The 72,089-nt window shown below is 42.4% G+C and overlaps 1 protein-coding gene across 1 annotated transcript; it reads left to right on the forward strand.

The window, feature by feature from the left end:
- The first annotated feature begins 11,829 nt into the window (after nucleotides 1-11,829).
- LOC126413055 (myrosinase 1-like) lies at nucleotides 11,830-34,742 on the forward strand. Its single transcript, XM_050082953.1, has 11 exons — nucleotides 11,830-12,016; nucleotides 16,756-16,889; nucleotides 20,961-21,095; nucleotides 21,189-21,311; nucleotides 22,292-22,475; nucleotides 24,940-25,034; nucleotides 28,162-28,309; nucleotides 31,320-31,468; nucleotides 33,652-33,786; nucleotides 34,218-34,324; nucleotides 34,616-34,742. Exons 1-11 carry the CDS (start codon nucleotides 11,830-11,832, stop codon nucleotides 34,740-34,742), a joined length of 1,524 nt encoding a protein of 507 aa, XP_049938910.1.
- The last annotated feature ends 37,347 nt before the right edge of the window (nucleotides 34,743-72,089 follow it).

Below are 72,089 nucleotides of genomic sequence, written 5' to 3' on the forward strand. Positions count from 1 at the left end.
CCTCTCAGAGTATGCTGATACAATAACTCCATATTTAGCATTTATATACAACCGCACGCTCACAGAAAGATCCGTACCCAAAGACTGGAAAATTGCTCAACTCGCAGCAATACCCAAAAATGGAAATAGGAGTAATCCGTTGAATTAAAGGCCCATAGCACTAAATTGATTTGCAATAGAGTCTTGGAACATATACTGCATTCGAAAATTACGGAGTACCTCGAAAAGAACTATTTATTGACACCTAGTCAGCACGGACTCAGAAAATATCGTTCTTGCAAAACACAACTAGCTCTTTATACTCATGAAGTAATGAGTGCTATCGACAGGGGATGTCAAATTGATTCCATATTTTTTGATTCCCAAAAGGCTTTCGACACCCTTCCCCACAAGTGTCTTCTAACCAAACTGCGTGCCTATGGACTATGGCCTCATTTGTGCGACTGGATTCGTGATTTCCTGTCAGAAAGGTCACAGTTCGTAGTAATATACGGAAAGTCATCGAGTAAAACAGAAGTAATATCTGGCGTTCCCTAAGGAAGTGTTATAAGCCCTCTGTTGTTCTTGACCTACATTCACGACACAGAAAACAATCTGATTAGCCCCCTTAGATTGTTTGCAGATGATGCTGTCATTGCCGTCTTGTAAAGTCATCAGATGACCAAAACGAACTGCAAAATGATTTAGATAAGATATGTGTATGGTATGAAAAGTGGCATTTGACCCCGAATAAAGAAAAGTGTGAAGTTATTCACATGAGTACTAAAAGAAACCCGCAAAATTTCAATTACGCGATAAGTCACACACATCTTAAGGCTATAAATTCAACTAAATACTTAGGGATTACAATTACAAATATCCTAAATTGGAACGATCACATAGATAATGTTTCGGGTAGAGAAACCCAAAGACTGCGATTCATTGGCAGAATACTCAGAAGATGCCACAGGTCTACTAAAGAGATTGCTTACACCACGCTTGTCCACCCTGTTCTGGAGAACTTCTGTGCAGTGTGGGACTCGCATCAGATGGGACTGATGGATGACATCAAAGAAGGGCAGCTCGTTTTGTATTATCGCGAAGTAGGGAAGATAGTGCCACAGACATGATACGTGAATTGGAGTGGCAATCGTTAAAACAAAGGCATTTTTCGTTGCGACGAGAACATCACATGAAATTTCAATCACCAGTTATCTCTTCCGATTGCGGAAACATTCCGTTGGCACCTATCTAAATAGGGAGAAATTATCATCACGATAAAATAAGGGAAATCAGGGCTCGCACAGAAAAATTTAAGTGCTCGTTTTGCCAGCGCGCTCTTCGAGAGTGGAACTGTAGGGAGACAGCTTGAAGGTGGTTCATTAAACCCTCTGCCAGGAACTTTATTGTGAATAGCAGATTAATCACGTAGATGTAGATGTAAACGTAGAATGTGCACACCAATAGACATGCGGCACACGGCTATTCTTCGGTTTTTGTCCGAGACCCCCAACATAAGTGTCACCATAAAGATTCACCCGCTGCTAATAAAGCTCTTGTACGAGAATGGTGACCTTCGCCTGCACTCATGCAGAGACTTCCGACACTCAGGGGTATGAAAAATGGCACTGGTCCGGTGTCTGCTAAGGGTCATTACAAAATTCGGAAATTTTTTTCTGGTGGTGTGCAAACATACAGTGCACGCACGGAGAATTGCAGAAACGTTGGACATGCCTGGAGCATGGTGCATAAAATCCTACGAAACATCCAGCATTGCTATCCGTACCAAATCACCGATGTTCAGGAGTTGCTTCCTGCTGACTTGCTAGCAAGAGAAACGTTCGCTCCGGAATTTCTTGCTCGCTTGGAGTTGAACAATGAATGGCCGTGGAACACTCTGTGGACAGACAAAGCCCATTTCCATCTCCATGGACATGTCAATGTGCAGAATTGCGGAATATGAATAACGGAAAATACGAACACACATCAACCGGCATCGATTCATTCTGCAAAGCGTACTGTGCTGTGCGAGTTGATCGGATCGTTTATCGTAGTGCCGTATTTTTTCGAGGGGATGAGTCTTGCTTGTTCAAAAGTGGCTCTGAGCACTATGGGACTTAACATCTGAGATCCTCAGTCCCCTAGAAGTAAGAACTACTTAAACCTAACTAACCTAAGGACTTCACACACATCCATGCCCCAGGCAGGATTCGAACCTGCGAGCGTAGTGGTCGCGCGGTTCGAGACTGAAGCGCCTAGAACCGCACGGTTACGCCGGTCGTCCTAGCGCGTCCAGTTACCTGTACCGCCACTAGTAAACGCTTTGAAAGTCTTTTGCACACCAGCGTCATTTCAACCTTTCAACAGTGTGGATGTGTGGGTAGGATTATTTTTATGCTCCTCCGCTCATTGCACGACCATTGTATGCAGAAGCATTTCGGAATTACTAGAATTATCAGCAATCATTTCTCTACAGCCTGGCCTCCAGATCACCTGATCTTAATCCGTGTGACATCTGACTGTGGGGTTATCTGAAAGATGTTGTGTTCAGTGCTCCAATTACGAACGTATACAAACTGAACTCACGCTTTCTGAACGTGACCCCCAAGACATTCTGATCTGTTGTGAAACATGCTGTTTCTCGATTTCAGCTTGTGGCAGAAAACGGTGGACATCATATCGACCAAGTCTTGCGCCAGTCTCACGACAGTTGACAATGGATGTAATTTTGCTTTTTATGCGATTTTTCACCTCCGATGTGGTACGACCTTGTTGTGGTGGGTGGGCTTACCTAATTGATAGTGCTACAACTGTAGACTACCGATCTTCTGCAAACACGCGCATTGAACGGTACGCATGGTGCATAGTGCAGCTCAAACCACAACCCACGTATTGCGATTTTTTTGTTCTCTGACGTTACGCCCGCTTCATATAAATGCTGTTCAATTTTGAAATCATTCTGAGCAATGGTTCTGTTCCCACAGCGTTTTGAATCTTGAACTGTGATTGTGGACACAATGTATATATAGTACATAAAAAGTTAAGGTTGTTAGCAAAAGTCTCCAAAGTTGTTGACCGATTTATTTCAGTTATACTGTAATAAACATTCAGACGTACATAGTATACTTATTATTTTCAACAGCACGTGCTGGTTTTCCGTTAACGTCAACTACAAGAAATAAAATGCTATGCAATGACGTCAAAATATGCGATTTCTTTGCGGCAGTCAGTTTTAACCACGGTAGCAAGGCATTCAAGCCAACAGCTAAATTGTTTCCCCAATGTAAATACTTTCTCCTTGTATATAACTTTAAACGACAACTGAATACGAAACAGTGTGTCTTTTGTTTTGTTCTTCGCGGTCGGTCTTAAAAGAAAACAGGAAAATTGTGTTTGTGGGCTACCGGCTTCTGATTAGAATACCACTGCGGAATCTGAATCACCCGAAACTTTGTAACTGAACCCGATCGCAGATTAAAACTATGCGAAATGCCGTCATTCAAACTACTGTCCTCACTAATCCAATAGCTGGAGAGCTGGAATAGACAGATAGAGAGGGAAGGCCTAGATGGACAGAGAGAGGGGGAGAGGCAAAGACGAGACAGAGGGGCGAGGAGGAGATGGACAGAGAAAAGGGGGAGGAGGAGATAGAGAGGGGAGAAGGAGGTTAGGATGTACACTCCATCCCCATACTTATTTAGCAACTGCGAACCATTGCTGGGTCTTCTAGTTTGGTCTGTTGTCGGTGGTCGGAAAGGTTACATGTTTTTTGGTAGTGTCGGCAGTTGTGTATCATGTTTAAAGATAGAAAGGACAACTTGTGTTAAATTTTGCTATAAGAGGCAACTAAAGTGCAGTAAAGTTTTAGTAATGTTAAATGTTGCTACTTGTGGATATGCTAATAGTAAAAGAAGGATTTACTCGAAACTATCTAATTTTGCTTTCATAGTTTTTTGTCGAGATACATGCAGGAGTAAGCCATCCTACCTGGTAAGGAGCTTAGGTTGATTAACAATACTCGAATGTCTATCAAACGAACGTATGAGAGTTGTATCCTTCAGGGATAGACTACAACCCCCATAGAGTCTTGCAATGCATCTCAGTCTGGTTTCAGCCTTTCCTACGATTATTTTTGGGTAGCTGATCCGCTTTAAATCGCTCCATACGTGTACTGCTAAATATTTAATAGATGTGACTCCAGTGATTGTTCGACGATTCTGTAACTGGACAATAGCTGGTCTTGTCGCCGATTTATGTGCGACACATGCTGTTTGCTTATATTTCATGCTCACAGTTACTTCCTACACATTTTCAATGTTTCAGTAATAGCGAGGCTATAAAAAAGCTCTTTTTAGGCTTCCTACCTCAACGGTAAATACATAACCCTTATAGAATCATTTTGTGGTCCGTCTGCCTCTCTGCCTGGCTGCCTATCTGTCCGATTGTTAGAAGCCCTTTTTCTCGGAACGGGTAGTCGCATCAAGTCGATATTTATGTCACAGATTATGATCTGTGGCCCCTTGACAATTTAATAAACGTTAGCTTCTCAGTCAATGCAGTCAAAAGGTACGGTCATTCGTGCTTTGATACTCGCATACGCACTTATCATATAATTTATTTAGCAATTACAGTTGCGGTAGCGTATAAGTTATTACATTTTATTTGTTTATAACCAGTTTCGATCTACTAAAGATATCATCATCAGGTTAGATCGTAAGCGGTCATCCACAAATAAAAAATGACAACTGATCTGATGACGATCTATGTAGTGGACCGAAACCGGTCATCCAGAAACAAAGATAACAACTAATACGTGACCACGACTGTGTTTGCTAAATAAATTATAAATTTAGATCGCTATTTCCTGGAGCAATGTTCCAAAAAGTGTCACTCATCATAACCTGCAGGGTACTCCGCATTGACCCAGAATCATGGAATTTGTCAAAAATAAAGGTTTCACACTACAATCAAAGGAAAAAATCCAAAATCGTTAATTTGTAATTATATCACAAGAATAAAATTTATCATTTGTTATCAGACAGTGTATCCGTCCGACTGTTAAGACACGTTTTTCTGAGGAACGGATAGACGTGACAAGTTGAAATTCATGTTACATACTAAGCTCTATGGTCTTTGACGGTATAATAAACGTTAGCGTCTAAGTCAATGCAATCAAAAGTTGCGGTCATTTGTGTCAGATATTTTGATACTCGCAAACTCACTCTTTAAAACCTTCAGAATACTTCCCCTTGTTGTAAAATCATGAAACTTGTCAAGAAAAAAGCTTTGCAGTACAAATAAAGGAAAAGAAGAAGAAAATTGTTAATTTATAATTACATCAGTCAGAAAAAAATTTCTTTTGTCATTTGTTGAACGCTTTCAAAGTTGAAATTAAAACATACTCGATTGTGTTGAAATCACTGGGACCGATATCTTGCCAGTGTCATTGTCGATAAGCGGCGAAAATGTCTTGGTCTTTGATTCTTGGAGTGGATGAGCCGTCTATACACATAATTAAGTTTGTACCGAAGCCTCAGTGCATGAGTCTATTCGCACCTCGCCAGTTTTTATTTTAATATCGAAATACACACGCAAATAACTGAATAAGAGTTTGAAGACGGAAACTTCCGTAGGCAGATAAGAAATTTATGACCCGTCAACAACGAAGTAATGCCAGACATAGACCAATCTTTCAGAGTCTCATGGGTCAGTCTCATGTTGAGACTGGTGACTGTTGACAGAAAGCAGAAATACTAAATGCCGCATTTAGAAATGTACTTATGAATAAAGATGCCACACAGTCCAATGTATGAGAGATATACACAAAGAACTCATGGGCCAATAAGGACCGACCGACCGCCGTGTCATCCTCTGCCAACGGCATCATTGGATGCGGCCTGAAGAGGCATGGGGTCAGCACACCGCTCTCCCACCTGTTGTCGCCGTTTTTGACATTGGAGACGCTGCTTCTTACTCAAGTAGCACTTCAGCTGGCATCACGAGGCTGAGTGCACCACGTTCCACTCCACAAAATGAGGAAAAAACACTGTCAACACCGGGTAACGAATTTGGGTCCTTCGCATACAGGCACACACGTTGCTCACTGAGCTATGGAGGCAGACATATTGGTAAAAGAACCGCTCGATACTGAAAAACTATTCAAACTGCTTTAAGCAAGCAAGGCACGGAGTCTTGTCGGAATTCAAATTAGATTTTATTTCAGAATGCTGCGGAATTAGCTTCTTTCCTAGTACATCTTTACTGCGTATCTCATGCGGTGCTAGTAGTCATAGAGTGTACATACGCTTAAGAATGACAGCGAACTGTTAAGGAGGTGTATGTGATCATGCGTGGGCTTCTTGTTGTGATGTTACCATAACAGGACAGCAGCCACTTAAATGCTTGCTCCGGACGCATGATCGCAAAAACCTACGTGTCCAGACCTTTGGTGAAAAACGTGGAGAGAGAGAGACTGCCACGGCTAAACTGAGTGATCGACATAAATATTAAATAAGACTATATCTAATAAAAACTAAACCCGTCCAGTTACTGAGAAACCAGTAAGAAGGTTATCACGAAAAATTTAAGATTGGTGTGTGTGTGTGTGGGGCGGGGGGGGGGGGGGGGGGGGGGTGGTATCAATGTGCCCTCGATCGAAATAGTGGTACTCATTTAATATTAAATTTTTGTGCATACCATAAGCTTCGAAAATTATTATCTCGACAATAACTTAAGCGATTTTCACTAACAAAGGTCTTCAGGTAGCACAATCAGGAGATCAAAATAAATTTTTACAAATATTACCTATTTTAAAATATGGGGTTGGAATGTGCATCCAGTGTCTAAATACATGAATTTTTACCCAAGAAAAAATAAAACAATGACAGTAGTGGCATCATTACTAAGTAAAAATAGACAAGGACATATGATTGTACTTAGTTTGAATTGTTTATATTTATTATCAACAAAACTGTGTAGAGTGAAGTATACCTTGACAAAATTGTTATTCTTGAACAGAACTATTAAAGTTAGAATGATACAAAGAACAGCAATGGAAATCTGAGGAAATTTAATTCAAAGTGATCCATGTGTCGAACGTTAACTTTATAGTTGTCAAGTATGTTACAGAAGTTGGTGGAAGTGTATGCACTTGTCTCAAGTCAAAGTCATGGCTTAAACAGGCAGGATTTTGTTCGCTTTGAGTGGAGTGTTCTGTTTTGAGATCTCGGACAGTGATTACGTACGAGTGGCACTAAGTCACCTTTCGAATGTGCCTAGGGAACCATGACCTCAGCAGTTTGGTCCCTTAGGGATTCTCACCCATTTGAACTTTTGAATAAACGACATTTCGTTAAATCTTGAAAATTCAGTGACTAGCGAACATTATTTTACACCACAAATTCATACATGCAAATAGTTTGAACTTTGTGACTGGATTTTTACAGTAAATGTAGCAATGCACTGGTTGGCCGTTAGACTCTGGCATAACCAACTCTTACAAATCCAACCACACGTTTGAAAACCCTATAAACAGCGATTTTAATCTGAGTTCGATTTGTGATTTGTGCAAGTGCACATGGAGGCTTACGAACTATTAGTTAACAGAATTTTTTGGGGAGGGTTGGGTTAAAAAGTCGAAATCAGGATTTTTAACGAATGACATTTCCGTAGTGCCAGATGTAGAAGCTCTTCCGGGGTAGTTCACAGTGAAGTGACCCCGTCGGCAGTGAAGGTTTATTTACGACTTCGACGATCTACGAGAAACATTTTGGAGTGGTCATCAGCTACTCAGTAACAGGGAGACGTGGCATAGCGCCAGTTGGAGCTGCAGCCGCTATCGCTGCCACACTGTACCTCATCACATCACACCAATATCATTCCAGCGTCACATGATGACCACCTGACAGTAGCAGACCACAGCTGTACCTTACAAATATGGAGGCACATCACACTGCATTGGAGTAGCCTATTACACAAGCAACAGCAGCAGCAGAGTCACAGTCACCACAGTTGAAGTTAGGTGTTGGCAGCAGGCACATTATTTCGTAATTTCAGCTGTCCTGCTTCCCACAGAGATAGAGCAGAAAAGCAAAACATCACCCAATGATTGTGTCAGTCAAGGATACTGTGAATCACCCTGTGAGTTTACAGATGCAAGGAAATGCAAATGAAGGTATTTTTCATAATATTTCAAGTCATTTGAAAACAAAGTTAGCGCGATGTTTGAGAAATTTTTAGATGTTGTGGCAGACAATAAAGAAACATGGATTAAAATATGGAGAAGATATTATTTTGAAAGACAAATTCAATTGGATGTCAAATGGGGGGAGGGGGTATTTATCAGATCTAATGTAATAGAACACCAACCACCATCAAGAGTTGATGCAGTCGGGACTGACTTGAACGGGGAAACAGATTCGAATGGGCAAAAGTTTGACGCTATGGATGTTGAGATGAGGATAACTCTGGCTGATGTAGAGGAAGAGATTGTGGCTAGCAATGATGAGTCCAAATCTGTTGTGATAAGTGAAGTGACAAGTTGAGCTGCAATTTAAGGTAGTCGATTTTTTTAGTGTGAGGTTAATCATGAAGACGCAATGGTCCCTTATCAGATGTTTTTGGTGGTACCGACTAATGTGCAGAATATAGCTGCAGATAATGATGTTTCGTTGCAGGAACTGTAAATGTCACATTAAATATTAATGAAGTAAAATTTGTTACGAATAATAGCGAAGTTAGCCAGAAAAACAGTAGAATAAGTAATTTACAATTACGGAGTGCGTCTGGAAATGCGGGGAGTCCTGTGATGCAGACAACCAGTGGTTACATTTTCACAGGTGTAAGCAAATGTATTACAGTAAACTTACATGTTGAAGCAAGAATTATTTTGCACAAGATATGAATGATGAATCAGGATTTATGTTTATGGAAAGATTGGGTCTTGATCAGATCTGGAAAAATGAAAGTGCAAATAAGTTTTGTTCTGATGTAGTGCCTGGCAAAATTTTTAAAAATAGAGACGGGGGGAACCTAAACAAATTAGATCTCATAATGAAGTTGTGTGGAACCAGTGTTTGGGAGAGAAACATTCACAATTAAGGGGTTTTCACAGGCAGAATCGAGAAAATCTATACATCTAAAATAGTTACGTAAGTCTGAAATCAAGAAAGGTGAGCAGCTAGGACAGAATTTGGAAAACTGAAATTTGTGGCTACTGTAGTGATAATTTTGGTAAGAAATATGACTCAGAGGTGGAATACTTACAGGCAGAAGGTTGATAGAAGGGAAGTTAAGCAAAGGAAAATTTGCAGAGGAGATACTGATGAGTATTGAGGATCAGTTGATAAGGACAGTGGAGTTGAAAATATTGGAGAGATAATATGGATTTGGCATCATTAATACACAATAAATATGTCAGGAACTAAATCCAGATGTTGAACCTGAGAGAATAAGTGTGTGCTATGGTGAAACGAATGGGTGTAGACTAGACGGTGTATGAAAATCACAATAAACGAAATTTCATACACACTAGAATACTTTGAACAACATTAAAACAGTGGGAAAGTAACGAAGCCTGTACACTAACCTCACAAGTGGATAACTGAATTACCGATATGTGCCACAAGCATGGGACAGATCAATCTCTCTGAACACCAGAAGTTAAATCTGGATACAACTGTAGGTACCTGTAAGAACATGAAAGCGCTGAAAAAAAAAGAAAAAGTTACGCCAAGCTACACGAGCATGCAGCGATCTCACCAAAATTATCGTAGTTTGCAGCTAGAGAATGGTTATCGCAAAGTAGCTTCAGCTCAGTACACAACGTCAATAAGACATCTCCGACAAGCACCGAAAAGCAGGAAACACAAGCCGTCTATAAAGTGGAGGAAATAGAAATAAAATGCCCTATCGCCATGCAACTTTGCCATGCGGGTCTGCCATTGGCCAGCTCACTCTACCTCGAAAGTGTCACATACAGACATATCTTCAGTTTACCAGCCAAAGTCGCTTACAATCGCAACCCAAGTACAGAACACATGAAACGTGCACTGATGAGCAAGAACATTATGACCAGCGGCCTACTATCGATATAAACCCTTTAGGCGACAGTAGCATCACCTGTCCAGGAATGACTGCTAGTCAGACAAAAGCACGGTATATGTAGTATCAGCGAGCGTACTGGTCGTTTGTAGAATGGGTAAGGTGTGCGATCTATCTGAGTCTGACCGGGGGCAGACTGTGATGGCCGGGAGGCTCGGCACAAACAATTCGGAAACTTCAGGACTTGTCGGGTGTTCAAGGAGTGCTGTGGTGACTGTCTTCAACACGTGGTGAAATCACGCCCAGACATCGTGGGGTTGGGCGGCCACCCCTCATTATGGATGTCGGATGTCGTATGCTGGGCAGACTGGTAACTAAGGACAGGCGGTTAACAGTGGTGGAATTAACAACAGACTTTAATGCAGAGCAAAGTGCAAGTGTGTCTGAACACACAATGCGCCGAATACTACTAATGATGGTCCTCCGCAGCTGACGACATCGGCAAGTACGACTGAAATAGGCACGTGACCATCGGGACTGGATGTTGGCGCAGCGGCAGAGCGTTGCATGGTCTGATGAATCCCTATTCGTTCTTCATCATACCGATGGGAGGGCGTCGTCTTCCAGGTTAACAGCACCTTACTGCGGGGTGGAGACAAGCTGGGATCATTCACTTGTGCGCTCATGGGTCCAATGGAGTTCGTGCAAGGCACATCCAAATGTTTTTTTCCTGATTAACCCTGGAAAGATACATAAACTCAGAATACACGCACTTATGCATAAGAAATCACTAGACTAGGCACCTTCTCAGTCACTACAATAGACAGCTGTTGCACAGATATAAGCCGCACGGGGTAGCCGCGCGGTCTCAGGGCGCCTTGTCACGGTTCGCGAGGCTCCCTCCATTGGAGGTTCGAGTCCTCCCTCGGGGTTGGATGTATGTGTTGTTCTTAGCGTAAGTTAGTTTAATTAGTGTGTAAGCCTAGGGACCGATGATCTCAGCAGTTTTGTCCCATAGCAACTTACCACAAAAAAATTTCATTTCATTTGATAATCAGTTTTCTTGTCGTTGGGTCACAGAATTTAACAATAATGAACGTATAGAAAGAGCACGTGGCTAATATGTAGAATAAACAAAACGGCAGCTATGTGAAACTGCAAAGCGGAAATACTGTCTGAACTTTCTACCCAGCAGAAAAGAGTGATTTGTGTACACTGTTCTTCACCGTCGTTTGCCGCAGCTGATCTATGCGGATAGAATCAGTCTGAGGTGGGAAATATCCACCCAGGAGATGTTGAGAACGCAGGGAAACTGATGAAGATACTGACAGGGACAGAGTCGCGTAGCATCTGCGGAGGAGCGGCTGAGAGAAAGGAGGAGTGTCTTTCCGACGTCTTTTATCGCTTCGTATGAGTTCAGCCACTGCCTACTCTCTGGGCGATTACCGCGTTTTAGCAAGAGATAAGGAAACGTAAGGCAGGTCCAGTGACTGTGCAAAATACCTCGCGGCAGATAAACCGCCGTTTGAAATAAACACCGGAGGAAATTATACGCTGGGCTAATCGTACACCATAATTCTCGTCGTCGCAACAAAAATAGAGTTTACTTACTTTTGCTTCAAAGTTCGAGCTCATCAAACAGGCATCTCGTGCCACAATGACGGACTACAAACAAGATAATACGAAGGTCACACCCACGCCCATCTAAAAATTTCTCTAAGCCTTTAATCGACAATGTGTGTGCTCCAGCCTCACTGAAAACACATCTTGCGGTTAGATTACGCAGATACGCAGAGTATAAAACCGTACATGCACAGGCAGATTGCAGTGGTGAAGATGAGGTCCTCCGTGTGCTTGCTCTTTCTTTTGGCAGCCGGTGTCCTGGGTCGCCCGGGAAGACCTGGAGCACGAGGACCTCCCAACAAATTCCCCAAGGACTTCATCTTCGCAGCTGCCACCGCGTCCTACCAGGTGGAGGGCGCCTGGAATGAAGGCGGTAAGAACTCTTTGTCTTCGCGCCTGAAACATTCGGTATTACCTACGCTTAAGCACCAGCATGTCCTTGTGTGTTAAAAGACAGAAATGCCATGGAAGACCTTTCTCATGTGGAATTTGTCAAGGTGATAGTTTTTCTCAGTAAGACATTTTAAGTGCATGAATATTGCGAAGTTCATGGAGACATTGATCTGAATCAACACCTGCAGACATTTGGTGGCAATAGTAGCTACTCCAGATATAAAATTTCTTACTAAAAAAAAATAGACAAATCGAAAAGCACGATCGATTTCGCGCACGTACAACGACTGCGGTTATTCATGCGAATTACATGTCATATGAAATGGCTGTTAATGAGGCAGAAACTGGTGTAATTGTTTAATATCTACCGGGGCCAAGTTCTTTGATAGCCGCACGGACTCCCATTGGATGGGACATTGTAAGGTTGCGAACGTAAGTTCTTCAATCGAGAACGCGAACTTATATTCAGAGAGTTGTTTGAGTCTAGTTGGGCCAGTACGTTCATGAGTCATTCGGAATAAGAGTAGTGGAATTACGTGGAGCTCAAATAGATATACGAAACACGAGAATGATGTGGGCGATGAGTAAAACAGAGAAAACCTAATGACTACAAAGACTATTAATTAATATTATTCGTGAAAGGGAAAACTACAGCATACGGAGTGGATGACATTGTCTTATCTTCAATAACTGTGAAGTCTGTTCAACCCGTTATGGTTTTTACTAATATGTGACTTGATGAATGCTTCTACTGTGTCGCAAGTATCTGCATTTGATGTGCTTCAAAAAGTCCACTCAGCTGAGACTGCGCAGTAGTGACTGAAAAACAAATGGATATTTTAATCAAATAAATTATTGTAAGTGTGCAGGAAATTTTATTATCCGTAAATTGCTGACAGTTGTGGATCATATCGTAACTAAAATATCTTGTGATGCTTTTGAATGAGGCGGAACAGGGGAAACGGTATGACAAGTATATAGGACAATGTTTGTTTCGTTGGTCGAGTATAACCTTGGGCGTAAGCTACACGTGGTGCAAAAATAAAACGGATTAACTGCCTTAAATGAAGGAAGCAGGGAAGTCAACGGGCAAATCATTACAAACTACAAGCTGTTTCAAAAGATGCATCTTATTTGACAACACTGCATCTTTCATGTGAATGAAGGCTGAAACTTGGGGTCAATTTTAACTTTCGCATCAAAATGGTTCAAATGGCTCTGAGCACTATGGGACTCAACTGCTGTGGTCATAAGTCCCCTAGAACTTAGAACTACTTAAATCTAACTAACCTAAGGACAGCACACACATCCATGCCCGAGGCAGGATTCGAACCTGCGACCGCAGCGGTCGTGCGATTCCAGACTGTAGCGCCTTTAACCGCTCGGCCACTGCGGCCGGCTAACTTTCGCATCGAAAGTAAAAGTTGACTTTGGCGCCAGCTGTAAGGTGCCAGTTCATGTCGCGTCGTTACCGGCAGGGGTCACTGTGGTGCAGCTATCTAGTTCGCTCGCTCGTTTGTTGCACAATTTGTGTTGAGTCGCGATGCCGATAACACGGCAACAAAAGTAGTTTTGCCTCCTAGGTCGCATGATCTCAAGATTTGCGACTTTTTTGTGGAGAGTAGTGAAAGACGCCGCTTACGTGCCACCCTTTCAGCAGCTTTGGGCGTATTACGACGCCGCACAGCAATAGCAGTGAACGCAGTAACTTCAGACATGGGAATAGTTTGACTATTGCCTTAATTTTTGACGGATTAACCGACAGTGGTAAATAAAACGGTCTAGACGGAACTCCGGTCAGAACTGATGTCGTATGCTGAACGTGAGGTAAAGGGACAAACAGCCCTTTTTCTGTCTTTGGTGTGAAACTTGTCTTGCTCTGGAACAGAAATTGCTATCTAAAGCCAGTGCTGGACATTCTGGACCTGTTGGAGAACGAATAGTCCGGACAGAACAGTTTTTCTTTTCTTTCTTTTGCTTGTGCCTTTTTCCCACAATGACGCAGGGTCAGCAAGGTTAAACGGATTTGGCAAGGTTAATTTAAGGGGTGGCTGGATGCCCTTCCTGCCGCCACACCGTACCCCCTGGGACGGAATTAGTGTACCCCAATTTTCTGTGTCTAGCGTAATCCATGGAATAGTGTGAATGTGTTCAGATGCCTGCAAGCCGTGCAACTGAGGCGGGACGTGGGGACTAGCCCAGTATTCACCTAGCGGGATGTGGAAAACCGCCTAAAAACCACATCCAGGCTGGCCGGCACACCGGCCTCCGTCGTTAAGCCGCTGGGCGGATTCGATCTGGAGCCGGCGCGCCTACCCGAGTCCAGGAAGCAGCGCATTAGCGCTCTCGGCTAACCTTGCGGGTTCAGTCCGATTGTACCGATATTGGAAGCAGAGTTTCTCGCATGAGACATTTACTCATTCACACAAGAAAACTGTTTCATTTAAAGAGGGTGAAGGAAGATATGCTGACAACCTACCATGAAAGACTGGAAACTTCTTTTGATGAATATATTTTCTGCTGGTATATGATGGATGCACGGCATCATGTTCATCACAAACGATAGAAAGCCTTTTGGAGTAACTTCGTAGGCCACTAATGCTGCAAGCTCCGGGAGACCTTCCCATGTTTTAATGACGTGGAATTAGTTCACTGGTCCAGGCAACTAGATCGAAGAGTCAGAACGGCTCCATCGAACTGCAGGACATTAAAATTCCGCAGAATTCCTTGTCAGATTAACGATGATAGTAACATTACCAAACTTGTCATCCAAGATGCTGATTGTCGAGTCTGTCTAAATCTCCGGCTAATTGCTATGAGGAACCTTCGAGAGTAATGAAGTGGCAGGACTGCTACATAAACTTACACCATATGTGAAATCCTTTCGTAGGACCTGAAACAACATCAGAGTCGATATTCACTTAACATGCCAAACGACGGGTTTTGGCGGGATGCTGTCCTCACATCCAAACACTTCGGGAGTGCCTACCACAGCGAATCACAGAAAAGCAAATAAGTCGCCAGGTTTTGATGGAATCCCAATTCGAGGTTACAAAGAGTACTCTGCAACATTGGCCCCATACTTGGTCTGGATGTACTGAGAATCTCACGCCCAGCTCAAAGTTCCTAGTTACTAGAAAAAAGCGCAGGTGACTAGTGTATATAAGAAGGGTAAAAGATTGGACCAGCAAAATTACAGAGCAATATCTTTTACATCGGTCTGTTGCAGAATCCTTGAACATATTCTCTGTTCGAACACAATAAATTTCCTTGAGAGGGAAAAGCTTCTGTCAACAAAACAGCAAGATTTTAGAAAGCATCATTCGCGCGAAACTCAGCTTGCCCTTTTCTCAAATGAGATCTTGTGAAACATGGCTGATGGGCAACATGCTGATACCATATTCCTACATTTCCGTAAATCATTTCTCACGGTGGCAGACTGCCAAGGTTAACGAAGGTACAAGCATACGAAACAGGTTGCGAGGTATGTGAACGGCTTGAAGACTTCTTTAGTGGCAGAACCCAGTATGTTGCCCTCGACGTCGAGCGTTCATCAGAGACAAGGATATCGTTATGAGCGCCCCAGGGTAGTGTAATAGGACCGCTGTTATTTTCTGTATACACAAATGATCTGGCGGACAGGGTAAGCAGCAGCCTGTCGCTGTTTTCTGGTGATACTGTGGTGCAAGGGAAGGTGTCGTCTTTGACTGACTGAAGGAGGATACAAGATAACTTAGATAAAATTTCTAGTTGGTTTGATGAATGACAGATGTCTCTAAATGGAGAAAAACGTAATTTAATGCCAATGAAACCCAAAAACAAATCAGTAATGTTAGAATACTGTATTAGTAGTGTGTTGCTCGACACAGTCACATCGATTAAATATGCAGGCATAAAGTTGCAGAGCAGTATGAAATGGAATGAGCATGGTAAGGAATGTAGTAGGCAAGCGAATGGTCGACTTCGGTTTATTGGTAGAATTTTCACAAAGTGTGATTCATCTGTAAAGGAGACCACATATAGGACATTAGTGCGATCCATTTTTGAGTACTGTTCGAGTGTTTGAAATCCACACCAGGTCCGATTAAAGGAAGACATGGAAACAATTCAAAGTCCGGCTGCTAGTTTGATTACCGGTAGGTTCTATCAACACGTAAGTATTATGGAGATACTTTGGGACTCAAATGTGATTCACTGCAGGGAAAGCGATGTTCCTTCCGAGGAGCACTACTGAGAAAATTTAGAGTACCGGCATTTGGAGCTGACTGCAGAACGATTCTGTTGCCGCCAACGTGCATTTCGCGTAAGTACCACGAAGATAGGATCAGAGAGCTTACGGCTCATACAGAGGCATATAGATAGTCGTTTTTCCCTCACACTATTGGCGAATGGAACACTAAAGGAAATGACTAGTTGTGGTACAGGGTACACTCCGCCACACACTATACGGTAGCTTGCGGACTATGCTTGAGTTGTAGCATATATTTCATCCACCAATACTCCTCCAACCGAATTCTTTTAATAAAACCAAATAGCGTTCTCATTCTAAACTTTTTATGATATGTATTTTCTAACCGCTAGTATCCTGAGATACATGAGCGAAGAATCTGTGCAGAGTGATATTCAATGTAAGTTGGTGGCTGGAGAACAAAATAATTACCCTCATTTAATATTTCTTCTTTGTACAATGTTTTAACTGTTGATCAATATGTGTTGCAGGCAAAGGTGAGAGCATTTTCGATCGCATGTTCCACACAATTCCAAACATCACCACCGATGGCAGCAATGGCGACGTGGCGTGTGACTCCTACCACAAGTACGAGATAGACATACAACTCGCCAAGGATATGAACGTGAGTGTTTTTCGTAGTTGTATTACTCTTACAACATAGTGGTGATCCTCTACAGAACTGTGATCTATTTTAATGTCTAGTGAAATTTTTGATTCATTATTTAACTATACACAAAATAAGGGCGCCGTAGCTTCAAAATTCGTAGGAGTCTGAAAACTGACGATGCTTGTAATGCGTTGCTTGAGATATCAACACTGATTTCAGTTTTGTAGATAAACTGAAAATCAAGAACATTATTCACTCTGTAGCCTTCAGTAATAGTAGTCTGATTAATTACATTGCTTGGCAATTGTTAAGGAATAACTGACACTTGCTAAGGAATAACTGGCAATTGCTATGGAGCAATCGGCAAATGCTGCGGAACACCCAGCCAATAATAGCAAAAGGAAATATGGAGGTCGGGATGAGTTAACTCCAGAGAAACCTGTTCATGAATATCCTGGATGCATTGGATAGTTCATGCATCAAGGTGTTTCACGAAGGTCGTCGTCGAACCTATTAGCGTGACATTCGGGCTTGTGGTACGACAACACGACTTCGAGATATCATTTGAGTAGACGAGCAGATGGAAGGCTCTAAGCTGATCGGGGTGTCACTACTATGGCCACAGTGATGGGAGCCTACAAATGTGTCATCTAGCAATTAAAAAAGGCCGCTGAAGATGAAGATGCCATGCGAAAGCATGCCCATGGTTGAAGGCCGACCACCACACCGAAAAAGGATCGATACGTAGCCCTAGAGGGGAAAAGAAAGAGACATCTCACTCTTAAGTAGATCGCTGCAGACCCTGCAGCCACTACCGCTGCCCGTGCCTCTACCCTGAACCATTTCGCTACGATTAAATCAGGCTATATTCTATGATCGGAAGCCTGTTAAATGCATCTCACTACAGTCGTGCCACGGTCGGTCAAGAAAGCGTTCGCTGGTATAAGGAGCATGTTGGCTAGGGGCAGCAACAGAGGTCCAGAGTCATGTTATTCGATAATCCTGTTTCTCTGTGACAAGTGATTCTGGCCACAGGTTAATGCGGAGAAAGAGGGGAACACGTTACACACCACAGAATGTTCATGAACGTCACTGGTATTGCCTAGGAGTTTTGGAGTGTGCAGTCGTTATGCACAATGACCGAACACCGCTGCATATCTTTGCGCGAAGTAACAGCACAGCGGTAATGCAGGCAGACTATTCTAGATCATGTCCATATGATTACGGGAGTAGTAGGTCCAGACTTGCTCTTTACGGACGACAGTGCCCACTCACACCAGAATGTTGAGGTGTCGGACCCACTGGAAAGTCAAGATATTGAACTTAACGGATTTCTCTGTATACTCTCCTGGCCCAGACCCTATACCCCATGGCTGGTATGCTCTTGGCAGACAGACTGCTCAACGAACACCGTCTCTCCTAAACGTGAAATACCTCAAAATCGCCTTGAGAGAGGGATGGAGCAGTATCTCCCAAGGACGCCTCAACACGTTTGTAGCCATTATGTGTAACAGGTGTAAAAAGTGCATTAATGGCCAAGGATGACATACTACTCACTGAGTGTCCGATATCAGTCTTTATGTCGGTAGTCTGACCAGTGTCAAGTATAAACATTGTTTATATCTGTTACCCTGCTTTCTCTCCCTCCGTTACTGTGTTTCATGTCATCCATTATTGCCTATGGTTAACTAGTCTAGCTGCTCCTTTGAAATTATCAACCAGTGTATTTATCATACCTAAAGGAAAAACACTAAATAATTCATTGCATATGACTATTGTGTGTCGTAATCGACGCCAGTATGATGTAATCATCAACCAAAGAAGTGAAAAGGATGTTAAATCAATGTCGAACATCAGGACACTTTCTGTATTGTATAAGGAATAATATGCGGAATACGATTCGTCATCAAATTCTCCGAATTTATTATCCTCAACTACAATTGCTTGGCTATGTATAATTTGATGAACGAAGCATTTCCTCTGGTACCATTCTTAAGCTACAAGTCTACCATTCTATATCATAGCCTTTTGTCAGTAAATACGCTGAGGCTTACAGAAGTGTTACATAACTAAGAGGTGAGTGATCAGAGAGCCACGGCCTTGCGTCAGTTCAGCAGTACCGATCGGCTAGCTCAGCTGGCGGAGAGTAGCTCTCACTAGGAACAAAAGAAAAGAAATAACTTTCGCAGAAGTTTAGAAAAATATCGCTTGTTTCGAAATATCGTCATGTTCTGCGAGACACAAATTTAGAATTCAGTTAATTAACTTGTTGTTTGAGGGAATAATTCAGAAAAAGCATTTTTGTAGGATAGCTGTAACTGAATGTAGCCCTCTCTTGAAAGGTATGAAATACTCAAAAATTATGAAGGTATTTCTACTAAATGTTCGAAATTGCGAATCAAAACGTAATATACTTAATCGCGCAAAAATTGCTATTGCGTTTAGAAGTGCTTATTCTATATTAATATCATGTTCTCTGTTAACAACTTTTCATAATTATAAATCGTCGTTTCACACTCAGAGCAACGGAGGAAACAATGAGTGTGTTAGCTGTTCTTGCGCGTGTGTTTGTGGGTGCTATAATCATAAGAGGTCGTCTGATTCTATGTTGAGAAAGTTTAATTTAATTATTTATGTACTTAGTTAAGCTGATCGGTATACGGTCTAAAGGCCATCGCTCACAGCCATTCAGGCTTTCCTCCTGAGGTTCTCTTTCTAAACACTGAAGCCAGTAGTAGTCGTGTTCTATACATCTGAAAAATAATAGTAATGAAATACAAATAATAGTAATAATCGTAATGGTGATAATAATGAATATCATAACGTACCTAATTGATCGATGGAGGGTGGCGGAGAGCGCTAATGCGCTGCTTCCTGGACTCGGGTAGGTGCGCCGGCCCCAGATTTAATCTGCCCGGCGAATTAGCGGGGGCTGGTATGCCGAAAAGCCTGGATGTGGTTCTTAGGCGGTTTTCCACATCCTGCTGGGTGAATACCGGGTTGTTTCCCACGTTTCGCATCAGTTACACGACTCGCAGACATCTGAAAACGTTCGTACTATTCCATGACTTCCACTGGATGCAGAGAGCTGGGGTACACTAATCTCGTCCTGAGGGGTACGAGGTGGCGGCAGGAAGGGCATCTGGCCACCCTCTGCACCTAACACAGCCAAATCAATAGTAACAAGGCCAACTCCACTTTGACGCAGGACAAAAACACCAAGAAAGACAACAAGAAATAACTAATTATAAGGATCATATTAAAAGAGGCGAAAACACATTTTAAATATCGCAGCAGTTTGGCATCTAATACCAAATGGTTACTACCAAAGGCCATGACAACAATAGGGGGAGAATAAGCTTAGTTAATTGATGGCAGCGTCATAGTAATAGCGATAAAGGATGGGGAAAATTGAAGAAACAGGAATGGTGAAAACAAAACCCGACAAGAAATAACATGAATTTATAGGAAAAAGTAGGGACGGGGTGAAATCGTCAATGCTGGACAAGGAATGTGGGGTAAAATTACATTCGTGGACAAAAAGAAGACTATTTAGTTACATCGACAGCGAATCTACATTAGTGCTAACAAGCTGAATAAAGTTAACATATCATCAGTTCGAGGAATGGTTTGAACAACACATTGCTTCATTAGGCATGGTCGTATGCCGATGCCTTCCTGCGACCTTCGAACTGACTTACACGGCCAGGTAACATATAAAAACTTAAATTTCGTTTTGATTGCTGCACGATTTTCGATTATACGTAGGCTAGTGGCCAGTTCCACATGCCTCTCCATACCGCATCCTGTGACGCGATTGGCAGAGGATGACACGGTGATCGGTCGGACACTATTGGCCCGTCCAAGGGCAGAACAGGGAACTTAACCTTTACCTTGCTAGTGAGTTTGTTCTAGAAATTAAATGGAAATGACTTACAGACTATTTTAGCGCTATAAAAGGATACATCAGAAGTTAGGAGTCCACAAAGTAAACCTAATGCTGAGTTCGTGAAAAATGAGTAGGGACAAAGTCAAACGTAATTTGAAATTCTAAGCGAGTCTGTCAGCATTGTGTTTGTGCCGCAGGTGGACGCATACCGCTTCTCCGTATCGTGGCCCCGGGTTCTCCCCACCGGAGACGTCAACAACATCAACCAGGAGGGAATCGATTACTACAACAAGGTGATCGACGGCTTGATCGCCAAAGGCATCACTCCAGTGGTAAGAGCAACCTCAGTGATCCGGTTTCTGTACCTTGACATTAGATCACTAATCAAAAGTGACGTCACACGGTGGTGTATATGTTTGTTGCAGGTGACGATGTTCCACTGGGACCTGCCACAGACACTGCAGGACATCGGGGGGTGGCCCAACCCTAGGCTGGCAGACTACTTTGTTGAGTACGCCAGAGTGCTCTACGACAACTACGGTGACAGGGTAAGTGACAAAAGAGTGTTCTGGGGTTACAAAGCCGACGTACAACTATGCATTTATCTTCTTATTCAATATTACGCTGGAATTAACTACTGAAATATAAGGAAAAAGGCATTTCCATCAACAGTTAGTCGTTCGAGACTAAAAATATGTAGCTTAATAGAAACGACGCTGTCTTGACTTAGAAAAACCAGAAGCAGAAAAAAGGTACGAGGGTTCTATTGCGATGAAATAGATGTATTGAAACTTGCAACCGTGATGGTAAGTGGGAACACAGTCTTATGACTGTCTATAAATGTGCCTCTGACTGCAAAAATGATCTTCAATTTCGTTTATTGAGCCATGATCGATTTCGGTGCCACTATCACCACCTACAGTTGCAGCTGTTCACATTAACAAGCATTTTAATGTAGTAGCGCAATGGGCCACTGTTTTTCCTTCTGACTGTCCACAGAAAAAGTCATATATTCCGAGAACTGTCGCTGTCGCTTGTTCATTTAACGCTTCTTGCGTTTGCCTTATGCCATCCGGAATCTATATCACAGTGACGAAGTAGCTTCATCAAACCTACGCTAACTCTAAAAACAACGCTGCGTGTTCTATACACACCACAAGGTGCACGCAACAGAAGTGCATGCGCACAATGACGCTATTGTATGGAGTGTAATGTGGTACAATGCTACTTGTTACTGTGTACTGGCACACCACCTTCTGTCTCACGTGCACACCACTGTATGGTCTGTGGATTTCTGTTTTCGTCCTCTAAACGTAGGTGATCTTAGTTCCATCTGCATGTGTCCCCATCTCACTGTCTGCACTTAGTAGCGCGTCAGTTGCTCAACCAGTTGTTGGTTGCAGATATCAAACATTTATCGCTCTACCACATAATTAGACTGAGGTGATATCCAATGGATTAAAGTAAACGAACATAGGATGACAGCTATAGTCCTGTTTAATGAACTAACCACGTGTTGTGTGAGCAGGTGAAGTGGTGGCAGACGTTCAACGAGCCGGCCAGTGTCGTCTTAGGCTACTCTGGAGGCTTCCTTATCGCCCCGGGCATCAACTCGTCAGGCGTGGGAGACTACATGGCGGCCTACACCCTGCTCAAAGCACACGCTGGGGCCTACCGCCTCTACGACGAGAAGTACCGACAGACTCAGAAAGGTAAATATCGTTCGTCATTATGGCTCCACTCACGAAGAGTGAAGCAAATGTGAGCCACGTGGTATTCAAACTTGAGTAACCATCTTTGGCGACCCGGTAAATGAAATTCTAAAATCTTTTAAGAAGATCTGTTTACTGTAAACGCAAGTCTCATATCACGCAAGTCATGTAGTGAGCGATCTCTACAAGTGAGGCCTACTAGGTTTGATTAGTACAGCTCGTCCAATTTACATTATACGAACCAAAGATCACAATTTGCCCTTAACAGTCACTTCACACCCTGTACGTCACTGCATCTACAACTAGGTATACACTAAGCACCTCTTTGTATGCTGGGGAGTACTTCACATCAATATTAGCCAGTTCTTGTTCTGTATATTTGCAGACTGAAGCGACGAATGAAAATTTGTACGAAGTTCGAGATTCGAACCCGGGCCTCCTGCTTACTAGAAAGGTGCGCTAACCACTACGCAACCGGGCCCAGTGGCTTTACACAACTACGTGGACTACCCTAGCACGCCTCCTCAATGCAAATTCCCATTCACGCCTCAGTCCACTCGCTATTCTCCATAAACTCGAACAGCATTTAGAGGAATTTGGATTGAGGAGCAGGGCGTGATAGGGTAGTTCACGTAGTTGTGCAAAACCACTGTGCCCGGTTGCGTAGTGATTAGCGCACCTGTCTAGTGAGCAGGAGACCGGGGTTCGAATCTCGGCCTTGGTACAAATTTCCATACATCGCTCCAGCATGCATACGTGCGATATAGATATTTGAGACCTGAAAAGGTTTCTGGAACCATACAGTCTCATTTGATCATTCCTATTCTATTCCATTTACATATGGTGTGGGTGAAAATTGATTGTCTGTGTGCCACTATAAACTCTTATCGTTCTCTCACGATCGCTGTGCAAGATAAAACAGCATTGTTGCGCAATAAACCTCGATAACTAATGTTACATAATGTAGTACTGTTAAAGAGGAATAGTAAGCTTATCTCCTAGCAATCAAAAAAGTCTCTCCCTAAAACTCTGTATCAGCTCCTAAATTTGTTGAATTCCTTTATTTTTTTTCACGGAAGCTCAACAATGCCTTACTGAGCTTGATCTTCTGCAGAACACAAGCTGATAACCGCTGATGCAGAGGTCTATCTAAATATTTATCAGTTTAGTGCTAAAACCAATCGAGTTTAGATGTTAAGACGACCGCTGAAGGCAACTAACGTTCGCGTTGCAGTCCCACAAAGAGCAGTGTAGGTTTGTTAAAAATATAATTTTTATTAGGTATTAGTTCCAATTTTGTACGTTGTGCCGCACTCAGTGCCTGTAGAATAAAGACGCACTTTCTAACACTAATCGCCGTTGCAGTACAAATTCATGGTGCAACGAATCGTTGTGAGTCGTTACGCCCATATTCTGTTTATACAGTCGTTCTGAGGTTAGCGAAATGTGGCGTCCCGGTAACCAGCAACGAGAGACGTTTAGATTAACGTCTGCAATGTAGCAGTAGTACAAAAATAGTAAATCGCGAATTGGTGAAAGGGAAGGAAGTGGTTGGAAGGGGATGGTGGTCATTGCTTTGTCCATAATTAAAATTAATATTCCTGAGCATATTTGCTCTAATAAAATATTACATCGGACAGTAACAAACAGAAATCTAATTTACAATAACTTTGTATATTATCACATTGGCATTATCCCGTTGGATTTCCCAAACACAACGACTCATATGTAGTTCTCTTAAAAACTTAAGGATCTTGCTATCACATGACATGTTATATCAATACATTGCAGAAAACCCTGATTCGAGTGCAGCATTGTTCAGCTAGATATCAGATCAATGAGATACACACTAGATACACGTCAGCACTGAGTGTGCAAGTTCTGCACGAAATGTCGAGTTTTACCAATACGCAAGACACTGCGCAGAGATTGCGCATGACATTTGCAGATAGAGATGATGACACATCTTATTTGGTTCGCCCCACGGAATTCACAAATATTTGGTCCATACAACTTGTATAACTACGAATCAGTATTACACTGTCTGATGATGTTGATGACTAATGGTTTATGTCTCTAAACACCGTGGGCATCAACGCCCTGCTACAGGCCTCAACATTTCATAAAATTGTTTCATTTCGTCTATGAGATTAGTCCTCAGCGACCTTTAATGTGAATAGGCTCTTGGCTTTTGAGAGAAGTTTGTGAATAACTTTCAAACCATCTTTGACTTCCTCTGGGTGAAAATTGGGGACATGATATTCATTTCGGTTATCTTTGCTGTCCTATCTCTGCGTATTGAATAAACATACATTTCCTATCTTTCAAAACTGTTAAACATGCTACCAATGCTTTCTACTTACATTAATTTGCTGAAACGTCGTCCACTTGTTAGTGCCTCGTGTGTTGTTTCTCTTAGCTATCGTACAGAGTGTATAACTGGCATGTATCTCTCTTATCACAGGAAAGGTCGGCATCACAATTAATAACATGTGGTATGAACCCGCCACCGACTCTGCAGCAGACATTGAGGCAGCAGAACGCAAGATGCAGTTCTACGTAAGTACCAGGAACTCTTATAACCTTTCCTGTATTACAATAAGGATGTTAGTGCCCTTCAGATGGAGGGCGAAGGCTCTGATTAACACGGTGTGCCATAACATTACTTAAACAACCTGCCATCCAACGTTAATTCCTGGCTAAATCTGAAGAACTGTTTCTTCAGCGTTTCATTCATTATGAAACAATGTTCTTAGAACCGCTCTTGTGTTTTGCTTTTCTAATAGTGATCAGACGATGTTAAGTCATCAGGTCCAAAATATACTGTTCAAGACGAAATGCAACCCACTGAATGACTTTATTAACATTGTTTATATTCCTTATAGTCACGAATCAACATACTAAGGAAAGCTACGCTCTATGACAAACAAGCTACGTACCATGAAGGAATTATCCAAATGGAACAAATGGAACGGAAATCGGTAGATGGGTTGTACACGTACAGACAAACAAATGATTGCAATTTCAGAAAAATTGAATGTTTTCTTCAAGAGAAAGTGCTTCACAAATTGAATTCGTCACTAGCGCGTAGGTTTACTTCTGGTCCTTATGCAAGCAGTTATTCTGCTTGGGATTAATTGGCAGAGTTTCTGCTTGTCCTCCTGAGGGATATCGTGCCAAATTATGTCCAATTGTTGCGTTAGATCGTCAAAATCCTGAGGTGGTTGCAGGGTCCTGCCCATAATGCTCCAAATGTTTTCAACCGGGGAACATCCGGCGACCTTGGCGGCCAAGGGAGGGTTTGGCAAGCACGAAGACAGGCAGTAGAAACTCTCGCCGTGTATTATAAGCCCAGGATGTCGTGCCATGAAGGACACCCAAACAGGGTATAGAAGTACCTAGACCTAACTAATCTAAGGACATCACATACATCCACGCTGGAGGCACGATTCGAACCTGCGACTGTAGCAGTCGCGCGGTTCCAGACTGTAGCGCCTAGAGCCGCTCGGCCACCCCTGCCGGCAACTGCCATTCACTTCACAGTGGTTTACAGAGTATAGATGCAGATGTAGATTTATGCGCATCTGTTGGCTTCACCTACAAACAAATAAATCGCCACTTTCAAGCTTTACTTATGTGTATAGCTACCCTACAGGCCAGCGTTCACGATCCTTACGGAAGTCACATGCCACATAGTACAAAGATCAGGGGCGAAGGAAAAGTCTGTACAGTAATGGACAACGCAACAGGACCATGCCTGGAAAAGTACTGTGGTGTTCAAAGGAATTTTCATATTGATGACTGCTTTACTGTAGTCAACACTCACTCACAGCCTATTTCATTAACAGAGTTTGTCTGCAGCTGTATCACAGAAAACCCCAGAAGGGTCCAGAAGAACAGAAACTGTCGCAGATGATTCCAATTGATAAGTACTGCAAGCGAGCAGCTTGCTAGAAGGGTCGAATATAAGTCACATGAGGTCAGCTTCACATGCCTTAATTTGTAGCATGTCACTACTGGACATGCCCATGTCGTCAATCGTCTCCTAGGTTCCGCATTGACAGTGTGACCAACACTTAATTACTTTCAGTACTCTTTCCAAGACTAAAAGGAATTCCATTCTTTTTGCCAAAATCATTTTTCGCATTCCAAATATATGCAACTACACTCCTGGAAATTTAAATAAGAACACCGTGAATTCATTGTCCCAGGAAGGGGAAACTTTATTGACACATTCCTGGGGTCAGATACATCACATGATAACACTGACAGAACACAGACACATAGACACAGGCAACAGAGCATGCACAATGTCGGCACTAGTACAGTGTATATCCACCTTTCGCAGCAATGCAGGCTGCTATTCTCCCATGGAGACAATCGTAGAGATGCTGGATGTAGTCCTGTGGAACGGCTTGCCATGCCATTTCCACCTGGCGCCTCAGTTGGACCAGCGTTCGTCCTGGACGTGCAGACCGCGTGAGACGACGCTTCATCCAGTCCCAAACATGCTCAATGGGGGACAGATCCGGAGATCTTGCTGGCCAGGGTAGTTGACTTACACCTTCTAGAGCACGTTGGGTGGCACGGGATACATGCGGACGTGCATTGTCCTTTTGGAACAGCAAGTTCCCTTGCCGGTCTAGGAATGGTAGAACGATGGGTTCGATGACGGTTTGGATGTACCGTGCACTATTCAGTGTCCCCTCGACGATCACCAGTGGTGTACGGCCAGTGTAGGAGATCGATCCCCACACCATGATGCCGGGTGTTGGCCCTGTGTGCCTCGGTCGTATGCAGTCCTGATTGTGGCGCTCACCTGCACGGCGCCAAACACGCATACGACCATCATTGGCACCAAGGCAGAAGCAACTCTCATCGCTGAAGACGACACGTCTCCATTCGTCCCTCCATTCACGCCTGTCGCGACACCACTGGAGGCGGGCTGCACGATGTTGGGGCGTGAGCGGAAGACGGCCTAACGGTGTGCGGGACCGTAGCCCAGCTTCATGGAGACGGTTGCGAATGGTCCTCGCCGATACCCCAGGAGCAACAGTGTCCCTAATTTGCTGGGAAGTGGCGGTGCGGTCCCCTACGGCACTGCGTAGGATCCTACGGTCTTGGCGTGCATCCGTGCGTCGCTGCGGTCTGGTCCCTGGTCGACAGGCACGTGCACCTTCCGCCGACCACTGGCGACAAAATCGATGTACTGTGGAGACCTCACGCCCCACGTGTTGAGGAATTCGGCGGTACGTCCACCTGGCCTCCCGCATGCCCACTATACGCCCTCGCTCAAAGTCCGTCAACTGCACATATGGTTCACGTCCACGCTGTCGCGGCATGCTACCAGTGTTAAAGACTGCGATGGAGCTCCGTATGCCACGGCAAACTGGCTGACACTGACGGCGGCGATGCACAAATGCTGCGCAGCTAGCGCCATTCGACGGCCAACACCGCGGTTCCTGGTGTGTCCGCTGTGCCGTGCGTGTGATCATTGCTTGTACAGCCCTCTCGCAGTGTCCGGAGCAAGTATGGAGGGTCTGACACACCGGTGTCAATGTGTTCTTTTTTCCATTTCCAGGAGTGTATTTAACTTATGATCATCTGAGACAGTATGCATGGAAGAATTACTACTTAAGATTCTGCACTTTGGCTACTGATTTCACCTAAGGAATTTATGTTCCAGTCTGGCCTGTACAGTCACCCGATTTTCACGGCCGAAGGAGACTGGCCTGAGGTGGTGAAGCAGAGGATTGCGGCAAACAGTAAGGCTGCGGGCTACCCCAGGTCCCGACTAGTGGAGCTCACACCGGAGGAGGTGGAATACATCAGGGGTGAGTAAACGACACCAGCCACAGCTAGTGCGCTTTGCTGGGCTTGTTCGTGCTTGAATTCTGTCCATTATAAAAGGTTCTTCGAAAGTACTTTCAGGGTTTCAGATGACCACAGCATGAAAACATCAAGAAATACGAAAAAACTTCTCGTATCAGCGGATATAGCTTGTCTCCAAGTTTCAACTGGTAATATGCGCCGTGCCATAGTTGGAGAGCGCAATACTATCGGCAGGTATTTCAGAATATGGCATGTAATAGATTGATGGGTGCATTTCTTGTCGCTGAATTCGCTAAATGAAAGTCAGTTGTGACGTTCAGCGTCAGTTTCATGCCAGATATCGTTTAAAATCTCCAACGGACAGAAGAATCCATGAAGGTAAGACGGATTCCGGTAGACTAGCTGCTTATGTAGTGTGAAGGAAACAAACTGTCCAGGACTATCAGCAGAGACAGTGAGCAACTGTGGGAATCGTTCGTCAGGAGCCTTAAGAAATAGTCGACACATGCGAGCAGAGAACTGCAGATACCACAGTCAAATGTCACCTCATCCTATACAATCGTCTGCTTGTGAAACCATACTGGATTCACTTGCGTGCGCTGACTGCTCGGCAGAATGAGCTTCGTCCTATATTTTGGAATGACTTGCAGCAACACAGAAATCGGTTTTCAGTGACAAAGCCACATTCCATGTATCTGGTAAGGTGAATTGTCATAACGTTCGTGCTTTTGGCACAGAAAATACATAAAAAGATTATAGAACATATTCATGATTCACTTACAGTTAACTTCTTGTACGCCATATCCTCTTCAAAAGCTTTATGAACCATTTTTCATTGCGGAGAAAATTGTGACTGGTTTCATGTACTTGGTCACACTGCAGTAATGGCTTATTCCACCATTACAGCAAGACAGCGGAGATTTCATTTTGCAACATGATGGTTACCTCAGTGTCGAATTGCTTCAGCGTTGGATTGGTCATACTTCCTATCATAATGCTCTTCTTCTCCAGTTGTCCCCACAGTCATCTGTCTTTGATTTATAATTGTGGGTTATGTAAAAGACAGTCTGTTCCTGCATCTGCCATCACTAAATCTGAATAAGTGACAACGAAAGATAATTAGTGCCGTCGCTGATATCGACCGTGACTTCTTGAGATCCATATGTCAAGATTTTGGCTAAAGTATTGACATTTGCCACGCAGCAAGTAGTGCTTATACTCAGCACCTGTAATAAGTTAAAAACTTGGAGACATGCTCTCGTCACTGATATGTGTCTCTTTTCTGCATGTCTTGCAGTTTTCGTGCAGTCCTCTTCTGAAAACGCAGAGATAATTATCAATACTCGTGTTGGAATGCCAAACACAAATCACATTTCTACAGCTAGGAGTCATAGGGGACCGAGCTACTTACACTCAAGTAATTCCTCACTCTTTTTCCTCAAACAGGAAAGACTCTCACAATGGAACAGTACATTTCTTAATAAGAAACGTTAGGGAGCAATCATACCCAAACCGAAAGTTCTATCTTGATATTGCTGCCATGCACTTAGGAAATACTGTAAAGTTTTTCTGTATTTTACTTAGAGTACTCCACTGTTTCAGTTGCTTTGCGGGGCCAGACTTTTCTCAGGTATAAATGTTATGAATAAGGAATTAACATCATTTTATTCTTGGCAAAATATCGAAGTGGAAACAAGGTCAAAATGCAGGGAAATGTATTCTTTTGGACGACATGAAGCGATAATAGTATCTTGAGCTTCGCTGTTAATGAGACTCTGTTGGATTCAATTATGTTATACAAATGTCAGGAGATGAAAACATGGAGAGGCATGAAGTGACTGATCATGTAGGTACAGTTTGTATAACTTGAGCTTCATACTTTGATTCACTGATAATGCTGATAAGTCTTTGACCTGTCACTTCCAGAATTGATTAAGTGTATACAAAGAAAGGTGGAGTCTCAGCTTTATTTGATGTGCACATGAGTATGCGAGAAACTATTTAAAATCTCTACTAACATAGCCTCACGGGAAATAGGTAATATCTCGCACATATCTTCAATGAGAATTCCAAGAACTAGTAACTGGGGTATGATCAAGAAACAGGCTCCGGCATTGGATGTTCCATTCTCGTAGATACAATACAGATAAAAATTAGTCATATAACTGGACATTGAATAGTGTACAAACAATCAAGCAACTAATGCTCTATCCGTAAATGGAACGAAGGATCTTCTGCATATTGCAGCTAAAGGACTAACGTTCCTATGCCGTGTACAGCTATTATCACAGTATAAAAACACATAATATGTTCTCTAAGAGTACCAAACAAGTACTGCCTGTTATCTTCATGAACTGATAGTGAATTTATCTTGTTTGTAATAGTTATCAGTCGCTTTTAAGATTTTGACCCACAAAAAATGAATGGGTGAATTTGTCGGGTATAAAAATTAGAAATAAACCACATCATTTCAAACTCATGTATATGTCAGTATTGCAGGATTACACCATTCTACCTCACTGGTTACCATTGGGTGTTATAGAGTATTCTTTTGTTTACATTACTGCGAAATTTCTGCCCTGGAACCGTCAACAAATGTTTGCAAATCTATAGCCCACAAAAAATTGATCTTCAGATAACACAATGATAAGAACGAAAATGTGCAAAGACACAGGACTATAGCGACGTCTCGCGATAATACTTTACAAGCATTTGAAATTAGTTTCGCAATAGAAATTGCACAGTAATGAAAACAAGATAAACAGATATTTTAATTAATTTAATAACAGGTAGTGTGGTGATCTTGCCTTTCAGACTATTTTTGGTGACCGTGAACCTTGACGCAACTGAATATTTCGCGTTTTCTATCGATAGGAGAAAAATCTGTCAGCTTGTGCGATTTATGAAGTATTTTCTCGGTCCGTTTGTTGCATGGTTAAACAAACTTCTACATTTGTGAAAATGCTGTATCAGCTATAAGTACGTGTGTGACAGTGTACTGTCTTATTTCAGGCACGTCTGACTTCTACGGACTGAACCACTACACGGCCAACCCAGTATCAGACGGCTCCAGCGGCTACGACCCCTCCATGGAATTTGACGCGGGCGTCGTTATCGGGGAATACACGGACGCACCGCAGGGGGCATCCACCTGGCACAGGGTTCGTAGCCTCGCTGTACAGAGAGTCACTCATTTCTGTCTGTCTTGTGCTTTATATCTCTGCTCTGTGATGCATTTACAGAAACCAAACGAGAAACTTGCAAGATAGTACACACAACGTCCTCGATTATTTGTTGTATACAGTGTGATTCAAAAAAATTTAAACGAACTTTGGAGGTAAGTTCCTTACGACGAAAGAAGAAAAGACATTCATATAATCATATGTGCGAAAATCCTTCGTTTTCGAGTTATTGATGGAAGTTAACATTCAACGACTTTCCAGGTGCAATCTAACAACAGCACTTAGCTATGCAGCCGTTTGACTCATTGCAACCTAGATGGTGTTTTCTTGCCAGGGAGACTTATTTACATTCGTCATTCGTCTGTCTTCAACGTGTCCATTGTGTGTATTTACTAGAAGTACCGAGTTATCTAAAACTGCTCCTTTCAAACATGACAGGATGTTTATTTCGTGAGCGGCCACACATGATTTTTACATACAACCACACAAATGTTACTATACACAAAGCCGCACATCTGCGTTAGACGACTTTTCCAGAGCGAAGACAACTGAGTCATCCAGCCTCTGGTGCTGTGTATCGGTGCGTTGCCGAGTTCAGATCCTTAGCATCACAGGTTGTTAATCGAAAAAGACCACGTGTTGCTTATACGCTTGACAAGAAAAATCACATTCTACGGGCTATCGAAGAAGAGCCTGACATCAGCGCAAGACATGTTGCCCTGGCATATCGTACTTCTCCAAGGTCAGCATGGAAGATTCTTCACGAACCACTCACGTATCCGTACCATCTTCAACTTCTGCAGGCCCTCACGCCTGTCGATCACGCACCAAGGGAGAACTTTTGCCAGTGGTATGTCGCAATAACTGCCAATCCATTGTTTGTCTCTTCAGTTTTGTTTATAAACGAGGCAACGTTTAGAGGACGTGAAACAACAAATTTCGGCGACCAAACCATATGGGACGATCTCAGTCCTGATACTACAATACAGGCTAGAATCAACATCAGTTTAATTGGATGTGACTGTCTGGTAGGGTCCTACGTTCTCCAAGTATGTCTTATGAGATCTGTCTAAAGGGACTTTATTCAGGACACTCCAACACCTAATAAAGGATGTGACCCTGCAAACAAGAAGAAACATATGGTTTATGAGTGACGTAGCTCCAGCACATTTAAGTCTCAGTGTAAGGGATGCACTGGCTGGTATCTACCGTGACGGATGTACAGGTAGAACAGAACCAGTTCCAAGGCCTCAACGTTCCTCCGACCTCAGTCCTTTGGATTATGATCTTTGGGGACATCCTAAGCAATTGGCCTACGCAGCATACCCCCCTCAGATGCATAAAAATCTTCAATGACGTATCAGGGAAGGCTGAAAAACCCTTCGAAACCATCAGGCAGTATTTGTAATGGCGCGACAGTCTATGTTTTGACCAGTGCATGCGTATTTAGAAGCAAGAGGGGACGTTTCGAGCATTTATTGTGAGTTAGTGACTCGATGAGCTTCGATTACCTAAGCAGGAAGTGTTCATATATAACTTGAAAACGGATTTTCGGACAAACGTTGATGTGAATTTTTTTTCTTATATTGGTGAAAGGGACCTGTGTGAAAGTTTGTGGAAGTATTTTTGAAACACCCTGTATATCCCAGTTTCCTATCATCTCTACAGTTCGTATATCCTACAGCTCCCTCTAGTACCATGGAAACTACTCCCTGATATGTTAGCACACTTGGTCTCGTCCTACCCTTTCTTTTACTCAGTATTCTCCACATATTCCAGTACTCGTCAGTATCCCACAACCCATGATTCACTTCCATTCTACGCTATACTCCATATGCAGACATTCAAAAAATTCTTCTCCAATCTGAGACCTATTTTGAATACCACTGGACTCCTTTTAGCGAAGAATTCCCTCTTGCCTGTGATAACTCGCCTCTTACATCCTCCTTGCCTTGTCCGACAAGCGTTATGTGTCTTGCAAGATGGCACAGTGTCTTCCCCCCGTCTACAAGTTTATCGCATGTCACATGTCTGCTACATGCAATATTCTGCAGTAGCTTCACGTTTTAAACAATAAAAGACAAGGCAAAGGGAAACACCTGAACATTTCTACGATGTTATCCTTCATGCCAGAACGTCTGATTGCCACGTTACTCTTGCAGAGCACTCCTTGGGCCTTCCGCAAGCTGTTCAACTGGCTCGCCCAGCAGTACCCTGGCTACCCGATCTTCGTCATGGAGAACGGCTGGTCCGACACTGGAGAACTCGAGGACCAGGGCAGAATAGACTACTACACGGTGTGTACTCTGTCCATCTGTTTTGATGCAAAGGACATTATCAGAAACTTATGCTGTATTTCTTCAGCAGGTTGTCAGTGAGAATTTTTTGGAAAAGTAGAAAATCCATACACAGGTCACATTTTTTGAAAAATAGATGAAATTATTGCTGTTGCGTAGCATATAAGGAGACACTGTGGACATGTCACACTCACAAATATTTCTCAACAACATTTAAAAAACAATTATCGTGTTATTTGTGAACATTGTAATAGAGCTCTCTGCAGTGGGACTTTGAAAATGTTGCACTACACCATCGTACCCATATTTACATGAAACAGATAAACAGTGTTTGTTTCGTTTTTTCTATTAACGTGGTTCCATCATCTTAACCATTACATATATTTCATAGCTTCTATTTATTAAAATATAGGTTCATTTGTTGTTAACAGAGCTACTTGGCTGAGATGCTGAAGGCTATTAATGAAGACGGCGTCGACGTCATAGGCTACACAGCCTGGAGTCTGCTGGATAACTTTGAGTGGGGCACAGGATTCACGTAAGTAATTCTAGACAAACGTGAGCAATTGCTCTCAAACATTGTTATTACTACTACGGGCTATGACGTTCTCGGAGTATCTCAATTAGACAGCATAAAAAATTTTACTAATTCCAGGAGTACATATGCAAGATATGTGTCTTGTAAACGTAACTGCTACGTGCACATCTGTTATTACACCCAATCATGTATATGTAACGTGATAACTAAAAAGATACACTAATTGCAGCCATAAAATGCTTTCGCTTCATGTGCAGCTTGTTTAAATATTATACTTTTCTGTTGTTTCAGGACAAGATTTGGACTTCACTATGTGGACTTTAATGATCCGGATCGCAAAAGGACGCCCAAGGCATCCAGCAAGGTCCTTGGACAGATCTTCAAAACGAAAACACTTCCAGCTAAATACCTGAAGTAATGCCTGAGAATGTGTGCACTGTGGAAACAATAAAGAAACTGTGTTAATTACGCACATCATGTATTTTCTTCTCTATTACACCCACTTTCCACATATGACTTACGTAAAGAGTATCTTCGATCTCCACCTGAAGACGTAATTTCCCATAATCTGGAATCGTTTCTCTGGAATAAGGTTGAAAAATGAACTGTTTCTGGCTCAGAAAGTTCTGAGTTAGAGTCCCATCAAACAAATTTTCTGAAGTTTTATCTGTTTTCCGTGAATTTCGAAACACTTAATACTTAAATACTTACTGTTGTAGCGTAATTTCTTGTTTCTAATAGGAAATGGTACACGTCTGGTCCATACAATCCTTACTCAACAACATATTTTCCGGTATAGTGTAGATCAGTTCTAGATCGATACAAATATCTTTCTCCAGATTTGTTACAACAGTAACGAATCATCATTGTTGGAGTTCGGGGTTAAAAATTTCCCCCATTACTTTCAGGTAAATAATGAAAACTATAGGCAGACAGAATATTGTTCATAATCTTTTCTTCGTCTTGATTATCGGGAAGACTTAATTGTACACAAGTCATCTGTCGGATATTCTTATTGCCCATGTAGGCAAACTATAAAACTTTATTTGAAACGCTCCTGAAAAGCAGAGACGCTCAAATAATACTATGTACAGAAAGCTGGTTAAATCCTACAGTTGATAGCAGTGAAATTATAGGGAAAATTTAAGACTATATCAAAAGGATAGGCTAATAGAAAATGGAGGTGGTGTATTTGTCGCAGTAGACAAGTCACTCAGAACCACCGATACAGAAATTGAAGCTGCATGAGAGATTTCCTGAGCAACACTCAGTATCACAAAGTGAGCACAAAATATTAATTGGTTCCTTCTATCGACCACCATACTCACCTCCTGAAATAACCAAACACGTCAATTCGCTTGTAATTTTGTTCCCCAATCACGCAGTAATCATCGGAGGGGACTTCAATCACCCAACTAACAATTAAGATAACTATAATTTTATTAATGGTGGGTGAGACAAGGTATTACGGGGATAATTAATATATGCCTTCTCTGAGAACAATTTGGAACAGACATTTCGGAATCCTCTCATGGTGAAAATAGTTTAGATCTAATGGGAACAACTAGACCTCACCTCTTTGTGGAGGCCATATCGAAACTGGTATCAGTGAGTATGAAACGGTTGTGGTACCCATGGTTACCGAAGTACAAAGAACAACTAAAATAAGTAGGAAGACATATACGTTCAGTAAGCTAGATAAATATGCAGTAGTGTCATTTCTCAATGTAGAACTTGAAACTTTTAGTACAGGACAGGATCATGTAGAAGAGCCAAAAAGAATGGTTGACCATGCAGTGGGTAGCTCGTAATAGGAGGGACCCTCCGCGGTATACTCATACAGTCACTGTAAAGAAACTTCTAGAAGACAACATAATAGGTTAAAACAAAGCATAGGGTTACACACAGAAAGGCGCTAAAAGAAACGAGTTTGACTGTCGAGAGAGCAATACGTGTAGTCCTCAATAATTATCGCAGCAGAATACTGCCCAAAGATCTTTCACAAAACCGAAAGAAATTCTGGTCGTATAAAAAGGTTGTTAGTGGCACCAAAGTTATTTTCCAGTCATTCATAGATGATATGAAACTGAAATTGAGAGTAGTAAAGCCAAAGGTGCAATACTTAACTCAGTTTTCAAATGCTGCTTTACAAAGGAAAATCCCAGAGAACCGCTCCAATTTAATCCTCGTACCGCCGAAAAAGATGAGTCAAATAGATATTAGTGTCAGTGGCGTGGAGAAACAGGTCAAATCGTTAAAACTGACCAAAACTCCAGGACCCGATGGAATCCCCATAAGTTTCTATACTGGATTTTTGGCTGTATCGGGCCCTCTTTTAACTATAATCTATCGTAGGTCCCTCGAAAAAACAACCGTGCCCAGTAATTGGAAGAAACCACGGATCAAACCCATTTACATGAAGAGTAGTAGAAGTGATCCACAAAACAGTCGTCCAATACACTTGAGATCGATCTGTTGCAGAATGTTAGAATATAATTCTGAGCTCAGACGTATTGTTCGTCAACCGTGTAACATTTCTCCAGAATAAGGTGGACACAATGTATTTATTCAAAGTGCATTTGCCTCAACCTGCGTTTTGCTTACCTGTCCAGATTCCTACGGCGACAAATCCTTTGGTCACCTTCCACCCATTTGTCATTAGCAACGGGGGCATAACTGTTGTCGACGCACACCACAACAGGGAGGATGCAGCCAGTTGTCTTGGATGGAGAGCCATCGACAGTTGACTTCGGCTGTTCCCCAGGGAAGTGGGCCGGGACCCTTGCTGTTAATTTTGTACACTGATGACGTTGCAGACAGTATAAATAGTAACATTTTGCAAATGATGCAGTAGTCTATGATGAAGCACTCTCTGAAGGAAGCTGCCCAAATATTCAGTCAGATATTGATGAAATTTTAAAGTGGTGTAAAAATTTGGCAGCTTGCAGTAAAAGTATGAACTTCAGAAAACGGAACAGCGTAGTGTGTTATGACCATAGTATAAGCGAGCCATGGTTGGAATTAGTCAATTCATACCAAGATGTGCATGTAACACTCTGTAGGGACATGAAATGGAATGATCACATAGGTTCAGTCGTTGGTAAAGCAGGTGGTAGCTTTAGTCTATCGGTGGAATACTGGGGAAAAGCAAGCAGTCTACAAAAGAGGTAGCTTACAGATCGCTCGTGCGACCCATCCTAGGAAATTGCTCAAGTTTGTGGAACTCGCACCAAGTCGACTAAGAGTTGATATTGAGAGTATACAGAAAATGGCAGTATGAATGGCCACAGGTTTGTTTGGCCCATGCGAGAGTGTCACAGAGATACTGAAGAAACTGTACTGTCACACGTCTGAAGATAGACATAAACTATCCCGAGTAAGTCTGTTCGTGAAATTTCAAGAACTGGCTTTAAATGAAGACTCTGGGAAAATACTACATCCCCCGACACATTTCTAAGGTAGGGATCATGAGGATAAGATTGGGTTAATTACAGCACGCACGGAGGCATTTAAACAGTCATTCTTCCGCGCTGCATATGTGAATGGAACGGAAAGAAACACTGATAATTAGTACTGTGGGAGGTCCCCCTGCGATGCAGTTCACAGTGGTTAGAAAATTATAGATGTAGATGTAGATTAAACATAACAATAGTTTACGTCACTGTGAAGCAATTTGTACAGAGTACAGTGGAGCATATTGTAAATACTGTTTTTAAGTATTTATTAAACGGTCTTCCACTGGTTAGAATCGACCATTCTGTTGTTGTTTATTGTAGTCTACAGTCTGACGATCACACACTTTTTTAACCAAGAAAGACGTAAAATTTTTCGTTTAGCTACATGTCTGGACACTTTATAAAATTGATAAAGCAGTTTTGAGAGCTGGAGTGAACAAAGATATTGGTGATATGGCCTTTAAATCTGTTATATAGCTTTACTGTTTAGTTTGAGTTCATCCACGTTATACAGTCTATTCCAACAGTCTTATCGTTGTTTACTATCACATTACTGTGTCCTTGGTAGTCTTCTTGCACACAGAAGTCGTGGTTTAATCTTGGGTAATCACAAATTTGATTTTGTTAAAAATCGCAGCAAAATATTGTTGTAATAATAATAACATTTAGTTAACAGTCATCTAGAAGAAGTTGCTGCAATACTCCAGCCAGTTGGTCCATCAGAACATCCATTTTGCCGTCAGTCAGTTCCACTTCATATGTTGTAGGAACAAGATTCTTGTATTTCCCCAAAACGGGATTCTCTGCTCCCTTGCCAGTTATTCCCAGTGTTTCTCTTGCTGCCACGTTATAATATCCGTGTAGGAGAAATATTAGTTCGTCTTGACATTATGTCTCCCAGAGATGAACTTGGAGAATTTACCTGATAGAAAGCTGTTAAATACACCACAAATTCCCTTCTTTAACGTTACAGACTGTCCCTTGTCCAATCGTTCATGGTAGCCCAAGAGGTCACAACCTTAACTACCATAATATTATCACCCAACGTTTATGTAATGCGTGCAAGAACATTTAAATTCTTTTTGCTAAGGAGATAATCATTTTCACTGTAGTTGATTTTACCAATATCTGTAACAAGGCTGTCTATGGTTTCCGCTAATAGCCACAAATCAAAGCTAAGAGTTCTTTGGGTAGTTGAGCGGTAAATGTACACAAATATAGGGATTAACATTAGCTTCTCGACCCTGAGTGCCAAATTGTCTGATGTTCCTTGAATATTAATTGATTATTAGTCCGAGTTTTTATCCTAAAGAGAAAACTGCTCAACAGGAATTTAATTAGTGAACTCCAGGAAGACCGATCAGAAATTCCACGTAATTTTCTCTCAAAGGAAACATGTGGTCAGAGATTACGGGATGGGGAAAAGCGTGCTAGTACACACGTTGGGGCAGAGTTTGATACATTAAGCTGTTGAAGCGTACTCCTGAGACAGTGTTACAAGGAATACACATAAAAATACCATACCTATGGTTTGTAAGAGCAGACGATAATAACATACCGCTCATCTGTCAGTAAAGAATTGATTCCATTAAGGAAATGCGAAATGGACAGGCAAGTTACTCACACACAAAGATTTGAACGCAAAGTTCACCAATTTCCGTTAATATGTCAATCATCACGGTCAGCTCGTGACTTACAGCGGAAATAATCATAAAAACTAACTGAGTACACAGAAGTTCGTGGTGTCTGACTAAACACCTAATTCGGTTTGATCTGAATTTACATAAAACGATATTGAAATCATTACTTGTGAGAATTCTCCACTGCTCTTGAGGCGGAATTTCATCATTATAGAGTAGTCTAATACGAAATCACCCTAACTCCCATCCAAAAATCACTGGTCACTTGGTCACATAGCAATGATTTCTTGCTACGACTGGCCTCATCCGTGCACCAATAAGTTCTCTGCCAAACTTTAAACCGACTCGTCACAGTGAACAGAGGTCGATAATTTCGTGGTGTGTATTGACCCATCATCAAGTTGCTTTTTACAAAATGAGTAGGCGCCTCTTCCAACCAGACAGTAGAGGAAACGCATGGTCTCTTTGGCCTAAAATTTTCCACTCCATTAGAAAGTCTGCTTCACTACCTTTAATAGTAATCCTAGTAGGAGAACTAAAATGAACGTAGTCCCGTCGAGCGTCGGATTGGTGTAAAATAGTTAGAATGAATTCTTCATTTGTGTGGCCATAGTATCTGTAGTTGCTTTATAATTCTTGAGGGTATGTGTTATTGTTTGTGTTTTGTAGTGTTGCCAACATACCCTTTCCACTAGTTTTCTTTGACCTACAACACTTTTTAAAAATTAGATTAGTGTATGTGTGTAATTCTACTTAATTATGTTTCTGTGTATTTATGTACTGTGTAATGGTAGAGAAGGAATAGCGATGGAGGGATTTTATTCTTTTTTTTAGGGGGGGGAGGGGGGAAATCAAGATGAGTGGACATAAGTATATAGCAGTGTAGTGAGTGTGAGTTAGAGGAGAAGATTTCATGTATTTTCATAAATTATTCTATATAGAGTCTGGTTTCCAATTTTTATCTGGTCATTGAGCAACTGTTTATTTTGTGTTAATGCTTTTTGTATCTGGAAATTTTCTTGGATAGGGAGGAGGTGTCTGTCTTTACTGATTTTTATGATATTCCTATTGTTTTCAATATTGTTTGGTCTATGGTGTTCCTCTTTTAGACGATCCGCAAATGTTGCATGATTTGCACCGTATTTAAATGCTCTCATGAGTTCTTTACATCTTGTGTCGAATGTCCTACTAGTCATTCCAGTGTAACTTTCTCACTATCTCTGTGACTGAGCTGACTGATACCACATTGTTGGTATCTGCCTCGTTTTGATTTCAGTTTTGGGATGTGCTTTTGTATGGAATTGTTTCTTTGGAAGCTATGTTTATGCCTTGCTTTTTGGGTATGTCCACTCATCATGGTTTCCTCATCCCCTACAAAAGAAAATCCAACCATCGCTATTCCTTCTCTACTCATACAAAGTACATAAATACACAGAAACATAATTAAATAGAATTACACACATACAATAACTAATTTTAAAAGATGTGACAGGTCAAAGACAAAGTAGTGGAAAGGTTATATTGGCAACACTACTAAACGTAAACAACAACACATACTTGAAGTACAAAAACAAACAGAATACAGTGGTGTGCATAAAAGTGTGTTGTGAAAAACATAAGAAATGCATAGTGCTGCAGAACATCTAAAAGTTAGACCAAAATTATCGGTGTCTAACACAGAAAAACAACGATGTGCTAGCAGACGACATTTCCCGATGTAAGCGAGAAAGCCGAAAACTCACCGCAAATACAAATCAACCTATTCTTAACGAACTGTTTTTCGATCTAAAAGCAAATCAAAATGTAAAAAAATTAATTACAGATCACTGATGATGCTTTACCTCAATGAAGCGAAACGCGTTTGGTGAAATAATCACGCATTTTTGTATTTGCAACGATAGAACAAAAATTCCCTCAAGAAGTTTAGAATGGGATAGGATAAATGGAATATTAACTTGTATATGCTCCTTCAGCCCAGCTTTCTTTTCAGCTGATTTAGGAATCACGGTTAAGGTAGTAATCATCGAATCCTCGCGCAATGGAAATGTGTTCTCGTGCGAAGGTGGCGGTAGATGTCTTGGAAGAGAATGTCAAGTTATTTTAACAATATAAATGGTCTTTATTTCGTAGGACACGGTTAATTAGTAGATAAAACATGAACAACCACCGGACAAGATCATGGACGATGAAAGATTAGTAAAACGTTTCATAGCAAGTTGTGCTCTCCGTAACATTAATTCTGTAAAGATATGGGATTACATTCACGTGCAGATGAAATGACGAGGTCGTTACATACGAGAGAAGCCAATGGTGGTTCTCTCACGTAATCTGCAGACACGCCAGAAAATCATGTTTCTCTGCTAACTACTGATCACCATTTCAAACATTGGCGGCAGAGTAACTAAGAATACGGTGCAGTAGGAACGGACATCTAGTGATGCTTTTGTTGAACCCACCGTCATTTAAGATGCAAGAATAATTCCAATCATTTCCAAAACTTCACCGAAACACGTGAGCAAAACACGCAAGCGATAGGACGCAACCAAAAATGGCCTAAATACCGACTTCTGGAGGACCGTGGAAGTCTTCATCCACCCGCAAAGGCACACTTAACATTGCCATCAGGCATCGCGCTAATTCCATCGTCTCGGCTGCCCGTCAGCTCTCCAATTTTTTGCGTCCTAGACGAACACAGCGACTCTCCATCTCTCCGAGAATTACTTGCGCAAGTAAGGTCATTACAGTAAGGTCATTACGCGGTCCTCAAGAGGGGAGAAAGCAAAATGCGTCAAATTTGAAAGAGACAATTTATAATCTTTCCCTGTCTGACGCAACTTTTCTATAGTAATCTGAATCCACAATCCTGCTCTCTCGTCTGCCCTCTCCACACTTTCGTGAGTTTTACTTTCAGATCCAAAGCGAGAGGGTAAAACTCGTTCGTTTTGAAATGGCCAGTCATTACAAAGCTTACAGCTCTGCGCCATCCTGTCTCTCTCTGACACTTAGCCTTTCTCTTCTATTCCAGAACGGCACTCGCTTGCAGATGGTGTTGACGGCAGGTGGATTGAAAAAACACTAATATGGCCATCTGGGGCACGCGGTTTTCTATGTCTTCCCCGTCCTGCATTTCTCTCTCAGTTCCAAAACTGGCTCTTTCTATCGAGTGTCGGGGAGGAAGTTACGTTAGAATTGAAACATGCCAATGATTCCGCCCTTAGCAGTTGCACGTTTTGCCATCTCCCTCTTCCAAAGGCATATTTCTAACTCCCAAAATATCTCAGGAGGAGGGAAGAGATTTTCGTCAAAGTTTGTAGCCTTCCTCACACAAGACGAGTCTTCGTCATGCTTTAAGCAACGTAAAGTTTTAGGGTGGAAGAAGCGTCATTCCTGCCCTACTGTATTTTTCTTTACTCTGCCACCATGATGCATTAAATTCTAAGTTCCCAAACAATCATCCAATGCACTAACACATGGAGTGAGGAATAAACGAAATAAGACAAAAATAAAACAATTATATCTCCCATCTTGCTTCCAGAAGACTATTAGTGGCGTCTCCCCAATGTAAAACTAGCGTGGCACACACTATGCAGCACCGCCAGCGTGAAGAACAGGTGAGAGATACTTTTCACCAATCGATATGAAAGTGGCTAAATATCGTCTTTCACGTTCAACGGCTAAAATCTTGAAGAAGGCATCCCAGCGCTTGGCTCTGCAATAACTATCCATGCGACCTCATGCCCGAGGATGCAAACTGCCATGTGTGGCAACCGTGTCACGACACATTGCCGCCACCGGAGCTGGCTTCAAAAATAAGATTCAACTGCCTTTCAAGACTGCTACTGTAAAGATAAACCATGTGCTTTCACCTGGCTGTGCCTAGTTGGATGCATTTGTTGTCATACCCACATTCATTCCAAATGAGTAATCATCCAATTTTGGGACAGGCGGTTATAGGTACATGTTGTGAGGACTACTGTTTGTAATTAAGATGAGAATGAAGACACACAACTCAGATTCCTAGCTTCGTCTTCCTACCTGACATGGAAAATACGAGCAATTGCACTCACAAAAAAGATACTCCACACACATTACGTGCTTGACAAAGCAAAACCACCAAAATTATATGAGAGGCAGATTGATTGGCACTAACACTTATGCATTTATCGTCTTATTTGCCCCATCAAATTCGAGGGGCGAGACGTCAAGCTCTTGTGATCTGCACAAAAATTCTTTCTACTGAACTCTATTTAAAAAAAATATTCCTCAATTAGAACATGCCATTCCCTACCTCTTGACGCACAAATTCAAGCGAGATGTTTACATACCCTACACAAATGAGAATTCGAAATACTCACAACTGGAGAATTTCTTAAAGCAACGAACATCGCAAAAATCCAACACACATCCAGTGGGGATAAATTAATACTAGTTATACCAAATATGTCTCAAAACATTTCCACGCAGACATCACACCAAGGCCACTCGAAGTTGTGGACGTGCATGGTCAATCAGCAAACCACTGTCCTATCGTGAATCCCGATTTGTTAATCATCGTTCACAAGTCCTTTGAGCTGGCAGTCTGTAGTGGTACAGCACCGAAAAACTTACTATTAATGAAAATTATATAGGACAGTCGTGCTCTACCACGTAATATTGACACCATTGAACTCGTTACGCAGATAATAACAACGTTGTACTTGGCATTAAATTATTTAGTTAATTACTCTTACTTCTTAATTACAGCACTTACGCGTCTCAAAATGTCTTAAAGGTTCTGAGGCTAATTATTTTTTATAATGCAGTTGTCGTCTCAGGCCAGACATGTATTGGTTACTATGGAAACAAATAACAGTTATTTACACCCTCTGATTAGCGATACCTCTGCTAATTAAGTTTAAATATAGTCTTTTGCACTGAATCAGAATTATTTCGTATGTAAATATTCGCGTATTGGTTCATAATTGTCAATATCTTTTTAACTGAACTCCAATTTTACCTTTCAGAACATTACGTAAATAGTAAACTTTGCGTCGTTAAACTTTGATAAAATACTTCTCTGCTATCTTTTTTAAATACTCGTCATTAATTTATTTATTTTATATCATTGACTTGAAAGTGCTTGCTCTACTTGTCATACGTCAGATCACTAAACTTTCAAGCTTTGTTACATATTTTTCTTTTCAAAGTTCAAAATTGGATTTCAGTTTATGTATAATAGTGGATAAAATAATAATACGGGGACTTGATATTAATTTTAACGACTCAGAGTTTATTTAAAATGAATCAGAGCTTTCCATTGACAAACGTTGATGTGAGCGAGGGACTACATATCTAATCCCCACACTGAACGAGACAGAAAAAACAGAGAAAACTACGCGCCACCACCACTTTCAAGCTCAATTTAAAAGCAGATTTTCAAAACTCTCTTATTTCAGGTGTTGGCTTCTCGCGCGTCCACCACAAATTTAATCGAATGCCACTCGTCACTACTAGAATAATGGCAACAGTTGGGTTTTCCATCTTCAAATGACTCAGCTAGTGCAAGGGAACCTCTATAATTGCGGCACTAACAATGAGTACGGACTAAATACAGTGGTAATCACAATTCACTTTCGGTCCGTTTCTTCCTGCACTTGATCCTATGATCCAGAAAAACTCGAGAAGACGCTCGATTATTAAATAATTCACAGCGTACAACAAATCTACACAAATAGCTAACACTCGCCTATCTTAGAGTTTTCTTACTGCAAAATCTTCAAACTATACGCACCACCCAAATCCACTGGCATGTGCAATCAACTGTCACAGGCAACAAAACCAGACACAATGGTTGGCTTTAAAACTTTTATTTGCGGTCGTGTCTACGACACACGAATACCAGTCTTCAAACTGACTCAGCGCACCAGCAGGGCTTCACTAAGCAAGTCGCTGAAAGATTGCTTGACCACAGGTCAAGTACAAAACAAAATTACGAGGAGCCAGATTGGAATAAAATTCATCAAACAGTTACTGATTGTACCTAGTACCGTTTCTGCATCGTGTAATCTTGCATTTAAAAATTTTAACTCTCTCATTACAAACTGCCGAAACCTTTCCAACAAAATTTACGGAAAATCTCCAACTATATTGATAATTGATACCGAATTCTCATTGCAAAGTATCGATTGTTACACACGCAAATGTGTGTCGACTATATGCAGTAACACAACAGTCGTCTTACCGACTCAAGCTCGTACTCTTCCGTTCCTTGACGGTGACTAACTGTTTCTTTCCACAAAACCATAGCTGAACCATAAATCTAGACAAACGTAAGGCGCCACCATTATTCTTTAACAATCAATACTCACTGAAGAGCCAAAGCAACTCGTACACCTGCAAATATCCTGTAAGGCACCCGCGAGCATGCAGAAGTCCCGCAACACAACGTGGCATGGACTCCATTAATGTCTCAAGTAGCGCTGGAGTGAATTTACATCATGAATCCTGCAGGGCTGCCCATAAATCCGTAAAAGTACCAGTGGGGGAGGAGATCTCTTCTGAACACCACGTTGCAAGGCATTCCAGAGAAACTCAATAATGTTCATGTCTGTGGAGCTTGGTGATCAGTGGGAACTCAGAAGAGTGTCTCTGGAGCCACACTGTAGCAATTCTTGTCGTGTGGGATGTCGCATTGTTCTGCTGGAATTGCCCAAGTCCGTCAGAATGCGCTATGCACATGTATGGATGCAGCTGATCAGACAGGATGCTTACGTGTGTGTCATCTGTCAGAGTCTATCTAGACCTATCAGTGGTCCCATATCACTCCAATTGCACACCCCCCACACCAATACAAAGCCTCCACCAGCTTGAACAGTCCTCTGGCGACTTGCAGGGTCCATGGACTCACGAGGTTGTCTCCGTAACTGTAGACGTCCATCCGATCTATACAATTTGAAACGAGACTCGTCCGACCAGGCAACATGTTTCCAGTTACCAATAGTCCAATGTCTGTGCTGACGAGCCCAGGCGAGGCGTAAAGTTTTGTGTCGTGCAGTCATCAAGGGTACACGAGTGGGCCTTAAGCACCGAAAGCCCAAATCGATGGTGTTTCGTTGAATGGTTCGCACGCCGACTCTTGTTGATGGCCCAGCACTGAAACCTGCAGCAATCTGCGGAAGGGTTGAACTTCTGTCACGTTGAACGATTCTGTTCAGTCGCCGTTGCTCCCGTTCTTGCAGGATCTTTCTCTGACTGCAACGATGTCAGAGATTTGATGTTTTACCGGATTCCTGATATTCACGATACACTCATGAAATGGTCGTAGGGGACAATCCCCACTTCACCGCCACCTCGGAGATGCTGTATCCCGTCGCTCGTGGGCCGACTATAACGCCACGTTCAGATTCACTTAAATCTTGATAACCTGCCATTGTAGCAGCAGTAACGATCTAACAACTGCGCCAGACACATGTCTTACATAGGCGTTGCCGACCACAGCCCCGTACTCTGCTTCTTTACGTGTCTCTATATTTGAATACGCATGCCTATACCAGTTTGTTTGGCACTTCAAATGGCTATCGTTTCGTTACATAGCTGCCAGCTCGCCCAGGATGATCTCTGGCTTGCGTTGCTGCTGTCAACCACCGCCGCATAGATGTTCTTTGCCGCTTCTGGATGAACACTTGTAAAGCTGGTTACAGAAGTGGTTTTTCTAGAAGATATACACACATACACTTACTTTAGTTACAAGAAAAAAGCATTTATACACACTTTACTTGCTTTACGACATTTTGCTGCTATAATAATAGATTGAAACGACCGCGTTATTTAAGTAACAAAACGCAACTGTTCAAAATTCTTTTGACATCTTACAATTCCACCTTAAAGATCTATTATTGTTTTATTTAGAAAAGTAGTAGCTTTTCTGATTTGCTGATAATTGATTTTGCTTTGAAGTAATATCACAGTTTCTTCAGTAATTAATTTCAATACCTATGCAAATTATGTAGGTGGTGAGCAGTTTTATTAGGGTAAAAAAAGCTTTTCAAATTTCTTTCCGATTTTACATGTTGATTATCTTTCAGGTGGCCCACAGTACTGCTCTCTGGTAAGACAAAGGCTGAGTCTGGGTCGGCATAGCAACAGATGCATCGTACAACACCCACGCTCAGCCCACATGCACATTGTCCCACAGTAGTACTGCTGACAAGGGACGCTATCGTTGAGTATCGCTGACGGAGGGTCGCCCACTATAGCACCGTCTGCTCACCAATGGGAGTACTGTGGAGCAGTCACGTGGGGCGTGGAGGATGAGTAGGTGACAGTGGGTCGGTATTCGGGACGCTCTCTTGCCTGCTAGCTCGGTCCGCGACGGGACGTGTCCACTAGTTTCTTCCTGTGGGAGCGCAGTTTAACTGCGGCAGCCTTCTGTTGCAGCGATTGAGTTTGGTGTAGCCCTTAGGCATAGGCATTTGGAAAATAAAACCTCCACTGGTAACTGGAATCAGTATTTTCTTTCGAAGGTTTTCTCCCAACACCACCGGAGACCCCATTTTCTGCTCATTTCCCGTCCTAATCAACTCTAGCACGAACACATCAAAACTTTAAAGACGGAAGTCGTTTTACTACATAGTATTTTCCCACCTTGCACCCATCTTGCCTCTAAGTAAGTCCGTTTGACAAAAGATGATTAACTTCATTTCAGTAAACGCAAAATTATTTCTGAAAAATTAAAGTTCAAATCCTCCTTCAGATCTGGAAATCGAAATCTTTGTAGAATAACTTGCTTTACAGGAGGATAGTCATACTGTAAGCTAATGACAGTTCTCTGCCGGCCACTGTGGTCGAGCGGTTGTAGGCGCTTCAGTTCGGCACCTCGATGCTGCTACGGTCGCAGGTTCAAATCCTGCCTTGAAAATGGATGTGTGTGATGTCCTTAGGTTAGTTAGGTTTAAGTAGTTCTAAGTATACGGGAGTGATGACCTCAGATCTTAAGTCCTGTAGTACTTAGAGCCATTTGAACCAGTGGAACCAGTTCTCTTCGACTTTGGTAAAGAAGTGACTATAACATACATTCATATTAGGTTCCACAGGGCAGTTTTTGTTAAAAGCTTTTGTAGCATATTCAGTAAAGTGTTTTTAAAGTGCAGAACAAACGGTACTGGCCGTCCCGGCACAGAAACGGTTGGTCGAGCAGCCAGTTTGCAAGCAACAAGCAAGTTAGGTTGTGGTTTCCAGATGTTAACAGTTTGAGTCAGTACAGAACTGCTGCCAAAAATGGCAAGTAATTCAAATCTACCCATACTTCTTATTTTCTTAATTAAAAAGTTTCGTCTATATTACGAAAAAATTTATAGATTCGAATCCACGGGGCGAGATTCGTTAGAATTTAGTGGACAGGTCAAACGGGAAATCGTCGGGTTCGGTTATAAGGTTGACAGAGATATGCACCTCTAACCCGTGAAAACATTGCAATAACTGTTCCAGCATCTCAGAACGGCCGGTCTCCGACTCTATAATAGTATTAATTTGGCGCCAGTCGAGCACAAGCCGAATAGAATCATTCTTCTCAGTGACGCAGATTAAGGGGCCACTATATGAACTGGCTGCAGGTTCAATAATTCCTTCCGCGACCACAAAATGTAACTACTCCTCCACTTTCTCCTTGTTCATTAACGAGATGAATACGATCACCCAAAAACTTCTTTTGCGGTTTAAGCTAGAAGTGCCGCACGAAATTTTTAATACGAGTAGTTCCAGGTGCTCCAGAGAATACCTCACGATGAGACGTTAAAATTTCTTGGAGATGTCTCATGACCCTCGTCTTTTCCAGGTGTCTAACTTCTGATATGTCATCTGCTTTATGTCTTGTAACATTGTCCATCTTACGAACCCGGAGGTAACGGTTGTTAAGATAATCGTTACAAATATTTTAGCACAACCACTAATACACTCTAAGGGAAAAATCAACGCACCATGAAAGTATTATCCGAATGGTGCGGGGATCGGTAGTTGTGATGTACTTGTACAGAGAAGAAATTACAATTTCAGAAAAGTTACGTGGTTTCTTCAAGGGAAAGAGATCCGCAAATTGAGCAAGTGAATAATGCGTTCGTCCACCTCTGGCCTTTATACAAGCAGTTATTCAGCTTGGGACTGAGTGACACAGTTGTTGGATGACCTCCTTAAGGGATATCTTGCCGAATTCAGACCAATTGACTGGCCAAGTCGTCAAAATCCGAAACTGCTTGAAGGTCCCTGCCCACAACGTTCCAAACGTTCTGAACTGGGGAGAGGTCCGGCGACCTTGCTGGCGAAGGTATGATTTCGCAACCACGAAGACAAGCAGTGGTCCATTATCTTGCTGAAATATAAGTCCGGTCTGGCTTGCCATGAAGGGCAACAAAACAGGGCAGAGAATATCGTTGGCGCACTGCTGTGCTGAAGGGTGCTGCGGACGACGACCAGATGGGTCTTGCAATGGAAAGAAATGGTTCTCTGGTCCATTATACCTGGGACGTATTCAGACACGCCTTCGCTAGTCATTGGGGCTCAGCTTGAAGCGGGACTCATCAGTGGAGATAATTCTAGTCCAGTCAATGAGATTCCAGGCCGAAGCGTTATGGGCAGGGACCTCAAACCATCAGGAGATTGAGGATCTAACGTGCCAGTTGGACAGAATTTGGCATGATGTCCCTCAGAAGGACATCCAAAAACTCTAAAAATCCTTGCCAAGGCCGAATAACTGCTTGGATGAGGCCAGAGGTGAACCTAGGTGCTACTGACTTGCTTAATTTGTGAAGCGTTTTCTCTTGAATCAATCATCCGATAATAAGTTGTTTACCTGTACATGATATCTAACGAGTTACGTCCTATTCGTGGTGGGTCTCATTTTGTTTTACCTAGAGTGCACTTTAAAGTATGATGTCAGAAACAGAATGAGTAAATATAAAATACAGTCTGCATCTTGTGAAGCGAAATACATAAGACAAACTGGTAGAGAATTGTCGACAAGATATGGGGAACCTGTAGACGTTTTTAGAGCGGGTTACTACTGCAGATCGGTGACTGCTAAAGGTAGGAGAAGGAGGAGATTAGTGTTTAACGACTCGTCGAAAACGAACGGAGCACAAGCTAGGATTGGGGAAGGATGGGGAAGGAAATCAGCCGTAACACTTCAGAAGAACCATCTCGGCATTTGCCTTAAACGAATTAGGGAAATCACGAAGAACCTAAATCAGGATGACCGGATGCGGGTTGGAACCGTCTTCCTCCCGAATGCGAGCCCATTGCGCTACCTTGCACCAGGGGGTATATATATATATATATATATATATATATATATATATATATATTAAGGTTGGCGTTTGTACAATAAATGTGAACGATTTTGCACAGATAACCATTAGCATAACGTCGCTCCATGCTCTTTGTAGCGTCTCTGAAATGTTTCTGAGTGGTTAATGGTTCAGTGTAATATCTCAGAGCTGTACCCTTGTTTACGAACTAGCGGTACACGGAGAAGCAGCTGTTGTGACCGTTGTTTACCGCTTTATGGAAGGAACGGTTTGGTGGACAGCCGTAAGGTGCACACCTACGCTCACGGACGGAAAATAATCTTCCATTGACGAAGACGTGAAGGCGCGACGATGACTTGAGAGAGTCCACAGTTGCCCACCGGAAACTAGCACGGCGAAGGGGTCCCCCTTTTACGGCTGGGTTACTGGCACTACGATGACAGCGATGGTGACGGCGCTGCACCGAGAGTCATTGGCTCCCCATCTGGCGTAGGTAGCTGAGGCTGTGGCCTTTCACTGAGCAATTTCTCGGTAGTGAATGGGAAAACCATCAAGTGTTTCATTATCCTGAACATTAAATGGAAATATGAATCTTGAAAAAAGTGTCAAACACTGAATCAGCGCCAACTGGCAGGCGACAAAGAGTGTCATCATTGGAATGCTTAGCTGTTGGTTGGTACACAATTTCCTATTGGTAATTAGAGAGGAGCAGAGACCAAAGCTGCAAACGTTTTCGCTGTGCATGGAGGGGCTGCCTTGGAAGGACTGAACAATGAGGTGAGTGGCTTGTGATGCATCACAAAGCAAAATTTTGTGCCGTATAATTATTGGTGGAATTTGGAGACCCCACATACGATAACAAGAGCTTCCTTCTCAATCTGTTACTAGTTTCACTGTGCCTTGTCGAAGGCTTTGGATATGAAGGCATTTGACCAGTCCAGTGATCCAACTCTGTGTGAGATAACAGCCCCAATCCTGCAAGGGGATATGTTAATCACAAAAACGGCCGTCTTATCAGGCTCAAAATATGCCAGACAACGATCCCTCAGTAAAGCATTTTCAGTTTCTGAAATGCGACCTGACACTCCCTATACCACACAAACGGAACATTCTCTCTTCGAAGACCGTGCGTAACAAGTGGATCATTTGGAATCAACCGAATGTAATAACTCAATTTACTCAAAACAACTTGGAGTAGTTACACTTTAACCCGGCATCTGAGAGCACTTGAAACGATTTCTGAGATTGTAAAGATGTTCATCGGGAGTACGACCCGTAACGACTATGTCATCAAAATAGCTCAAACAAGAAGGAATTGTAGCAGTCAACTCGATAGATAACGTTGCAAAAGTGGATGCAATGCGGAAGGGCAACCTCAAAAACTTAAATAACTCCATGCCGGCCGCGGTGGTCTCGTGGTTCTAGGCGCTCAGTCCGGAGCCGCGCGACCGCTACGGTCGCAGGTTCGAATCCTGCCTCGGGCATGGATGTGTATGATGTCCTTAGGTTAGTTAGGTTTAAGTAGTTCTAAGTTCTAGGGGACTGATGAGCACAGATGTTAAGTCCCATATTGCTCAGAGCCATTTGAACAAAAAAACTTGTTGCTATTGTTCATCTCAGGGAAGCTGCAAATGAGGATCACGAAGACCAATCCGGGAAAAGAAGCGACCCGCATCAAGTTTTTTCAAGAGTTCCTCAGGCTGTGCAGGGAACACACGTCGATCACAGTCTGTGGATTTACTGTTCCCTTGAAATCTGTGCATAAGCCTAACCCGCAGGAAGATTTGTTTACTGTCACTAAAGGTGATGACCACTGACTGGCTGCTAAAGTGAAAATCATACCATTGTCCTGCCAAGATAAGAACTCTTGCGCCACCCGATCACTGATAGTGTAAGGGACCGGCCATACTCGGCACAACCATGGTTGACGCACTGTCTTGCATGGTAACGTGAGTCTTAAAATTATTAGATTTGTCTAGGCCATGATGAAAAATATCACTTATTTCGTTACCCAGTTCAGGTACCCTGTCCATAGGCACAAAAGAGTTCACGGAAGAAACATTGCCTTGATTGCCTTGATGCGTAAAACAAACAAATGAAAAGACTGCATGCCAAAAATATTTTCACTGTCACATGAGCGCAATAATCGTGAATGAAACTCACTTGGTGATGTTACGAGAAGTGGCAGGTAGGCTGCAAATAGCTGACACAGGAGTAGTATGTACACCATTACCAGAAAGAGAGGCCAGTGACGTAATTTAGGGTTGCCTAACGTTCGTATGTGCTTCTGTCCCACAAAATCACTTATGCACCAGTGTCCAACCGTAAGCATATTTTGCAGTTGGCAATCTGCAAAGTGACAAAAATTTTATTTGCCTGACGCTGTCTAGAAGAATTGTGTGATTTCTTCGTTGCTGCACTTGGTTTGCACTGTGTTGCACTGGAATCACTACTTGACTCTGAAAAAGTTGCATTGACATTCATCGAGGGTCAACTGGAAAACGTAAGAAGTGCGTGTTGGACTTGCTTTTATGCAAACAAACAACTTGAAAGTGACCGTCTTGCCACATTGCAACAGTTAGCGTCGCGACAGGGGCACGCCTGGCGCTTGAGCGCTTGAAACACCAAGGGTAAGATTTATCGCCACTAGTCTGCTGCCTGGCGCACTGAATCCGTTTACGTCGCTGGCCTGGCTCTTAGAGTGCTCCGGTGCACGAGCTAAGGGCACAACCTGTTTACTACTACTCTGTATGGTACAAATAGAAGCGGAGTCAAAAGCCACCGCTGCAGTGTCATACAAATCCTGACGCTCCCCTAATTCCAAAGACTTGTGCAAACTAGGATCACGATACTTAAGAATTTGTTTGTGTGTGCAAGGAATCTGGCACATTTTGAGTAATGGCGTGACCGATCGTGGCATCACTTCGATGATGTCCACACTCGGACTTAAATTTTCCCTGGCTGTTGTGCTATAGGTATGTGGAGAGGGGATCACTGCTGTCAGCTGCATCGGAACATTACGCGGAACCAGCAGCGACGAGTGAAAATGTGTACCCGACCGGGATACGAACCCGGATTCTCCTGTTTACTATGTTGGTCTTCCGGTATAATTATATATATATATATATATATATATATATATATATATATATATATAAAGTTGTAATTAATGTGGTATGACAATAGTAATTATACTAGATCTCGCACTCACGGTAATTTCTTTACCAATTTTGGTGCAGGTTGGAGAGAAAGAGCAGATTTTGTGAACTGCGTTGCTTCGGTTCTGGATTGTGTCCAGGAGGAATAATAGTGTTTGATTACGCAAAAGTGGTTTGAACCTGACATTTAATCCGGATTCCCTTCACGCAATCTGATTTTTCGATACAAATACATGAGGGAACTAACTGAATATTGAAAGGGAAATGGATGATGGAAAGTGGACTATGGCAATGGTTATCAAATCTGCGATTGAATATATTAGTAGCCTCCCGAAAACAACCAAGACACCGCTGTAAAGAGCTGCCCTGTAACATAGTTTGCATACAAAGGAAAAACACTGAGGCTACTCAAAGAAAAGAACAAAAAAGGGATTTCAATATAACACATCAGTATATTCTGAAATAATCCATGCCACTAAGCGTGAACAAATAACCATGGAATATAAAACTTACATTTTGCGCTTCTTACGCACATTCCGTGCTACGACAATGTCCTTTCTTGTATGTCCAATATTTTCTCAAAATTAATTCTCCTTGTGCGAGCGTGATTTCATAGTGTCGCACTGTTTATCGAAGCGTTCGTTCGATGATTTACGTTACTGATACACAAATATCACATAAAACTTGTAGCGATGCTACACTGCACTTCTTAACACGTCAGCATCGAAACAGTAAAAGGTAACCAAGTCTCTATAACTATTCATAGCAAAAATCAAAACTTTTATAATTCAAATGTTTCGTATCTTATTAGGATCGAGCGCTGCAGCAATTATTTGCATATCTGCACTCGGCGGGTAATAGTGTTTATTTGAAGCAGTTAGTGCTGGACTCGCGTCTTTGTGTAGACGCACATTACAAAAATATTTGTTTTCCTATCATCTGCGCTGTGATGCGTAACATTTTACCAACTACAGCTCGATGGCTATTCTTCTCTTTTATGACGAATATTTTATATACAGAGCATCCGAAACCCAATAATATTTCAGTGTGACAACCACTGCGCCGTCCCATCCGCGACACAGCGTTACCGCAACTGCACGGACTATCTCGGCATGCCTCTCGGCAGATCCACATTGCCATCGAGCGGCACCTGTCCGCAGTCCCCGTCTAAATCCTCCATGTTCGCTCTCTCAGATTCCCACAAGAGATCGGACCTACTTGTGCACCCGCACTGAAGAAGGTTGATCAATTGCCCAAGTAGGCCTGTCGGACATGTCCGAAAGGACAGACACCACACATTCATATAATTCGATAGGCATAGCTGGGCAATGGATTCAACTTCTTCAGTGCAGGTGCACAAATATGTCCAACCATCTCTGGGAATCTCAGAGAGCGAACATGGAAGAAATAGACACGGACTGCGGATAAGTGGAGCTCGATGGAAATGTTGATCAGCCGTGAAGCATGCTGAGGCAGTCCGAACAGTTGCGGTAACGCTGTTGCCCGGATGGTATGGCGCAGTGGTTAATGTAGTTGCCAAGTAAGCGGGAGATCCCGGTCCCGTACGCATTTTCACTTGTCGCCGCTGATTCCGCCTAATGTACTAATGCCGCTGACAACTGTGCCTCCCTATTTATCAAATTATTTGTCTAGTGCACCAATTAATTCCTCATGAGGGACACTTTCAGATCGGGTGTTGGGGAAACGGTTTGCAAGCCTGTACACTGACACTCCGATAGTTGCCAAAAAATAACGTTGCCTGTCCCTACCTTCAACGTCTTGTGCCGTGATGTGTGTGTCGAACTGAGCTTGGTTGCCGAACCATTCCTCGTGTGTTGAATGAAAATCACGGAAAGGCGGCACGGAAACAGACGCTGCTACCTGTGGCTGTGCTGTGGGAGGTTTAGGCGATGGCGGCGTGTTACATTGCGCAGCGAACAGTCTTATCATTTCCATCAAGTTCTGCACCTGCTGTGCCTGAAACTGAACAACCTGTGATATTGGCAGTTCTTCGGAGGACTATCCATGATGAACACTCACACAAATTACGATGAAAAGTATGCGTGGTCACTAAAAATGATGTAGAGCACACCAAAAAAGAAAAGAAAAGAAGAAAACGCTGGAAAATGCAGGTCAAAGTCCGGAATACTCATGGGTAGAGACCTGTCACTATTTATGAGTAGTCCAGGAGCGGATGCCGAGGAATATTAGGGTGCTGAGACAGAGAGCAAGATAATTAGGAGCACACGTAATAAGTATGTAACTGTTTACTTTACCCGGCCGCTGTGGCCGACCGGTTCTAGGCAATTCAGTCCGGAACCGCGCTGCCGCTACGGTAGCAGGTTCGAATCCTGCCTCGGGCACGGATGTCTGTGATGTCCTTAGTTTAGTTAGGTTTAAGTAGATCTAAATCCAAGGGACCGATGACCTCAGATGTTATGTCCCATAGTGCTTACAGCCATTTGAACCATTTTGTTTATTTCACTTCACTTTACAGCACCACGTCCATAGAGAATCCAACCAGTCTTACACATTCACGTTAGTGATGAACAATCAAAATAACAGAGGCAAACTAGTAACGCTGCGGAGGCTCCAATTGAACTCTACGATTAGAATGGCAGGTGTCGGTGCGACATCCTCTTAAATCGGCCTGAAGGCTGCGCTACTTGCATATGCAGCAGAGAGTGTGTCTACGGGGCGGTTACGGATTGGCAGGGCAGTCACACGCTTTACTGCTGACCTCTGGACATAGAATGCGTGGTGGAATGTCGATAGTGTACAATATCATACCTCAGCTCTTCAAAATTTATACACAGGGTTCTGAGTGGCTCCACACTATGTGTAACAGTGCCCGACCTTTTATCTCCTAGTCATTTACTCGTTTCACTCGTACTCTGACCATTTTTCCTTCGGTTCGTAGTTTGTACTTCCACGACCTCTAAATTTCGCCTCACCCTTTTCTCACAATTGGAAGCATCCCATGTCCCGTTATCGCTATTGCGCGAGGATCAATGTCCTCAGGCTATTGTGTTGAAACCTATTTCCATTCCTTTGTGGTTGGTGACGAGTTTCCCAACCTCTTAGTTCGTCAAAACGATGTTCTGGGTGTGCCACATTACTCTGTAGTGCGATAGGCACACTTGCCGCGTACCAACGATCACATCATAGTCCACGCACCGTCTGGCGATTACTGTCTCACGTCAAGATGCTGACATTGCTCAGTTAAACACATTCAAATAACTTCAGCCGATCAAATGGCTCATCGAGGTACTGATTCCTCTTAACAGTCTCCTTAAAGTAGATTACTGTGTTCAAGTCGGATTCCTTTCATGCCTCATTGCTGCAAAGTGACGACACAGTTCGTGCTCATTAAAATCAGTCGAGGCTGCCTCCTCACGCACTTCACTACGGGCTGCCTCTCCTCAGATCCGACATTACCGTGTCGCTAGTTCCTTAAATTCCTCCTCTTCAATCCTTGTTCGCTCTTTCCCAGTGCATCTAGTGCATTATTATCACTATCATTGACATTGGTAGTTCGTTGAGGACCCGTGTCATGCTGAAGAGTATGCAACTCTTTCCAGTCACTCTTGTTAATCTCTGCTCGAGCCTGTTTAAAGTTCAACAGTGGTTCGACATCGGTAGTGTCCCCTACTGCAGCAGGACGTTGCCCTTTCCTCCACGAGCAACAATTGCTCCACTGCTATGGTCAGTTGTGCCAATTTGTCTGACATGTCACCTATTATCTCACCTCGTTGCTGCAAAACCTCGCCATGTTGCACCTGTATATTCTGTACCTTTCCTTTTTGTACTTTCATAACTTCACCGACAACCTCACGTACCTGCTCTGGGTGAACCATTGGCATTTTTCCTGTCACTCAACTCTCGTAATATGATGAACTAATATTCCCGATTTTGTTGTTCACCTCTTCGTGGCATAGTCAGGTCATTTCTAAATCAGTACTTATTTAGACCAGCTCTTACCTGTTCCTGCAATTTAGCCATCAGTTATCGTATTTTGCACCTAGATGTCCTCAATTTGCTTAGTTAACTTGCCGTGTTGGGTCTCGATCCTCATCCTCTGATCCTCGAGCTTGGTTCCTAATGCATTGCTTAAGGTAATGCTAAACTGCGATATAAGTTTTTGAAATGCAGCAAGATCTGGTGTTCCTGCTGCAGGCATGATTTATATGCTTACAGTTTCCTCAGTCAAAGATGATTCTTGCTTGACCATTAGGGGCGTTTCGTGTTCTGCATTTGTCCTGCTGTCTGTGGTGTCTATCCAATCTGGTACGGATCCCACACCGTTGAGCAGTATTCAAGCAGTGGGCGAACTAGCGTACTGTAACCTACTTCCTTTGTTTGCATTTCCTTAGGATTCTTCCAATGAATCTCAGTCTGGCATCTGCTTTACCGACGATCAACTTTATATGATCATTCCATTTTAAATCACTCCTAATGCGTACTCCCAGATAATTTATGGAATTAACTGCTTCCAGTTGCTGATGTGCTATTTTGTAGTTAAATGATAAGGGAACTATCTTTCTATGTATTCTCAGCACATTACACTTGTCTACATTGAGATTCAATTGCCATTCCCTGCACCATGCGTCTATTCGCTGCACATCGTCCTGCACTTCAGTACAATTTTCCATTGTTACAACCTCTCGATACACCACAGCATCATCTGCAAAATCCTCAGTGAACTTCCGATGTCATCCACAAGGTCATTTATGTATATTGTGAATAGCAACGGTCCTATGACACTTCCCTGAGGCACACCTGAAATCACTCTTACTTCGTAAGACTTCTCTCCATTGAGAATGATATGCCGCGTTCTGTTATCTAGGAATTCTTCAATCCATCACACAATTGGTCTAATAGTCCATATGCTCTTACTTTGTTCATTAAACGACTGTGGGGAACTGTATCGAACGCCTTGCGGAAGTCAAGAAACACGGCATCTACCTGTGAACCCGTGTCTATGGCTCTTTGAGTCTCGTGGACGAATAGCGCGAGCTGGGTCTCAGACGACCATCTTTTTTCGAAACCCATGCTGATTCCTACAGAGTAGATTTCTAGTCTCCAGAAAAGTCATTGAACGTAATACGTGTTCCAAAATTCTACAACTGATCGACGTTAGAGATATAGGTCTATAGTTCTGCACATCTGTTCGACGTCTCTTCTTGAAAACGGGGATGACCTGTGCCCTTTTCCAATCCTTTGGAACGCTACGCTCTTCTAGAGACCTACGGTACACCGCTGCAAGAAGAGGGGCAAGTTCCTTCGCGTACTCTGTGTAAAATCGAACTGGTATCCCATCAGTCCAGCGGCCTTTCCTCTTTTGAGCGATTTTAATTGTTTCTCTATCCCTCTGTCGTCTATTTCGATATCTACCATTTTGTCATCTGTGCGACAATCTAGAGAAGAAACTGCAGTGCAGTCTTCCTCTGTGAAACAGCTTTGGAAAAAGACATTTAGTATTTCGGCCTTTAGTCTGTCATCCTCTGTTTCAGTACCATTTTGGTCACAGAGTGTCTGGACATTTTGTTTTGAGCCACCTACCGCTTTGACATAAGACCAAAATTTCTTAGGATTTTCTGCCAAGTCAGTACAATAAAGTCTGGAGTGGCGACATGTAGAAACTCTGTCACCAGTAACCTTTCTTATACTACTTATTCATTTCTAGTGACGAAACAAATGCTATGTAGGATCACAGGACACTTATTCCATCTTGTATCTGAGCTTCTATATTTCGATAAAATTGGTTCTGAACTGGGAATGAAACTCAGACCGCCCTTAACGCGTAATTTGATCCCTTCGTGACAATACAGCTCGGCTACCATTTGTTGTTTGTTCAAAACTGCAGATTCCTCAACATCTCCACATATTGCGCGTAAAGGGGTTCGAATCCTGGCCCTGCACTATAGATTTCATTGTGTATTATCAAGATCTAGCATAAGAACACCTATCTGCTGGTGGATAATAATTTCGATTTTCTATGTATTTTCATTCGTTGTCAACACTAACGATATTTGACGTTTTTGACTCCCAGTGAGACACAGAACTATTTGCGAGATCACTGTAAGTTCAAGATGTTATTCCGAGCTGCCGGTGGAGAAAAATTCGGTAGCTGACGTATCTTTGTGTGTAGTCAACAACGATATGTGTAGGGCTCTATTCCCAGTCAGCACTGAACTCTTCGTCATATTATTTCTAGTTCAAACATGTTCACATGTCGCTGCTGGTGCAACAAACCCATATTTAACGTTCGTTTTCTCTAGAATATAACAGCGATAGGTGTTGGGTTGGAGTCTTGGGAAGGAAAAAATTAATCTTTCGTCTCGTAATTTCAGTTAAAACATCTAGTTACTGCCGAGAACATGCGATATGTCATAGTTGATTGTGCTTCGATATCTATGTTATTAGGTTCTGGGTTCGAATCCCTCTCCAACACAAAGGTTTACCTCACTGCATTTCAAGTAAGTTGCTTGTTAAGAAGCAATATTTAACATCTCTCGTAGTTCGTTAACAGGGACAATAGGTGCTGGGTAGGAATTCGCGTCCGTTACAAATGTTTGCGTTATGTACTTTAAAGGTAGTATTTGCTAATTGATACTGTCTAAAATCGAGGTATATCACTCTCTGTATGCCTAATCAGGAATGACTGTTAGTTTCCGTCAGTCACAAAATCTTTGCTTGGTCTGCATTAAATTTTTAATGTCATTTTGTGTTAAATAATAAGTACGGTATGTTACTTTGAAGAGGAAATCATGAATACGACGAACTGACTACGTGCATTACCTATCTGACGTAATAATGAGAGTGGTAACATTTCAGGTGGGACAGACGCTCACGGATACTTCAACTCAATAAAGGCAAGGCAATACTTACCATTCAAACCCCGGCTTGTAATTTCCAACAGATCTCATTTAACAATTGCATGACAACCGCAAACTGCTGTTACACAAGAATAATATACATAATTGCCCTAGAATTTGAAACATTACTAAACTGAATAATGTCTACGGGCGTCAACCCTCACCCCAAACAATAAATAGTTTTAAAACCTTCTTTACATAAATATTAAGAACCATACAAACAATAAATAGTTCACTGAGAAAAACTCCCACTTGAACAGGAAACCTTTTACGATATGACAACAGAAACAACTCACAATTTCTCTTTCTGAATAAGATATTAAGAACACAGTACAATGAAAGGCATCTTTCAGGTATTACAAAATTTCAGTGATAAGTAATGGCACATCAGAGGTCCGCGGAAACTACAACTACAACTCAGATCGAGCCTGAATGAAAACTGAAAGGAACGGTGAAGAAAGAAAGACGGACGCCTCGACGTCACCAGGAACAAGTAACAACAACAAAAAAAAAAAACTCCAGTTCGCCGGAGAACTGTAATCTGCCGATAAACACAGTGACCGCGCTTTCGGTTAGAATTCAAACTGGTCGCCGCCAAGACGTCGTCCCCCAGTTAAACGACCAGCTACAACGGACGACGAGCACCGCTGATTATACCACTGAAGCAATAACATAAAATCAAGCAGCAACTGGACAGTATACAGAGCAACACAATCCTTAAAACGTTAGAAAATTTTCAAAATAAGAATACAATCACTCTTTGCAGTCAAATTAAATCTCTTGCACTCACTGCCGACAACAACAGTTTGCACTGCCTTTGCAAAGGAACCACCACACCTAAACATTCACCATGAGGACACTGCAGAAAGTGCAGAAACTAGAACACATACTCTGTTTTATTCTGCTGTTGTCATTTCGAAAAGCACAGGCACCCACTTAGATATGCACTCCTTGCCAGTATCTCAAGTGCGTCCAAAACAGGCAAACCACTGTTCAATAAGTTGTGCACCAGTGGTCAACAGGAAACAGATAACATGGGCGTCCAAACACTGGGAGAGCCATTAACGTTTGATTCTGTAGCGTATCCGGTTGCAGGCTGATACACTCCAAAGCCATTTCCACGTGTTCATATCGTGTAGCAGCACAGACGAGATCATCGCCCTCTCACTACACGCAGTACACACTCCCGACCGCACGCACGTCTCCGTCGGCAGCCCCACTGCCCACGTGACAGAAAGAGGCAGAGCATGCGCAAAGAGCTACCGCCGACAACCAGACTGCACACCGGAGCGCCAACCAACCGACCAAAACCAGCCCTCTCCCCCAAAGACGCGCACTTAACTAGCCGAAAAGCAACCAAAGAGGAAAACCGCGGCCACGTTATATTGAGTCTATCGCAGAGATCTTAAATGTATACAGAGAAGCGACTGGCGCCGAAGGCACCACGTACCAATTCCGCTTTGTTCATCATTTTTCTCGGAATTTGGTCTGGACAGATGTCACATGACACTTCTTCAAGTTCTTCCTTAAACATTCACTCTTTTTCCTTTTTATTTATTTACATATTTATTTATTTTCTTTACAGAGGGCAGCCAGTCCTCTGACCGAACAGGCGGAGCTACCACCTCGACCTTGATGTGCTAAATGCGCGGAACGATGGCTATCCAAGCTTCAGCATGAAAACACCAAAATGTTGATAACTTTAACATTATTAACTTTGGACCCCATATTATATTAATTAGAAATGTTTGTTTTGAAACTATCTTTCGATATATAGCATTAAAAATTACGATTTTCCGTCATCGAGTTCGACTTCGATTTAGGCAGCGTCTTATCAAGAAGCCGAAAGACGTGTGTCTTTATTTTCAATTCAGATCGTCCTTGCAAAACTTTATCCAAATCGATGAACCACATGTCAGACCCTCCCTTTGTCGATGCAGATAAAATACTTTTTATTAAAAATGAGGCATCTAAATTCATTAGCTAACTTTTTAAATCACAAAGACATAACTGTTTTAATTTTTAATATGTGAATTTTAGTCATTTCATAATTTAACATCAGCTCTTTTTATTATGTACATATGTTGTATGATTAACGAGCGGATGTCACATGCATTGCTGACCGCTCATTCAACGAGGCGTATGAAATGACAGTAACGAGAAAACACTTTCATTCGACACTTTACTGAGCCGATGGAATGATGAATAGTTCTTCAATGCAAAACAAGCAAAAGATCTTCCCTGGCTTGTTTTCTGAATTAACGTATGACTGATTGCAGACGCATGAGGTGAGATAACTTGTCAACTAAGTTATGAGAGTCCTGCAAAAATTAGTATAAAGTCGGTGACGCACATGAACTCGTAAAACATGCCAGGCAATAATACAGAAGCCTCTGGTAAGACCTGATTCGATGACTTAATCTTCCCTGAAGGAATCGTCAATATTGAGGGATTGACAGGGATGATCATTAGAAGCCAAAGAGTGTGATAAACATGGGGTCTAAAGTGGACACCTTGAGAGTTATCAGCACGACGATATTGTGAAACAAATCTCTTCTACTGCAAACTCTTTGCTTTCGATATTTCTGAGAGGTGGTAGTATGGACCAAAACAAGAAAAAATGCCCAGTAAACATGATCTTTAAGATTCATACGGTAAGAGCTACACAATAATAGCCCTTGTTCATTTTCCACACTGCAAAACACATCTCTTCTACTGAATAAGTGCTCTTAGCTCTTAAGGTATGCATTTTAGAGCCCATATCTACCAGACAATTTTATACTTGTTTTGGTCCATACTACCTCCTCCGAAAACTGGAAAGCAAAGAGCTTCCAGTAAAAGAGATTTATTTCATAGGATCGAAAATGAAGAAGTGCTCATAACTCTTACGGTACGCATTTTAGAGCCCAAGTACACTGGATGTTCCTTCCATATCCCTGCATATTGGCCATTCCTTATGGGACAGCCTTTATAATGCAACACAATGACCACTGTCAACCGCAGACTGAATTTCTTCTAAGGCGTTCTGGACGGGTGACATGGTAAGGAATGTATCGGGTGGTTATAATTAAAGTGCAGCTACTCAAAGAGATCCATTGCGGGCTGTAATTTTCGCATGGCAGCGAAAGTTAGTAGATATTGTAATATGTTAATGCAGAACAGATTTACGCTCGGAAAAAAATTAGTTCCCATTTTTGGCCACCAGGTGCAAATCTGGCGCTATGAATGCGAGAAAGACGAATAGAAATGTTTTCATATGTAATAGATTAGGGACGGGACGTAAAAAAGTGAGAAAGGATTATTGTCGATTATAATATTAACCATCACTTACACATTTTATTTGATATGAACACCAGGGATGTCGATGAGTTTCTGTACTACGCCAGATTTGCTCTTGGTGACTAAAATAGTAACTAATCTTTTCCTGTGTAAATCGGTTCCACATTAACGCATTATTATATCTACCAAGCTTCGGTGCCATACATCAGTTACAGCCTACACTGGACCTCCGTAAGTAGCTGCATTTGAATTATAACCACCTGATGCATAAGTAGGGCACAGATGAATGGAGAGAATCGTTCTAGCGAGGATGCAAACCCGAAAGGGTCTAACATTCTGTGTGGTGTCTGTTTGTTCGAAGTCCTTGTCTCCCTACCACTTTCGCGCAACGACGCTCTGATCGTGTTTTTTAGGAAATTGACTAGTTTGAACCTGGGACCTGTTGCTGGTAAGGAGACGCCAGACCACACATGACATGTAGAGTTCAGAAGAGTTCAGTGAGACTAGCGATGATATAACCAAATACTTAATGATTTCAGCGTCAGCTCCACTGCACTCCCTGTAAAAGAATCTTAATACTAACTAAATTTAGTGGAAGGGGTTCAAGGCTTTCCTATTAGTTATCTGGTGAAATAACGTCGAAAAAGCAGTTAAGTTTATCATTGGAATTTTTATTCTACTCACAAAACATTGTTTATAAATTGCACTATTGATAAAAGGAAATATTTTAATACAGGATGATAAAAACCAACTGCGTTCAACAAAAACGAATATTCCCTGAATGGGTTTCCAAGTTCTATAATGGATCGAAGGATGACCTATGCCTTATCACATCTATAATCTACGTTTAAATTAAATTTCACAAAAGAGAAAACTATTAAAATCGTCTACAGTAGCCCTCAATTATCTTTAATTACTTATTTAACTTGTCGTAAATTACAGTGGCTGATGTGGCTTCTCAATAATTATATAACAGAAAAATCATCGCGTTTCAGATTTTAACTTCAAGAAGCAAATGTGAATACCATGAGCTTTAATTGACGATCGACACTAGGATTACGCAAAAATAGGATGTAACAGATGAGACTCTCTGCAGTTCTGAGTGAAGCCTTATCGCGTGCATTCATTACCTTGTCGGTGATTAAGCAGCGTCAGGGGGCGGCGGGCGGCGCAGCTCCACACACCTCGCCGTCTCGGAAGCAACTCTCTCTAACTTCCCTGCCGGCCGTGGTGGCCATGCGGTTCTAGGCGCGTCAGTCCGGAACCGCGCGACTGCTACGGTCGCAGGTTCGAATCCTGCTTCGGGCATGGCTGTGTGTGATGTCCTTAGGTTAGTTAGGTTTAAGTAGTTCTAAGTTCTAGGGGACTGATGACCTAAGATGTTAAGTCCCATACAACTCAGAGCCATTTGAACCATTTGAGTCTAAGTTCCCTTTACTACTATTTACCGAAGTTGGTTTAAGAAAAGCTACCTGGCTGCGTTTTCAACTGACCAATCAGGGTCTCAATGTTAACCTTAAGCTCCGCCTACAAAAATTCTGTCTATCCAATGAGAAACGTTATACCTTTCGTGGTGGGACAATGTTTTTAACGTTTGCAACGTAACAGAGATGCGTATAGTCTCACGCTAAAACTTGCAGCTGGTGTGGCCCTTTTAGTGTTATCGTAAGATCTATACTGTTCTTCTGGAGGGCTCTATCTTTTAACATGGTGCGGCGGAGGGGAGGGGGTGGTCTTGGAGGTCGGGCGGCGACGTGGGTGTCCGTCCCTTACCGTAGGGCCTTCTAGCTTAATACAGTTGTGCTCTCGGCTTCTGTTCTCTTTTCTCCCCTCGGAACTGCGTCTGTTTCACGGTGGGAAGGTATGACATGCATTTAGGTGTTCTTGTGTCAGTATGTGGTATTCCATTTGCTCACTCGTTGATCGTATTACTTTGGTGGTTAATTTAATGTCGGGATTTATTCGGAGCTATGTGACATACTGCCGGATTTACTATCATGTCAGGGTTTTCATGGAAGGTGTTGGATTTGCCTGACACCTTACATGCGGCAATGTACTGACATAATGACTTTGACAAAGCGCAGATTTCTATGGCCCTGCACCCGAGAACGAGCGTCTCTGTTACTGTGAAGATGGTCTGCCATTTGTGTGCTATTGTCGCGAGCATCTATGGAAAGTGGTTGAAAGAAGATGAAAAAAAAGTAGGGGACAACGTGTTGGACGTACAAATTGTGGAGGTCGGAGGCTTGACTGTTCTGTAAATTTGAACAGACAATCGGTGCAAGGTCTGACCTAAGTGTTTCAATGCTGGAGCACGTATAAGTGTTTCGACACACTCTATTCAGTTGATATCGTTGACCATGAAGTTCCGCAGCAGATGACCCCTAGATGTTCCAATATCGACCAAACGAAAGCTTCACTTGTGATTGCCTTTGACACAGGTTCATCGAGACTGGACCAAGGATCAATGGAAACGTGTCGGCTAGTCGGGTGAATCGCGTTTCTTATTAATCAAATCCATGGTCGTGTCCAGATATGATAGTGTCCAGATACACCGTCATCCAGGTGAACTGTTGCTCGAAATACGCACCACGTCACGAACGTATACCGATGGGAACAGTATCACAGTATAGCGGACACCGACAGCAGAACAGCGACTGAAATATAGAAAGAGTGTTCTAATCACTATCAGTGAAAACACCACCAAACCCAAAACATCAAAGTAAAAATATGAGCTAATAGAGGGTGCGGAGAAGTTATGCGAGACAAGGAGTCTCAGTTCGCGACTGGTGATAACCAAAGAGCACTTAATAAGATGAGGATAATTTGTGACTATGGCGAATTAAAACCGCACTACATTTCCGACAATGCACGAAATACATCCCACACGGCTCTACACAGAGCTGATATTTTCTGGCACTCCCTCTCCCAGAGAATGAGATACACGCCGACATTTATCCCTTCTACCAGCCTTAGCTCTACCCCACATATCCCACTTCACATCAGGGCTCCTCTCTCCCTATCCCTTTCCATCCCTATCCCTTTTCTCTTCTTACCACTACTCTACCCACACACCAAGCCCCTCTCCAACCTCTATCTTTCCCACCTCCTGCCTTCCCACTATCCACCCCAATACATACCTTATCTCCATAGTTTTCCCCACCCATAAGCCCTATGGAACAGAGTTTGTCCTCCGAAATACTTTTCCCCTGGTGCAGGTCCTGCTGACTTTAAGTGAAAGTGCAGTGCCTCAAGGTTTTTTCATATAAGATTTTCACCATTCTGCAACGTGTTTTAAATGTATATTTTCATTTTTTGTATGTTCGTCTTTCATTCTTTAATTTAAAATTTTAAATCAGTTCTCATGTTCTTTAAGTAATCATTGTTATACTGTATTTTTTTTTTAATGCTCTTGGCTGCAGAGCGGATATTGCACCGCCGACAGCACTCCCTACCCCCAACTGGAGCGAGGGGGATAAAATTAACAATGAAGAAAAAATTCTAGCTTTCTGTGTTTCATAGTTTTCCGCGGATCCAAAACTTTCCTAATGAATCACCTATTTAATATTTCAAATTTATCTAAATTATAATTTAATGATAGGCATTGCTTGCATATAGATATTCTGGCTTCATTACTGTATTAGTTTTGCAATCTAGAGCCGCAATTGTTATTGAAAAAAAGTCTTTAGACGTGACCTGCCCATTGTATCTTCTGTCCTCTAGCAGTTCCACACCATTTGCTCGGATTGTCTTTCCATAACGTTTAAATTTTCTAATCATCTCTATTAGGCAAATATCTGTTATCAGAAATTTTTGTGAATTTTTAATTTTTTTTTTTTTTTTTTTTGAGGAATTCTTATGCCGGTCCAACTGATATTTCATATTTCCAGAAAGTATAGCAAAGTCATCTGAGTTTGAGTTTCATGTTTCCTCTTCCCAATATGTTTGATGAAATCCAATATTCATGCAGTTTTTCATGGAACGCAGAAATAATTGGAGATATTCCATCACCTGGCCTACACCTGTGTTTATTTCGAAGGACTGAGGAATCGTCCCATAAATTTCACTATAGATAATGTGGCTGGAAGTATTTCACGAATTAGATGCGTTGATTGAGACATTACACCACATTTTCGGATTATTTTATAATATTTTGTCAGTGCGAAATACTCGTCTGATGATGACCGTATGGTTGTCAGCCGAAATATCGTGGCAAAATGTTGATGTCATCCGGTTGCAATGATGAAATCTCATCTAATATACAGGGCGAGTTTGGAGGAAAAGTACATGCTTTGAGGGGTGACAGTATTGGTGATACTGAGCAAAAAACTTCAATTGGCCATATGCTTTATTCCGAATTGTTTCCGAGATAGAACACCTTTAATGTCAGTCTTGCAGCTTGTTTTCTTTTTTGAGTAACTAAAAAACTGCAGCCTCTAGCGAAAATATGACACAGAACAAAATTAAACAACGTTAAATTACTTAAAATCAGCCCTATTCATGTTTTGTCTAGGGCTAATAGTTTGTGCGAAGAGAACGAGATAACACTGAAAATCTCGTCTGTCTCGAATGTCCTGGAGGTTAGATAGTTTTTGTAGGCCAATTTGTAGTTGTTTCCCGACATGGTGGACCACAAGTGTCCGACGTCAAATTATTCGTCTCCAATTCCTCTACGCTACGGTAGCAGATTGTAAATAACGACAATGGATGAATAATACTGATAATAAATAACAATATACATTACATGTACTCCATCTCGGAAACCATTCGAAACGGGATGTACGTCGATACGAAATTTTTTGTTCAGAATCACGAATACTACCACCTCCTGCACAAAGCATGTACCTCTCCCCCTGACTCACCCTATCTAGTACGCGGGGAAAATTTCAAGAATAAAAGAGAGGACGAAGTGATACCGTTCACTTCAGTGTTCTTACAAGTGGAACGCTATCACACGGTACACGTCTTCAAGCGAATGCCCTGCGTCACACAACAATGAAGCATTAACCAACACCTCTGTCTGGCAATCTGCTGACACTTTATCACTGTGACAACATTTATTGATAGTGTAGGTAACGGAGATAAAACTCCACGTTCTGGTCATAGACGGGTCTGTCGGATCCGATAGACTGCCGTGTCTTCCTTTACCAATGACGTCATTCGAAACGGTGTGGAGGGACATGTGATCAGTACATCACTCACCCAGCCGTTGTTGGGTTTCTTGACATTGCAAATATACTGAGCCAGTCATGGCAATCAGCCTCGCTGGCCCTTTCTTTTTGTCCCAGAACTGGGAATCGAACTCAGGTCCTGTATGGCAGACAGCTTCGACGACGACATCTTTTTTTTATATGCAACTTTTCTCCCTCACTTTCCTGATGATAAATCCATAAAAAAGGATGTATTTACCACCTCAACTTTCCACTTACACCATATCTGTTCAGGTAAGGAGATGGACTTCTTTGAACTGGAGCGTGGTCGAATTTACCGAACAAGGCTGCGAGAGAGACTGTGTTCTAGCAGACGCTGCATAGCAATGTAACGACGATGTATCGATTACTCTCTTTTCCACTGAAAGCACCGTGTGTGTGTGTGTGTGTGTGTGTGCGTGTGTGCGTGTGCGTGTGTATGTGTATGTGTACGCTTGTGCGTGTGCGTGTGTGTTTGTGTTTGTGATTGTGTTCGTTACATTATCATTATTTCTTTTTTTCTCAGGTTGACGAATAAGTTTGGGGATAACGAATCAACGCCGTTATTACTTTATTTAATAATGTTGCTATTATTTTACACTGCACCTTATTTAAGATAATTTGACGATACTAGCACATTTGTCTCTCCTTTGCCTGTATTGCATTTGTTGATGGACATGCATTTAACCGTCTGACGTCTCGCACACTATAACCGAAATACCGGGTGGTTATAGTTAAACTGATGGTGTTCCGTGTGCTGCAGTGCGGGTTGTTTACATTGCATGACAATGAAACATCGTAGGTACGTTCATTAATCGACGCGCTCGTGGACACACTAGTAGAAATAAAAGTCCCTTTAGGTGAAAATATGGCGGTGTAATTCGTCAGAGTGTGAAACGTTTCCTGTTTTGAAGTCAGTATGTGGTTTGTCGCTTGGCGACGCGAGTTGGTTTCTTTTGTGAAGTGACTGTCGGTGTAAAGAGTTAAGAAGGTTGAAGTTTTGCACACAAATAGCAATGGCTGTTCAGAAGAAAGACGGTGCACTGCTGGTAAAGTTGTTTTATTAGAACGACAGTAATATCAGTTCTGCATTGCGAGAATAGTGTCAACAGAAACAGCTGCAATGAGGTCCCATGTCAATAAATGAGCTAAGGAATTCGATCAGAAAATTTGAAAAAGAAATGCAATAGGTGGCGCAGCAGGGAGAGAGAGGTGGCCATTCCCGTGGCAGTTTTTGATGAAGTTGATGTAGCTGTAGCCGAATGTGCTGCATATGCCTCGAGTTCTGCAGCCAGTGTTCGACTTGTGTCACGGGAGTTGTTTCTCCTCTGGTCAACAGTTCAAGACATTTTGTGGCACGTTTTACACAGGTATCCCTACAAGATTGGGAATGTGCATCAAATGAAGCTCTCATATACGCTACGACACAGTGACTTTGCCCTTCTTTCTTTTGCAACATGAAAATGGATGATATGTGACTGGAGAATATTCTTTGGATGAATGAGGCTCGTCTTACTCTGCACCATACTGTGAATGCACAGAACTGTCGCATATGGGGCTCTACTCTGCCACTTGTTGTGCAGGAACATTCACTGCACTCAGCTTAAGTGACCATATAAGAACCTCTTTGTGCAATATGTCATTCCAGCTTCGCAAGAACGCAGCTGTGTGCTCACCACTGGTTTCATGCAAGATAGGCGACGCCACAAGTCGCTTGTCAGACGAACAACTTGCTTTGAGAAACATTTGGTAATGACTGCATCATCTCTAGGCAATTTCGACATGGGTCGCTTCCAGATCCCTCCGCATAAACCCATGTGACATCTGCTGCTAGGAATATATGAAAAATCACGTCTGTCAGGAATGTATCTGGACTCTTCTTAATTTGAAGGATAGCATACTACTACAAACCACTCTGATTATACTGGATATGCTGGAAGCAACTGTCCACCGTGCCGTTTTAGGGATGCAGCATTTTGCTCAGACATAAGACCATGTGGAACACAAGACTCGATTTCGGGACCATTGCCTTTTGCGGGCAAGTGCTCTATCAGGAAGTTTGATATCAGCGCACACTCCGCTGTAGAGCGAAAATTTCATTCTGCGAACATCTACCAGTCTGTGGCTAAGCCATGTTCAAATGGCTCTGAGCACTATGGGACTGAACATCTATGGTCATTAGTCCCCTAGAACTTAGAACTACTTAAACCTAACTAACCTAAGGACATCACACAACACCCAGTCATCACGAGGCAGAGAATCTAAGCCATGTCTCCGCAATTTCCTTTCTTCCAGGAGTGCTAGTTCTGCAAGGTTCGCAGGAGAGCTTTTGTGAAGTCTGGAAGGTAGGAGACGAGATACAGGCGGAAGTAAAGGTGTAAGGAGAGGTCGTGAGTCGTGCTTGGGTAGCTCAGTTATTAGAGCACTTGCCCGCCAAAGGCAAAGATCCCGAGGTCGAGTCTCGGTCCAGCACACAGTTTTAATGTGCCAGGAAGTTTCATATCAGCGCACACTCCGCTGCAGAGTGTTAATTTCATTCATATTCAACACATTTTTTAACTTGTGACCATATCCCAACAAAAGTGCCGGAACCACCGTCATCATTTGTTTGATGGCTCCTCCCCTTTTCCTGCACTAATACCATACTCTGGTGCTTATGCGCCATATTTTTATCTGGTGCCTGCGCTGAGAATACACCGATTACTGAACATATACAAACCCGCACTGCATCACTTGGCACACCGTCAACTTAATTATAACCACCCGGTATTTACAACGTTTTTAGCGTCGGATGCAGTTGCGATACAACAAGAATATTACACACTGACACTAACAGTACGAATATGTCATCTAAAAATAAATAATATAAAAATGTCATACCTGTTAATGT

Source organism: Schistocerca serialis, chromosome 7 (genome assembly GCF_023864345.2).
Source record: "Schistocerca serialis cubense isolate TAMUIC-IGC-003099 chromosome 7, iqSchSeri2.2, whole genome shotgun sequence".
NCBI classification, from domain to species: Eukaryota; Metazoa; Arthropoda; class Insecta; order Orthoptera; family Acrididae; genus Schistocerca; species Schistocerca serialis.

What these genes read in the sequence shown, in the direction of transcription:
- LOC126413055 (XM_050082953.1), top strand. Translation starts at nt 11,830, where the DNA reads ATGCACAGGCAGATTGCAGTGGTGAAGATGAGGTCCTCCGTGTGCTTG. An exon ending in AACTCGCCAAGGATATGAAC is followed by an intron (nt 16,890 to 20,960) that starts GTGAGTGTTTTT and finishes TTTGTGCCGCAG; the next exon opens with GTGGACGCATACCGCTTCTC. An exon ending in GTACCGACAGACTCAGAAAG is followed by an intron (nt 22,476 to 24,939) that starts GTAAATATCGTT and finishes CTCTTATCACAG; the next exon opens with GAAAGGTCGGCATCACAATT.